The sequence below is a fragment of the Nyctereutes procyonoides genome, unplaced genomic scaffold (genome assembly GCF_905146905.1).
Source record: "Nyctereutes procyonoides isolate TBG_1078 unplaced genomic scaffold, NYPRO_anot_genome, whole genome shotgun sequence".
Taxonomy (NCBI): Eukaryota; Metazoa; Chordata; class Mammalia; order Carnivora; family Canidae; genus Nyctereutes; species Nyctereutes procyonoides.
The window spans coordinates 4,160,824-4,232,912 of NW_026575131.1; the positions used below are offsets into that span (position 1 = coordinate 4,160,824).

General features: G+C 37.8%; 1 protein-coding gene and 1 pseudogene across 1 annotated transcript; one reads left to right on the plus strand and one right to left on the minus strand.

The window, feature by feature from the left end:
* Positions 1-24,279: 24,279 nt before the first annotated feature.
* Positions 24,280-25,962, minus strand: LOC129521959 (protein FAM114A2-like; the record flags this gene model as incomplete). Its single annotated transcript, XM_055343926.1, is given in 4 exon segments — positions 24,280-25,612; positions 25,615-25,648; positions 25,758-25,874; positions 25,876-25,962. Coding segments are annotated over 4 exon segments (1,446 nt in total), but the record flags the coding sequence as incomplete, so codon positions are not given.
* Positions 25,963-29,365: 3,403 nt separating this feature from the next.
* On the plus strand, positions 29,366-29,895 carry LOC129521629 (60S ribosomal protein L29-like; annotated as a pseudogene).
* Positions 29,896-72,089: the final 42,194 nt, after the last annotated feature.

Below are 72,089 nucleotides of genomic sequence, written 5' to 3' on the forward strand. Positions count from 1 at the left end.
TCTCTCTCTCTCTCTCTCTGTGTGACTATCATAAATAAATAAAAAAAAATTTAAAAAAAAGAAACTAAAATAAATTTAGTGTGTCCTTTCACAGTCATTACCTGAATAAACACCACTGTTTTAGGAGATTAGGGTGCCAGAAAAGAATCATTTCCCGTTAGCAGAATGATCTAGGAGACCTTCCTCAAATAAAGCTCTTAGGAATAGTTAATGTTGAGATGGTCCCTGACTTACCTATATACCAGGCACACAAAAAAAATCTCATTTTATATAGTGGAGAAAACTAGCTTCCCTCAGAGATATTTAAAATGACATAATACCACAGAGAAAATAAAATGGAAGAAAATTCTAAAATAGGCCACATCTGGAGAGGTCACTTTGTGAAAGATGAAAGAGAAGCAAATAACAGATTAGGGGAAAACAAAACACAATTGAGTCAGAAATGCCAAATAGAAATCTGAGCATTCAGGGGCACCTATGTACTCAGTCAGGTAAGGATCTGACTCTTGGTTTTGGACCAGATCATAATCTCAGGGTCATGAGGTCGAGTCCTCAATCAGGCTTCACACTCAGTGGGGAGTCTTGTTCAGATTCTCTCTCCCTCTGCCCCTTCTTGTGCTCTCTCTCTCTCAAATAAATAAATAAAATCTTTTAAAGAGAGAGAGAGAGAGAGATTTGAACATTTATTTTGAAAAGTTACCACCAAGAGCTCTTAGACCTGATAGTGAAGCTATCAGAAAGATATGGCAGTTAAGACCCTGTGATACTCTGATCAAAAAAAGCAATCACTGTAGACATTCTGCATTTATCCAAATCATGGATAATCAAGAGGGTCATCAACTAGTGAAGAATAGTAAGGTCATTTCACTGGATCCAGTGGTCACAAAGGACGTGGAAGGTATAATGGAGCGAAGAATTCCCTTGCTAGACCCCAATACAAGTTTTGTGCTCTTGTTCTTTTGGGTGGAACAGATTACATGGTGAAGGGAAAGAAGGAAGGGCACATACACTTGCTCATGTGTACCATGAAAATAATAATGCACATCTACTAGGGTGGAGGTGATGTAGAAGTAGCATGATTAGTGTCAGCACTTAGGAATGTGCCTTAGATATATGAAAGAGCAGACTTCGGTTTGTCATTATTATATGTGTCAAATTTTCCATCGTTGTCATTACATTTGTCATCTATGAATTAAATGGAGCATACAAAAGGCATTTATAAGGCACAATTGATCATACGCTATGCATTTGGAGCTGTGGGCATATTAAGTAATATTCTCTACCTGAGGCACAATTTTAGTTGGAGAACTATGAGGAGAACTACCGGCATACCTTGTTTTATTGCGCTTCACAGATACTGTGTTTTTACAAATTGATGGTTCAAGACTTCAGGGGAAGAAGTAACTACAGATGCGGAAATAACGAGAGAACCAGAATCAGAAGTAGAGCATGAAGACGTGACTGAATTGCTGTGATCTCGTGATCAAATTTGAACAGATGAGGAGTGGCTTCATATGGATGAGCAAAGAAAGTGGCTTCTTGAAATGGAAACTACTCCTGGTGAAGATGCTGTGAAGATTGTTGAAAGGATAACAGAGGACTTAGAATCTGACATAAACTTAGGATAAAGCAGTGGTGGAGTTTGAGAGGATGGACTCCAATTTTGAAAGACGTTCTACTGGGGGTAAAATGTTATCAAGCAGCATCGCATGCTACAGAAAAATTGTTTGTGAAAATTAAGTCAGTTGATATGACAAACTTCACTTTTGTCTTATTTTAAGAAATGGCCACGATCATCAACTTGATCAGTCAGCAGCCATCAACATCGAGGCAAGACCCTCCACCCACACAAAGATCACAACTTGCTCAGACAGTCGTTAGCATTTTTTTTAACACTAATATATTTTTAAAGTAAGGTATGTACATTGTTTTTTTTAGACATAATGCTTTTGAACACTTAATAATCTACAGTATGGTATAAACATAATTCTTATATGCACTGAGTAGCCAAAAATTCATTTGACTCACTCTACTGTGATATTCACTTTATTGTGGTGGTCTAGCACCAAACCAGTGATACCTGTAAGCTATACCTGTAGGGGGGAACAGCTGGCACAGTCAGGAAAGTCAAGTCTTCACCAACTCCGTGTCAGTGCTGTGTACAGAGCATTTGTGACCCGTATGAACTCCGGAAGGATGAGGAAGAAAAATTTAAGGAATATATAAGTACATGGATGGCAGCTATTTTTCAAAAATAATGGATGAGAATTATGTATTGATTTTTGCAAATTGAAAAGATCGTAAGGCACATCTCAGGGTGCTCACTTGAACTCCAGTATTTAAAGTATCAATATATTTTCAAGTACTTTGAGAACAATCATGAGAAGAGGAATTCTTTTTCTAAATTAAAGAAACATTAAAATCCCAGAGGCACTACATCACAAATATGAAATTGTCAAAAATCAGGAACCCAAATGGTCCTGTGTAAGAACTGGTTTCTTCAATCAACCAACCAATGGTGAAATCAGAGCAGGGTGGCTTTTTTGTTGAACTGCTCTCACTTTCATTTATCACCAAAAAGTTTGTATTTTAGTCACAAGGAAGGAGATCTGTTCACTTTTACCTGTTCATAATGAATGCATGATAAGATGAAGTTTGGAAAAAAATATTTAAAACCCAAGCATAGAGATCAGGGTCATAGATTTTCTTCCTGGTCAAATGTGTTTCAGCATGTACGTCATAAATGGAAGGAGAAGGAAATTTTTTAAATGAATATGAGCTAATTTGCAAAGAAAAGATAAATTGATCCAAATAGTCTTTTCTCACCAGTTTCTGGGGGATCAGATCCTTAAACAAGCAGAAGAAATCTCTGTCATCATCACTTTGTTTTCTTTATTTTTTAATTAATTGCAGCCTCACTTTCTCTATTCTGTGATTTGAAATTTCTACCTGCTAAGGCACAGGCTTAAGTGCTAATGCCATTGATTTGAAATCTGTGAAATTAAAACTGGGCTAGCAAGGCTTTCATGAGAAAATACCGGTAGATTTTTTATAGTACTGTGGTTAATATTGCTATATAAAGCAATTTTTTGAACAAAGAACCTTATTTCCTAATAAAGAATCTGACTTTTCTTAATTACACAATTACAGCAGCACTTATTAAATAATAGTTCTAGTTGACTCATGGAGAGAAGTAAACTGAGTATACTTAATTAAAAACCAGAGCTGAAACTTGCCCTTTCAAAATAAGTTATGAATATGAATTAGTAAGGTTTGGGTTTAAAATGAGTAGATGAAACTAGAGGGTATTGTGCTAAGCAAAATAAGTCCATGAGAGAAACAAATACCACATGATTTCACTCATATGTGGAATTTAAGAAACAAAACTGATGAAATAAGGGAAGGGAAGGAAAAATAAGATAAAAACAGAGAGAGGCAAACCATGAGACTCTTAACTATAGGAAACAAATGAAGGTTGCTGGAGGGGAGGCAGGTGGAGGGACGCGGTAATTGGGTGATGGGCACTAGGGAGGGCACTTGATGGAATGGGCACTGGGTGTTATATGCAACTGATGAATCACTAAATGCTACCCTTGAAACTAATAATACACTATATGTTAACCAAGTTTAAATTGTAAAAAATATGAGTTGATAATATAACAATACATACCTTCAGAACTGATACAATAAATAAGTGAAAGCCATTATATTCAGAGAAATGAATGGTTATCTAAAATTAGTGGACTATCATGTGAAAATCAACTGATTTTCATGAGTCAACAAATTAAAATATAAATACATTAAGAAGATTTCCCATTGCATAGCAGAGAAAACAATCCTCTGAGCTGTGGAAGATGGTTAGAGCTGGATGGCTCTCCGGAAGCTACCCCAAACTTCACCATTAGACCCAATTTGCCTGCTTCCACCACCTGCCTAGGGCCCTCCCACTCACTGATTCTAAGTCTGGGTAACAAAGAGGCACTTACGTGGATGGACGTGTAGGGCGATCCGTGCTCGCCAGAAGAACCCACACAGTTTAAAGGCAAGGATGTCATTAGCTCATCTCTCTGCAGGCCTGTAATTTTAGTGTCTGTCGAAAGGTAACAGGGACAGGCTGGAGGGCAGAACCATGGAGTTCCCAGTGGGAACATTTTACTTGTCTCTTAACTTTAATTGATTCTCTCCTGGAAAATAACAATCCGGGAAGAGCTGAGCTCAAAACTTTCCGAGTTCCCTTGCCACAATCTGCATAAAGGGATCAGAAGGGTGAAAATCATGGTAGAAGTTACTAAGTTCTCTTATTTCAATCCTAGAATCAGAGGAGTACAATCCCATTTCAGACTTTGTAAAGCCACTCCACTGGAGTGAGAGGTTCCTGGCACCTCATGTGAGTGCCGTGTGGCTCTGAGTGTCTTTTTTTTTTTAATAAATTAATTTTTATTGGTGTTCAATTTACCAACATACAGAATAACACCCAGTGCTCATCCCGTCAAGTGTCCCCCTCCGTGCCCGTCACCCATTCACCCTCACCCCCCGCCCTCCTCCCCTTCCACCACCCCTAGTTCGTTTCCCAGAGTTAGGAGTCTTTATGTTCTGTCTCCCTTTCTGATATTTCCCACACATTTCTCCTCCCTTCCCTTATATTCCCTTTCACTATTATTCATATTCCCCAAATGAATGAGAACATACACCATTTGTCCTTCTCCGATTGACTTACTTCACTCAGCATAATACCCTCCAGTTCCATCCACGTTGAAGCAAATGGTGGGTATTTGTCGTTTCTAAAGGCTGAGGAATATTCCATTGTACACATAAACCACATCTTCTTTATCCATTCATCTTTCGATGGACACCGAGGCTCCTTCCACAGTTTGGCTACTGTGGACATGGCTGCTAGAAACATCGGGGTGCAGGTGTCCTGGCGTTTCATTGCATCTGAATCTTTGGGGTAAATCCCTAGCAGTGCAATTGCTGGGTCATAGGGCAGATCAATGGAACAGAATAGAGAACCCAGAAGTGGACCCTGAACTTTATGGTCAACTAATATTCGATAAAGGAGGAAAGACTATCCACTGGAAGAAAGACAGTCTCTTCAATAGATGGTGCTGGGAAAATTGGACATCCACATGCAGAAGAATGAAACTAGACCACTCTCTTGCACCATACACAAAGATAAACTCAAAATGGATGAAAGATTTAAATGTGAGACAAGACTCCATCAAAATCCTAGAGGAGAACACAGGCAACACCCTTTTTGAACTCGGCCACAGTAACTTCTTGCAAGATACATCCACGAAGGCAAGAGAAACAAAAGCAAAAATGAACTATTGGGACTTCATCAAGATAAGAAGCTTTTGCACAGCAAAGGATACAGTCAACAAAACTCAAAGACAACCTACAGAATGGGAGAAGATATTTGCAAATGACGTATCAGATAAGGGGCTAGTTTCCAAGATCTATAAAGAACTTATTCAACTCAACACCAAAGAAACAAACAATCCAATCATGAAATGGGCAAAAGACATGAACAGAAATCTCACAGACGAAGACATAGACATGGCCAACACGCACATGAGAAAATGCTCTGCATCACTTGCCATCAGGGAAATACAAATCAAAACCACAATGAGATCCCACCTCACACCAGTGAGAATGGGGAAAATTAACAAGGCAGGAAACCACAAATGTTGGAGAGGATGCGGAGAAAAGGGAACCCTCTTACACTGTTGGTGGGAATGTGACCTGGTGCAGCCACTCTGGAAAACTGTGTGGAGGTTCCTCAAAGAGTTAAAAATAGCTCTGAGTGTCTTGTCTCAAGAATGTGGGCTCCCATTCTTCCCTGGGTTGATTCTCAGATGAAACTCATGGTTTCTAGATATTATTGCCCATGTGTCCCATGATTTCCATTTCATCAGTTTCTAATTTCAAGCTCTTAACTCAAATAAGGTATAAAAATATGCCTTGTGACCATAGATGAAGGCAGCAAAACCCCTTTGGAGCTGATTTCTTTTCATTTTTCCAGGAACACCTGCAGTAGCCACACAATAGGTTATAAACATGCGTCCTCTGCATTATGGTGACTCCAGGTTCTTTCTGTGATGGAACAAACATCTGCAAAGAGCTGACAACCTTCTGTGTTCCTTGACTGAGGTACTGAGATACAAGTTTCTTTTCTTTCTTTTCTCTTCCTCTCTCCCTTTCTTTTCTTTTTTCTTTTCAACTAGGCTCCATGTCCAGTGTGGGGCTTGAACTCATGATCCTGAGACATGCTCTACCAACTAATCCAGCCAGGTGCCCCTAAGAAATCAGTTTCTGATCCCTCTGAGGTAACCAATGAGAAACACATCATGATGGGTCAGTGTGGTGCTGACCAGAGGGTTTTCTGGCAGTAGAGGTATCACATGCTTTAATAAGAACATTCTGTAGAAGCAAAGTTCTTACACAGTAGGATCTTGAGTGATTCCCAACTTTTTTTTTTAATTAAATTCATTAAAAGGGGAACCAGAAAGAAGACAATAATTTCTGCACATTCAAAGAAATTAATTTTTTTCTAAAGATTTTATGTATTTATTCATGAGAAATGGAGAGAGGGGCAGAGACATAGGCAGAGGGAGAAGCAGGCTCCTGATGCGGGACTCGATCCCAGGCACCACCTGAGCCAAAGCAGATAGATGCTCAATCACTGAGCCACCCCAGGGGCCCCACATTCAAAGAAGTTTAAAGAGAGAAAAATAAGATGCTCTGGGGTGGGGGTGGGGGATTATAACATACCTACCCAGACTACATACCACTGATATTTAATAAATCAAGGTTTTATTTTAAAAGTGCATAAACTTTAATGTGTTTTTCAGTGGTGAGGGCTAACCCAGGTCATGATATGTGGGATCCACCACCCAGGTCTGCACTTTCTGCCCCTGGTTTTGACCAGGAAACTTTATCTGTGGCTGCCAATCAGACATTCTGAGCAAGAGTGGGAAGCTGTATGTGGGTGGTAATCACACATGTCAATGACAAAATTCTTTCCTCCTGTCGTGTCAGGTGGGCACCATCTAGCAAACACATCAGCCAGCTAAGTTTGGCTTTTTTGTGGACACGTTTTCAATTTTCTTGGATAAATACATGTGTGGAATCACTGAGTTAAAAGAGTGTTGGTCTGACTCAATAAGAAACTGTAAAAACTTATCAAATGTCATTGTACCATTTTGGGTTCTTCTCAGCAATATGTGAGATTTCTAGTTGATGAATATCCTTGTCACATTTTTGTGTTTTGGTTCTTGATTTTAAATATTCCAGTGAATGTGTAGTGGAATATCACTGGAGTACTTACTACAATCTCTAAAGAGCAAGTGAACAATTGTTCATGTGTTTACTGTGTATTGTCTGCATATCCTGCTTTGTGAAATTAACGTTGACAAAAGACTTAAAAATGTTTTTAAATCTTTTGCCAATGTTAATGATTTGTTTGTCTTTTTGTTTTTGAATTGTTTTTTTTAATAATCTCAATACAAGTATTTGGTTGATAAATACTGTTTGCCTATTTTCTTTCAGTGTATGGTTTTCCTTGTTAATATTTGAAATTTTGGGGCATCCTGGGTGGCTCAGTGGTTTAGTGCCTGCCTTTGGCCCAGGGTCTGATCCTGTGGTCCCAGGATCAAGTCCCACATCAGGCTACCTGCATGAAGCCTGCTTCTCCCTCTGCCTGTGTCTCTGCCTCTCTCTCTCTCTCTCTAATGAATAAATAAATCTTTTAAAAAAAGATTTTAAAAAGATATTTGAAATTTTGACTTATGATTAATAAAATTAGTCAACACAAATCCTAATTATCATTTTTCCTGTTATGATAATTGCTTTGTGTCCTCATAAATCTTTGCCTATACAACATCATGAATATGGTCTCTGATGTCTTCTCCAAAAGTCTTTTTAGTTTTAGTGATGAAGACTATAGACTGTCTTGAATTAATTTTCATCTATTCTGTAAGGTACTAGCCAATGTTCATTTTTCTCATATGTATATCCACTTGGAGAAAGTGGAACCCTCTTACACTCTTGGTGAGAATGCAAACTGGTGCAGCCACTTAGGAAAACAGTGTGGAGGTCCCTCAAAAAGTTAAAAATAGAGCTACCCTACAACCCAGCAACTGCACTACTAGGTATTTATCCAAAGGATACAAGCATAGTGATTCTAAGGTGTACATGCACCCCAATGTTTGTAGCAGCCATGTCCACGATACCCAAAATACGGAAAGAGCCCAGATGTCCATCAACAGTTGAATGGATAAGAGGATGCGGTATATATGTACAATGGAATATTACTCAACCATCAAAAGGAGTGAAATCTTGCCATTTGCAATGACATGGATGGAACTAGAGGATATTATGCTAAGCTAAATAAGTCAGTCAGAGAAAGGCAAATACCATATGGTTTCACTCATACGTGGAATTTAAGAAACAAAAGAGGCGAACATAGGGGAAGGGAAGGAAAAATAAGACAAAAACAGAGAGGGATACAAACCATAAGAGATGCTGAACTCCAGGATACAAACTGACGGTTGCTGGAGGGGAGGAAGGTGGGGGTAGGAATAACTGGGTGATGAGCATTAAGGAGGGCACTTGATGTAATGAGCGCTCGATGTTATATGCAACTGATGAATCATTAAATTCTACCTCAGAAAAAGGAAAGAGAAGAAAAAAGAAAGAAAGAAAGAAAGAAAGAAAGAAAGAAAGAAAGAAAGAAAGAAAGATTTTTTGAAAAAACTTCCTTTTCCCATAGGATTAATAGGATTAGCTTTCTCTATCATTGAGAGATTTGTTTTGAATCTTTGATAATAGCTGTGAATTTGTCTATTTCTTCTTTCTGTCCTTACCATTTTTTGCCTCGGTATTTTGAAGATTTGTTAATACCTGCATAAGCATTTAGGATTTCTATTATCATTATGAAATGCCCTGCTTTACTCCTGAGAATAGCTGTTGTACAGAAATCTAATTTGTTTTATATCAGTATAATCCCTGTAGCCTTCTTTTGAGTGTTATTTTCATCCTTCTACTTTAAACTTACCTTTCTGTTCAAAAGGGATTTCTCACAGACAGTGTAGAATTAGCTTTGGTTTTGTAAATCTAATTTTTCAGCGTCTGCCTTTTAATTGGAGTGTTTCAACACTACATGTAGTGAGATTATTAATATAGGCTTCAATCTGTCACCTTGGTATTTGTCTTCTGTATGTCACATGTTTTTCATATTTGGATTTTCTTTGGTCCGCCCTCTCTTTTGCCTTTTTGGGGGGCTTTGATTATATATCTAATGACTCAATTTTATCTTCATAATTGGCTTTTGGTAGTCCTTTTTGGTTTTATACACTATTGATTGATCCAGGATTAGTAAAATACATCTTTAACTCAGCACAGTTCACCTTCAACCAATATGATGCCATCTTTTTCTACGGAGGCATAATTGACATACAACACTGTATTCGTTTCAGGTACACAACATAATGATTTGATACTTGTACATATTGCAAAATTATCACCACAATAAGTTTACCTAACATTTGTTACCATACATAGTTACGGAATTTTTTTCTTATGATAATTTAGCAATTTTCAAGTATGTAATACAGGATTATTAACTATAGTTTCCATCTGTACATTACATCCCCATGACCTACTGGTTTTATAACTGGAGGTTTGTACTTTTTGACTCTCTTCCCCCATTTCTTCCACCCCCACACCCTACCTGTGGCAACCATCAATATATTTTCTGTATCTATGAGCTTGGCTTTTGTTTTGGTTTTGTTGTGTTGTTTCTTAGATTCCATAAGTGAGATCATAGGGTATTTGTCTTTCTGACTTATTTTCACTTACCATAATATCCTCAAGGTCCATCCATGCTGTCACAAATGGCAAGGTTTCATTCTTTTTATGGCTGAATAATATTCCATTGTGTATATATACACACCACAATTCCTTTTTTTTTACGATTTTATTTATTTATTAGAGACACACACAGAGAGAGAGAGAGAGACAGAGAAACAGGTTCCCCACAAGGAGCCCAACTTGGGACTAGATCCTGGATCCCAGGATCATGCCCTGAGCTGAAGGCAGATGCTCAACCACTGAGCCACCCAGGCATCTCTATTTCTTGTCTTTTAAATGGTAGCCATTCTGACTGGTGGAGGTAATATTTAATTGTGGTTTTGATTTGAATTTCCTGATAATTAGTGGTTTTGAGCATCTTTTCATGCATCAGTTGGCCATCTGTATGTCTACTTTAGGAAAAATGTCCATTCAAGTCCTTTGCCCATTTTTAAATGGATTATTTGTTTGTTGCTGTTGAGTTGTATGAGTTTTTTTATTTATTTTAGATATTAATTCCTTATCATATATATAATTTTCAAATACCTTTTCTCATTCAGTTTTCCTTGCTTAAATTTATTCCCAGGCACTTTTTCCTTTTCTTAAGTTTTTATTTAAATTCCATTTAGTTAACATACAGTGTTATATTAGTTTCAGGTGTACAACATAGTGATTCAGCACTTTCATACAACACCTGGTGCTCATCACAAGTACACTCCTTAATCACCATCACCTTTTTAACACATCGTTCCACCCACCTCCCCCTGGTAACTATCAGTGTGTTTTCTATACTTAAGAGGCAGTTTCTTAGTTTGCCTCTTTTTTCTCCTTTGCTCATTTGTTTTGTTTCTTAAATTCCACATGTGAGTGAAATCATATGGTATTTGTCTTTCCCTGATGAACTTATTTTGCTTAATATAATACTCTCTAGCTCCATCCACGTCGTTGCAAATAGCCAGGTTTCATTCTTTTTAAGGGCTGAGTAATATTACATTGCATATATTATTATATTATATTATATTATATATATAATATATACATACCATATCTTCCTTATCCATTCATCGTTTGCTGGATATTTGGGCTGTTTCCATAACTTGGCTATTGTAGATAATGCTGCTGTGAACATCAGAGTGCACGTATCCCTTTGAATTGGTATTTTTATATTCTTTGGGTAAATACCTAGTAGTGTAATTGCTGGATCATAAGGTAGATCATTTAACTTTTGAGGAGCCTCCATACTGTTTTCCAGAGTGGCCATACCAGTTTGCATTCCCAATGGAATGATGGAATGGGTTATAAAGGGTTCCCCTTTATAAGAAACAGCAGATGTTGGAATTTATTCTTTTTTAAAAAAAGATTTATTTATCTATTTATGATAGACAGAGAGAGAGGCAGAGACACAGGAGGAGGGAGATGCAGGCTCCATGCCAGGAGCCCAAGGTGGGACTCGATCCTGGGACTCCAGGATCAAGCCCTAGGCCAAAGGCAGGTGCTAAACCACTGAGCCACCCAGGGATCCCCAGCATTTATTCTTTTTGATGTAACTGTAAACAGAATTGTTTTTCTTGATTTCTCCAATACTTCATTATTAGTGTATAGTGCAAATGGTGAGAATTTTGCTACTTCCTTTCCAATTTTCATGCCTTTATTTCTTTTTCTTGCTTAATTGGTTGTCCAGGACTTCTGGTATTATGTTGAATAAAAGTGATTAGTGTTGGCATGCTTTTCTTGTTCCTTGATCATAAGAGAAAACTTTCAGTTTTTCACTGTTGAATATGATGTTAGCTTTGGGCTTGTCATTTATGGCCTTTATTATGTTGAGATATATTCCTTCTATACTCACTTCACTGAGAGTTTTTATCATAAATAGATATTGAATTTTGTCAAATGCCTTTTCTGCATCTACTGAGATGATCATCTGATTTTTATCTTTCACTTTGTTAATGTAGTGTATCACATTGATTGATTTGCAGATATTGTACCATCCTTGCCTCCCTGGAATAAATCTCACTTGATCATTGTGTATAATCCTTTTAATATATTGTTGAATTTTGTTTACCAATATTTTGTTGAGGATTTTTGCATCTATTTTTATCAGGAATATTGGCCTGTAATTTTTGTTTGTTCTTATTTTTCTAATTTCTTTAGGTATAAGTTAAATTGTTTGAGATTTATTTTGTTTCTTGGAATAAGCCTGGATTGCTATGACTTTCCCTCTTAGAATTGCTTTTACTATATCCCATAGATTTTGGTATGTTGTATTTCCGTTTTCATTTGTCTCTGTTTTTTTATTTCTGATTTTTTTTATGACCTAGTAGTTGTTTAGTAACATGCTGTGTAATCTTCACATATTTATAGTTTTTCCGGTTTTCTTCTTGTAATTGATTTCTAGTTTCATACCATTGTGATCAGAAAAGATGCTTGATAGGATTTCAATCTTCCTGAATTTATTGAGACTTGTTTTCTAGCCTAACATGATCTATCCTGGAGAATGTTCCATGTGCACTTTAGAAGTATCCTGCTGCTTTTAGATGGAATGTTCTGTATATATATGTTAAGTTCATCTGATCTAATGTGTATTTTAAGGCCAATGTTTCCCTACTGATTTTCTGTCTGGATGATCTATCCATTGATGTAAGTGGAACACTAAGGTCCCCTACTATTGTGTTGCTGTCCATTTCTCCCTTTAGGTCTGTTAATATTTTGGCCTGTTAATATTAGGTCTGCTTTATATATTTTGGTGCCCCTATGTTGGTTTCATGTATATTTATAAATCTATTTTTTTGATGGATTGACCCCTTTATCACTATGTAGTGCTCTTCTTTGTTTTTCATTTATTTTTTTAAAATTTCTTATTGTAGTTCAATTTGCCACTATATGGCATAACCCCCAGTGCTCATACTGTCAAGTGCCCCCCTCAGTGCCCATCATCCAGTCACCCCAACCCCCATCCACCTCCCCTTCCACCACTCCTTGTTCGTTTCCCAGAGTTAGGAGTCTCTCATGCTCTGTCTCCCTCACTGATATTTCCTACTAATTCCTCTCCTTTCCCCTTTATTCCCTTTCACTATTTTTTATATCCCCCTATGAGTGAAACCATATAATGTTTGTCCTTCTGCATTGACTTACTTCACTCAGCATAATACCCTCCAGTTCCATCCACATTGAAGCAAATTGTAGGTATTTGTCATTTCTAATGGCTGAAGAATATTCCATTGTATACATAGACCACATCTTCTTTATCCATTCATCTTTCGATGGACACCAGGGCTTCTTCCACAGTTTGGCTACTGTGGAAATTGCTGCTATAAACATTGGGGTGCAGGTGTCCCAATGTCTTTGTTTTAAAGTCTATTTTGCCTCATATGAGTATAGCTACACCAACTCTTTTTTTTTTCATTTCTGTTTGCATGGAATATTGCCTACCATTCCTTTACTTTCAGTCTTGTGTCCTTACTTCTGAAGTGAGTCTCGTACAGGTAGTATATGTATATGTCTTGTTTTCTGATCCATTTTGCCATCCTTTGTCCTTTGATTGCAGAATTTAATCCATGTATATGTAAAGTAATTACTGAGAGGTATTTATTGCCACTTCGTTGTTTTCTGGCTGTTTTTGCAGTTCCTCTCCATTCTGCTTTTGTTCCTCCTCTCTTGTGTTTGATCACTTTCTTTAATGTTATGTTTAGATTACATTCTCATTCTCTTTTGTGTATTTGCTATAAGTTTTAGTTTTGCGGTTACTGTGAGGTTCACATATATCATCCTATATATATTACTGTCTATTTTAAGTTGATAGCAGCTTAAATTTGAACACATTCCAACACATTTCTTATAAGGCTGGTTTAGTAGTGATGAGCTTTTTTTTTTTTTTTTTTTAGCTTTTGCTTGTCTGGAAAACCTTTTATCTCTCTTTATATTCTGAATGACAACCTTGCCAGGTAGAATATTCTTGGTTGGAAGTTTTTTTCCTTTCAGCACTTTGAATATTTTATGCCACTGTCTACTTGCCTGCAAAGTTTCTGTTGAGAATTAGCTGATTGCCTTACAGGGTTTCCCTTGTATGTAACAAGTTGATGTTTTCTTCCTGCTTTTAAAATTCTCTCTTTTGAATGACATTAAGGAGGGCATGTGATGTAATGAGCACTGGATATTATATAAGACATGAATCACTGACCTCTACCTCTGAAACCAATAATACATTATATATTAATTAATTGAATTTAAATTAATTCATAAAAATACAAAAAAAAAATCTCTTTAACTTCTGACATTTTAATTATAATTGAATTGAATTAAATTAAATTAATGTCTTGGTGTGGTTTTTTGGAGCTCTCTGGCCTCCTTGAATTTGGATGTTGTTTCCTTTAGGTTAGGGAAGTTTTCTACCATTATTTCCTCAAATAAGTTTTCTGCCTTTTCCTATCTCTCTTTCCTTTCTGGGATTTTACAATGTGAAAGTTATTCTGCTTGATATTGTTCCAGATTTCCCTCAAGTTATCTTCAATTTTTAAATGTTTTTGTTTGTCTGTTTGCTGCTCTTTTGTGCTGAGTTCCATTGCTTTGCTTTCCAGCTCACTAATCCATTCTTCTGCTTAATCCAGTTTGCTGTTGAACCCTCTGATGTATTTTTCATTTCAGTTATTTTATCTTCTGTTTGGCTTTCTTATATTTTCTATATCTTTGATGAACTTTTCACTGTGTTCATCCATTCTTCTCCCAAATCAGGTGAGCATCTTTAATGACCATTACTTTAAATTCATTATCAGGTAGACCACCTATCTTCATACCATTAAGGTCATTTTCTGAGGTTTTATTCTTTCATTTGGAACATATTTCTCTGTTTCCTCATTTTGCTTGACTCTCATTATTTATTTATATGTATCAGATACAATAGCTCTTCCCTAAGTTTTAATGAGTGGCCTTGTGTAGATAATGAAACTTCTCATTCGACCTTGCCCTAGCTCTTGATTGTCTCTCAAACATCTGTGACTGTCTAAACCTGATTTATGTGCTAAGACCTATCAGTGTTCCAAGGAGGAAGAATCTCATTTAGTACCTAGTTTCAGGCTGATTAGGAGCCAGACTCTCAGGCATTAGCTTTTAAAGTATGCAAATATATATAGTCCTGTGAGGCCAACTATATACAGACCTGTGTTACCTCCTTGTTGAGTATTTTTTTTCTCCTTGTTGAGTATTAAGAGTTCTTGTATGTTTTGCTTACAAGTCCACTATTATATATGCTATTTGAAAATTGTGTGGCTTATTTTTTCATTCACTTAACAGTATCATTCAGAGAGCAGACATTTTTAATTTTGGTAAAGTCTAACGTAACTTTTTCCTTTCATGGAATATGCTTTTGGTGTTGACTCTGAAATCTCATCACCAAATGCAAAGTCATCAGATTTTCCTGTGTTGTATTCCAAAAGTTCTATATTTTTTACTTATATACTTAGGTCTGTGGTCCATTTTGAATTAACTTTTATGAAGGTGTAATGTTTATGTCTAAATTAATTTTTAGCTCTGAATGTCTAATTGTTCCTGTATCAAATTTTGAAAACATTATTATTTCTCCACTGGATTGCCTTTGCTGTCGAAAATCAGTTGGCTGTATTTTTGTTGGTCTTGTTCTGAGCTCCCAGTTCTCTCCCATGAATCTATTTGTCAATTCTTTCGCTATGTCATCATGATTACTTAGCTTTACAGTAATACTTGAAATTGGATAGTGTCAGCCTTAATTCTTCTACAGTATTTTTATATTTATTCTGGATCTTTTAAAAATTTCCAGATAAGCTTTGGAGTAAATTTGTCAATATCCACTAAGTATTTAGCTGAGATTTTGATTGGATTATTTTGAATGGAAAGATCAAGTTGGGAAGAATTAGCATCTTAATAATATTGAGCCTTCCTATTTGTCAACTTGGACTATCTCTTCATTTATTGACATCTCTGATTTTTTTATCAGCATGTTGTAGAATTTCTCAAACAGATCCTATACATATATTTGCTAGATTTATACTTAAGTATTTCTTTTGTGCCAATGTAAGTGACAAAGTGGCTTTAATTTCAAATTTCATTGCTCATTGGTGATATATAGGAAAGCAATTGACTTTTGTCTATTAACCCTGTATTCTGCAACCATACTTTACTCAGCTGTTACAGGAGTCTTTTGTTGATTCAGTGGCATTTTCTTACCTAACTAATCTTGTCATCTGCAAAGACAATTTAGTTTCTTCCTTTACAATCTGTATACCTTTTACTGCCTTTTCATGTCTTTGTTATTTCATGTTATTGCATTAGTTAGGATTTCTAGCATGATATTGAATAAAAGTTGTAAAAAGGGACATCTTATATTATTGCTGATTGTAGGGGAAAGACATGTAGTTTCTCACCATCAAGTGTGATGTTAGCTGTATGTGTTTACAGTTTAACATAATGAAGAAATATCCTTCCATTGCTAGTTTGTTGAGTTTTTATCAGGAATGGTGTTGGAGTTTATCAAATGCTTTTTCTATATCAATTGACAGAATTATATAGTATTTTCCTCTAGCCTGTTGATATGATGGATTATGTATATTGATTTTCAGAGTGAACCAATTTTGCCTGCCTGGAATGAATCCCACTTGGTCATGGTATATAAATCTTTTTACACATTGTTGGATTTGATTTGCTGATATTTTGTTGAAGATTTTTGCATCTATATTCATGTAGATTCCATCTATATTATGTAGTTTCCCTTCTTGTAATGTCTTCATCTGGTTTTGGTATTAGGGTAATTCTCCCTCATAGAATGAGTTAGCAAGTCTTCCCTCTGCTTTTATTTTCTGAAGAAATTGTGAAGAATTGGTAATTATACTGGTATAATTTCTTCCTTAAATGTTTGGTAGAATTCACCAGTGAAATCATCCAGGCCTGTTGCTTTCTTCTTTGTGGAACATTTTAGTTATTGCTTCAATTTATTTACTAGATGTTGGTAGTTTGTATCTTGGAAGGAATTAGCCCATTTCATTTCAGTTATCAAATTTATGAGTTTAAAGTTGTTCATAATATTCTTTTTATTACCCCTTTACATGTCAGTAGTGATGACCTCTCTTTCATTTATAGTAAGAGATTTATAAATTTTATTGATCATTTTCAGACAACCAGAGTTTGGTTTCATTGATTTTTCTCTATTGATTTTCTATTTTCAATTTCACTGATTTATGCTCTAATTTTTATTATTCCTTACTTCTGCTTGCTTTAGACTTAATGGACTCATTATTTTCTAATTCCTTAAGGTAGAACCATAGATTATTGACTTTATATCTTTCTTCTTTTCCAGTATATGCCTTCAATGCTATAAATTCCCCTTAGGCACTGATTTCATTGTATACCACACATTTTGACAAGTTGTATTTTCATTTTTATTTAGTCCAAAATAGTTTTAACTTTTTGAGATTTCTATTTTTATCCATGTGTTATTTAGAAGTGTGTTGTTTAGGGTGTCTGGTGGCACTGTCAGTTAAGTGTGTCTCTTAATTTTGGCTCAGGTCATGTTCTCAGGGTCATAGGATCAAGCTATGGTGGGTTCTGTGCTCAGCAGGAAGTCTGCTTGAGATTCTGTCTCCCTCTGCCCTTCCTCTTCATATTTCTCGCTCTCTCACTAAAATAAATAAATAAATCTTAGTGGGGGGAAAGTGTGTTGTTTAATCTCCAAGTGTTTGGGGATTTCCCCCCTATCTTTCTGCTATTGGTTTGTAGTTTATTTTTTAAAAATTTTTATTTATTTATGATAGTCACAGAGAGAGAGAGAGAGAGAGGCAGAGACACAGGCAGAGGGAGAAGCAGGCTCCATGCACCGGGAGCCCGACGTGGGATTCGATCCCGGGTCTCCAGGATCGCGCCCTGGGCCAAAGGCAGGTGCCAAACCGCTGCGCCACCCAGGGATCCCTGGTTTGTAGTTTAATTACATTGGAGCTCTGAAGCATATATTGTCTGACATCTCTTGTTAAAAATTGGTTAAGATGTGTTTAATGTGCCAGGATGTAATCTATCTTGGTAATGTTCCATGTGAGCTGGAAAAATATATATCCTTTGCCCTTGTTAAATAAAGTAGTCTGTAGATATCTATATAATATCTGGTTAGTTTATGCTGATGCTGGTTAGTTTAACTGTGCCCTTCCTTATTTTTTACCTGCTGGATTTGTCCATTGGTGATTGAAAGGCACTGAAATCTCCAACTGTAATAATGGATTCATCTGTTTCTCCTTGCAGTTCTACCAGTTTTGGATCACATGCATTGATGCTCTGTTGTTAGCCACATATACATTAAAGGATAGTTATGTCATTTTTGGTGTATTTTATAAATATCAACCAAGTCAAAGTGATTAATGTGGTATTAAAAACTTTGGGGATCCCTTGGTGGCTCAGCGGTTTAGTGTCTGCCTTTGGCCCAGGGCGTGATCCTGGAGTCCCAGGATCAAATTCTGCATCAGGCTCCCTGCATGGAGCCTGCTTCTCTCTCTGCCTGTGTCTCTGCCCCCTCCCCCCTCTCTCTGTCTCTCATGAATAAATTTTTAAAATCTTAAAAAAAAACTTTGCTTTTCTTCCTATTTTTTTGGTCTTAAATAATTCTATGAATTGTTGACTGAAAACTTTAAAAAATCTATAATTGTGGACTTGTCAACTTCTTCATTTTGTGTTGTCATTATTTCCTTATGTGCTTTAGAGTTCTATAAATAGTTTTACACATAGTATAATTGTGTCTTCTTGAATAACTTTAACCTTTTATCACTAAGAAATACCCTCATTTTATCTGCAAACAGAATAGACATCTCAGACATGTCATGCTTGCTGTTTGTAAGGTGACTTTTTTCCAGTTTTTAAGGGACTACCATTTTTTTAGTTTTGTTGCAGTTTCAAAAACGATGAACACTGAAAAGGCCATAAAAATACTCCTCCATTTCCCATGACATGTCTGTATAATAATAAGTTTTCTCCATATACTTCAGCCATGATACTATTTCATAAAAGATTACATAGAGTAATATACACAGGAATCCAGCTCTTTTCTCTTAAATCAGACATTAAAGAGATTGCTAAATATGTAAAATAAGGCCATCTTCTCAGTAGATTCATTTCTGTTTAGAAAAATATGTCTATCTTTATTAAAATATCTTATAACTAACAAAGTTTTCTAAAATTTTTTATTGCTTAGTGAATTAATATAAATTTTTTTAGAGTTACTCAGTTTAATTTCTAGTATAGTAAGTTTTAACATAATCCACACCAGCAAAAGCTCTTTGGTGTCATTAATGAATTTTAAGTGTATAAAGGGTTCTTACCATCAAAAAGTTTGGAAACAACCACTCTAGGGATTATAATATGTATCCTTAATCTATTTCACATTCTAAATTATTATTTAATGAAAATATATTACATATTTATATATAATGTAAAATTTTTGCATTACACTTCCTTTTACCCCATTTCTGTCCTTCATCCTATATTTTAGTTCTACAAATGTTGTACATCCCTCAGTCAATTATTATTATTTTTGCTTTAGTCATTTGACTTTTTAAGAAATTAGGAAAAGAGAAAAAACATAGTTTTTGGTACCTTTTCCACATACCTGCCATTTTTTATTATTAATTTCTTCCTTTAGATCCCTGTTTCAATCACTTTATCTGCATCGTGAAAAATCTTATGTTATATATTTTATTTGTTTCTGCTGATGATTAATGCTTTCAGCTTTTCTATATCTGAAATTTATCACTAATGTTCTCATCATGAAACATTATTTTCACTGGATATAGAAATCTGTAGAAAAAATTTCTTTAGGTTTTCAGGTATTGGCTGTTGTCTTTGTTTTCATTATTTCTGATAGTAAATTGTTTTTCCTTCTTATAATATTTTGTGTAATGCTTTTAGACTGCTTTTAACATTTTCTCTTTGTTTTGAAATAATTCCACTGTAATGGGCTGAGGTCTCATTTTCTTTGTGTTTTTCTCAGAGTTTGTTCAGATTATAGGTCTGTATATTTTCTCAGGTTGGGAAAACCTGTGGCCATTATCTTCTTTTAATATTCCCCTTTCTTTTTCTTTTTGCTTCAAGTTTTTATCTAAACTCTAGGTAGTTAACATATAGTGTAATGTTGGTTTCAGGAATAGAATATAATGATTCATCATTTACATGTAACACTCAGTGTTCACCACAACAGAGCCTTCCTTGATACCCATCACCCATCTAACCCATTCCTCACCCACCTCCTTCCAGCAGCCCTCAGTTTGTTCTCTAGTTAAGAGTCTCTCGTGGTTTGTCTACCTCTCTTTTTTTTCTTCCTTCCCCTATGTTCATCTGTTTTGTTTCTTAAATTCCACAGATCAGTGAAATAATATGGTATTTGCCTTTCTCTGGTTTATTTTGCTTAGCATGATATACTTTACCTCCATCCATGTTATTGAAATGGCAAGATTTCATTCTTTTTGATGGCTGAATAATATTCCATTATATTTGCATATATATACTCTATATGTATGTGTGTATCACATTTTCTTTTTTAAAATATTTTTAAAATTACTTATCTGAGAGAGAAGGAGAGAGAGCACAGAGGGAGAGGGAGAAGCAGACTCTCCGAGCAGAGAACCCAACATGGGGCCCAACCCCAGGATATCATGACCTGAGCTGAAGGCAGATGCCTAACCGAGTGATCTAGGCAACCCACCACATCTTCTTTGTCCATTCATTAGTTGATGGATATTTGTGCTCTTTTCATAATTTAGATATTGTTAAAATATCTATACTACCCAAAGCAATCTACACATTTAATACAATCCCTATCAAAATACCATCAGCATTTTCCACAGAAGAAGAACACACAATCCTAAAATGTGTATGGAACCACAAAAGACCCCAAGTAGCTAAAGCAATCTTGAAAAAGAAAAGCAAAGCTGGAGGCATCACAATTCCAGACTTGAAGCTATATTACAAAACTGTAGTCATCCTCTCTTTTACCATCTGAGGCTCTACACATATTTTAGAATGCTTCGTATCATACTTATGCTTGTTTCATTTTTTAAAACTTTTTTTCCCTCTGCATGAATTTGGATGTCTTTTAACTTGTTTTGAAGTTCCTTGAAGCTTTTTTCTGCAGTATCCAATCCTCCATTAAGCTTATGCATCTGAAATTTTATTTTTTTAAATTTTTATTTATTTATGATAGTCACACAGAGAGAGAGAGAGAGAGAGAGAGGCAGAGACACAGGCAGAGGGAGAAGCAGGCTCCATGCACCAGGAGCCCAACGTGGGATTCGATCCCAGGTCTCCAGGATCGTGCCCTGGGCCAAAGGCAGGCACCAAACCACTGTGCCACCCAGGGATCCCGCATCTGAAATTTTAGATTATAGATATGATATATTTTAGTTCTTACATCGCTACTTAGTTCCTTCTAGGTTTCCATTCTCTCTAGAAATAATTTGTCTTTTCATCCATTCTATTTCTTTTAATCTTTAAAATAGTTGAAAATAGTTGTTTTATTTTTTATATTTTTATTTAAATTCAATTAGTCAACATATAATACATCATAGGTTTCAGATGTAGTTTTCAGTAATTCATCAGTTGTGTATAACATCCAGTGCTCATCACATCACATGCCCTCCTTAATTCCCATCACCCTGTTACCCCATCCCCCACTGACCTCCCCTTCAGCAACCCTTAGCTTGTTTTCCATAGGTAAGAATCTCTTATGGTTTGTCTTCCTCTTTGATATCTTGGAAGCTAAGTAGGGTCAGGCCTGGTTGGTACTTGTTTGGGAGATAATAGTTATTTTAAAGTACTGTCTCCTGATTTCAGTACCTGGGACATCTGTGAGTCTGCTTCTATTGATTATATTTTTGAGTATAAATCTCCTATTTTGTCAGATGTTATACAATTTTTTATATAATTGTGTATAAATTACAGTTGACACTGAGACATAACTTTATCTTATTTGTTTCAGAGAAAGTGGAAACCTTTTCCTACTTCCATTAGTTAGGATGAGGATTGAATTATTCAGATTCCTAATGGAGTTTAATTAAGATGGGCTGGGGATCCCTGGGTGGCGCAGCGGTTTGGCGCCTGCCTTTGGCCCAGGGCGCGATCCTGGAGACCCGGGATCGAGTCCCACGTCGGGCTCCCGGTGCATGGAGCCTGCTTCTCCCTCTGCCTGTGTCTCTGCCTCTCTCTCTCTCTCTCTCTGTGACTATCATAAATAAATAAAAATTTAAAAAAAAAATAATAATTAAGATGGGCTATACTTCTGCTTTAATTATGTTCAATATGCCTGTGATTACCTCAATTCTAAACCTCCAGCTCTGCCTCTATATTTCTATTTTTATTTCATTTTTTAAAATTCATTTTTAAAACTGACTCACAGCTTAAAACATGGAACTACAGTTTTGGAAATCATAAAATACAGGACCACTGATACTCAGAAACTACATGCTCCATCTCAGAGTTAACCTAGGGGTGAGGATGCCCATCACACACAGTAGGAAGAAGACACTCAGAGCCACTGTGAACTCATAGGAGATGCCAGGAATCTCTCATCCCAGAGGGTGGCATTACAAAGAATGAAATGGGATTATACAAATTTGATTTTAGGATTAAAAATGAAAGAACTGTATTTTCTACCATGATTTTGATCTTCTGATCCTTCCACACAGATACGGGAAGGGTGTTTATAGAAAAGCTTTGGGCACAGATCTTCCCAGATAATTATTTTCCAACAGAGAATAAAGTACAATTAAGGGACAGGTAAACATTTTACTGGGGACTCCATGGTTCTGTCCTCCAAGCCAGATCTTGTCACCTTTATACAGATGCTAAAACTATGGGCCTATAGAGATATGAGGTTATTTCATATATATATATATATGATATAGATATATATGATATAGATATAGAGATATGAGGTTATCTCATGTAGAGATATGAGATATTCTTTCCTTTCAACTATACAGATTCTTCTCACATGCGCCCCACATGTCCATCTGGTAAGTGCCTCTATTCCACAGACTTAGAATCACTGCATGGGCAGGATACTAGGCAGGCTGGGGAAAGAGGCAAATTGGGTCTTAACATTGGGTAAGATTTTTTGGTAGCCTCAGGTTTAAATATCTCCCATAGTTCAGAAGATTGTTATCTCTATAATGGAATGGGGAAATGTTTTAAGTATGTTTAGTACTTTAATTTGGTGACTCAGAAAAATATTCGACTTTTTCATTTGAAAACTGAATTAATTAATTTCAGGTATGCATACATTTTTCTGAATAAAGTTACTTTTTTTTTCAAGTGACACAGTTATTACTTTTTATTTAAACGTTTTAGAAGATGAGTGGTAGAGCTCACAAAAGTTACCTCCAACAACAAAGTTGGAGAATTTTTTTTTAAAAAAGAGTGGATACCAAATAACTTTTAGGAAGATAACACCTTATTAGCCTCTTACATTGTTGAAGAGAGCAAAAGAAGGCTTAAGATCTAAAGGATAAAAGTTGTATTTATAAACATGCTAAGGAATACATGTTTTAATGTATTTTGTTTTAAAACAAAAAACAAAAATAAGGAAAAACATATTGTATCTTACAGGTTAAATTCTGTTATAAATGATTTCTATGGGACTCTATAGTCCCCTTCAACAGCATTTAAATAACAAAAACTCCATTACTGAAAGAGCTTCAATACTCCTTTGGAGCTGGCTATTACAGAATTTATCCTGCACATAAGATATGCATGAAAAACATCCTGGAGAGACTTGGAATACCTGCAAACATGAAATTGTTTCTATAAGTTGCACTTATTGGTCTGGAACCCCCTTGACTGGGGTTCAATTACAACTTGAAGCTTGTCACCTTAGGGTAGAAGAACAATTTAAAGCCAAAGGGCACTTTGCTGTAGTTAATTCATGTGGCTTCAAGTACATTTCAGAAGTTTCTCCTCCATGCCAAAGACCTATTGAGAATTAAAGAACACATGAAACTTTCTAACCAAGTCCTAAGAATCTAGGTAATCATTACAGTTTCTATATACTGTTTTCTTAAAGCCACAGATTTTATTATAGAAAGGAGAAAGGTCATGGCATCGACAGATCAAGCACAGGACTTCTAGAATACTAAATTGTTTCTCTCTTGCTTCACAACCAATTATATCAGTGGGCTGCAAAATCATACAGAACCATAACAAAACTGTTAGTGTTTTGCATCATGTCCAATAAAGAGCAATATTTTTGCCTGAGTCTCCCATTAACCTTTATCTAGAGCTATTATTCTTGAACTTTCCATAAAAATTCCTTCTCAAATAATTTAATAATTCTAACAACTTAGAAGGGCAGTGTGAAGACCTGAATATTTCACCCAAGCAGTGAAGGCAACAAAACTTTAAACCTGCTCTCCTGACCAAATTTTATACACTAAAAGAATCCTTTCTCCTTCCCTTCTGCAGGGGTACCCAAAGAGAGTGGCATTTCTTGGCCACCACAAGTTTTGGGTTGAATCCTCTCTGTTCTTCAATGTTCTGACAAAGACCCTGGGCCTGTATATAGCTCATGCCTCTGGTAATTCAGTTTTGTTCTCAATGAGAGAGATCTCCAGCACAGGTAAGAGCAGCTGAAAGGCATCCTGAATATAGGAAGCACTGTTTGATGCCTCCAGAAATACTGCAGTGATTAGGGGATTAAGGATGTCTGCCTTTTCTTTGACCCCAGCAGTTGTTAGGCAAGTGGTGAACTCTTTGGACAGAGAAGACAACTCTTTACACAACACAATTGTCATCTGGGAAAGAGTTCTGCTTCTTTCTATGGCTGTCACTTCCTGCTTCTGGCCATGCAGAACCAGAGCCGCTGTTTTGTGAAACAGTTCAATTGAGCAGGCAGTCAGCTCTGCTAGGCTCCGGATTGCAAATGCATGGATATCCTCTATTGAATTTTTACTGATTTGCTCAATTTTTTCTGTTTCCAACTGTTTCTCTCCATCTTTCTTCTCTTCTGATGGCTTGGCCAGAGATGTACTGATCCATTCGTAGGCAGTATTCCTTGCCTTGGTAAGTTTCTCAGGTTTGGAGGAGACATGCAGCTGGGAAAATAGCTCTGTTATTTCTTTGGTAAAGTCTTCGTCATCTTTTTTCTCTTCTTCCTCTTCCTCACAGAACTCTGCTAGAAAAAATGCTTCCTTGAGTTGCTCCAATTCAAGTTTTAGAGTCTGTAGTTCTTCTCCACTTGAATTAAGAATAGATTTCACCTTTATTTCACTTTCTCGCGAAAGGCCTTGAAATTCATCAAAAAGGAGCCCATAATGAGTTTTCTTGTCCGTTTCCAAGGTAACCTCATTGGAGGTCCATAGCTCTTCTTTCTCCTTTGCCTCTCGTAAAACCTGAGACAATGTAGAATTCCAGTTCATCAGACCCTTGGTTCTTTTAAATCCAGGATCCCCTTCTGCTATTACATCCATTGTCTTTTGCCCAATGAATTCTAAGGTATCCAAACCCCCACTGATCACGCTCTTTCCTGTGGTTTGAACAGCAGTAGAGATGGTTGAAAATACACCAAATGGCCCAATCAATGAGGAGGAGTTTGCGTTCTCACTGGCATTTGTCTCTCCTGCTGCATCCTGGACTTCAGTTGAAATTTCACTGGGACTAGGAATTCCAAGAGAAGTCTCTGCCTTCTCAATGACATTTGAAATACCTTGTCCTACTGTAGCTACTGTAGCTGAGGCTGAAGAGAGCAAGGACTTGCCCCAGCTGCCCCAATATCCCATAGGGTCTGAGGTACATCTTTGGAAACAATCTCCTGTTCTTCCCAGTAGGCAGAAAAACAAAAGGCAAAAGAAAAGGGAAAAAAATAAAGAATAAGAATACAGAGAAGGTATCTAATTAGCTTTGTCTACAGCCTGTGATGCCTCAACAGGGAGAACTTCTTAAGTCTCAAGGTCACTGGAAGGTTTGGACTCTGGTCTTTTCCTAGTGATAGCTGCAAGCTCTGATTTATTCTCTGGCTTGGTACTTTGGTCAAGTGAACTCAGAATTCTCGGCCAGCTCACAGTTCCCATCTTCAAGGGTGGAGGTTGCTTCAGTTACCACTGGAGTCTCAATATCATCTTTTTTTTTTAAGTTTTTTTAAAATTTTTATTTATTTATGATAGTCACAGAGAGAGAGAGAGAGAGAGAGAGAGAGAGAGAAGCAGAGACATAGGCAGAGGGAGAAGCAGGCTCCATGCACCGGGAGCCCGACGTGGGATTCGATCCCGGGTCTCCAGGATCGCGCCCTGGGCCAAAGGCAGGCACTAAACCACTGCGCCACCCAGGGATCCCTCAATATCATCTTTATCTGACATGATTAGATCATTGCCGCTGCTGCCGCCACTGAGGAGCCCTGAATAAAGTTACTTTTATTGACTTGCTAGTTCAGATCTCAAGGAGATATTACATTTTGTCATTTTAGAGCAGAATATATTACTAATTCATATTAATATTCCTCATAAAGGAATAAATTTTAGCTCTGGGTTTTCATTAAAAAATACTGCTTTACTTCTCTCATCTTCATAAATCAATTAGAACTATTCTTTAATAACCCTCTAATTTGGGCCATTAAAAATAATGTATGTCTTGAAAAGAAAGTGAGGTTCTTCGTTTAAAACATCATTTTATCAAGAGAGTTTAACCTCACACTCCTTCAAAATATTTACCAGTATTTTCTCATGAGGATCTTTCTTTTCTCAGTTTTAATTTCATGAATTTAAAATTAATGTTGACAGTACTGAATCATATGCTCTTGCAGCTAGAAAGCTTCACATCAGAGGATGGTGAAAATGAGGCTGCAGTTACACAAAAAATAAAGAAAACACAGTGATGATGATAGAAACGTCCCTTGCCTGTTTGCTGAAGACTTAAGCATATAATCTTACAATATTTGGTAGGGAAAAGGACTGTTTTGTCTATTTGTCTCTTCTCCATGTATTATTCATTTTAAAAATACCCCTTCCTTCTCATTGAGCATTAGCCAGAACCCATTTCATTAAGAGGAAAATGTGTAACAGAGCATTTTCATCTGCCCTGATCTCTATGTTTGGGTTTTTTTTTTTCTAAACTATATCTTATCATGAATTTATTATCAGATAAATGGGAACTGATCTACTTTTTTGTTACTAAAATACAAAGAAGATGATGTTAAAGAGGAAAAAAGTAAGACTACTTTTATGTCATTAATGGGTGGATTATGGAAACCAATTCTTATGTAGGACTGTTTGGGCTTCCCAGTAATGACTGTTTCATATTTGTGATAAAGCACCTCTGGGGTTTTCTTGTTTCTTTACTTTGGAATAATAATTACTCTTCTCTTGATTTTTCTCAAAATAGATGTAAAAATATTGAGACTATAAGTACCCATGTGTAAGGGACCACCCTGAACTGAACTTTGCAGTCCTTGAAATTTGCAAAAGCAATGGATAATTCTTACCCGTGTTTTTTTTGGAGATTGCTGCTACTCATGTATTCAAATATTCCTCAGATTTCCCATTTTCATTTCCTTGCAGTTAGTATATTTCACCATGCTCTGTACACTGACATCTAGTTGGTGATGATTTTGCCTTCCTAGACTCTACCAGCTGTTTCTCCACAGTTCCCTCCCTGGTCCATATGCCACAAGGTAGAGGATATTGACCAGTAAATCCACAGCCCAAACCCACATGTGTGGTGTATTGTCAATTTCACCTCCCAGATCCTTTCTGTTCATTTATACTTCAGTTTCTAGAAGAGGATTATAATGATGACAATGAAGGTGAAATTGACCTTTATGATAGTAACAAACTAAATATGCCCTTTCCAGCCTGAGTGGCTCAGTGGTTTAGCGCCGCCTTCAGCCCAGGGTGTGATCCTGGAGACCCGGAATCAAGTCCCACGTGGGTCTCCCTGCATGGAGTCTGCTTCTCCCTCTGCCTGTGTCTTTACCTCTCTCTCTCTCTTTCTCTCTCTGTGTCTCTCATGAATAAATAAATAAAATCTTAAAAAAATATGCCCTTTCATGTACATAAGGCACATTGTAAATCCTAAAGATAAATCATATTATTTATACATCTCCATCCTAAGAAATGTGCATTTTTATGATGGTATCGTACAGTGAAAACAGATGTGCTCATCCTTCCTTTTTTCCCCCTGTAATCTGTGCCACCCACAAGGTCATAATGCCCAAATTTGCACTGGGATCTGGCAAAGAGTTTCCTCCGTCATTATATTCTCCATTTCTCTGACCACTGGCTTGAGTACAATGACCTTAGCATTCTTCACTAGTTTGCAGTCCATTTGAAAACACTGTGTGCCATATGATTATTCATGATTCAGATAATTGCAGAATGACACAACGTCTAAAGTGATTGCTTCCTTGACCAAGTTTTTAAGAGAAATTTTAGCCGTGTTAACTTTCTTCTGAGGAAACCGCAGCCTTCGCTTTAGTTCTAAATGGCCCTTGAGTGGTAATTTTTCCAAATGAATGTTCATATTTCACTTTGACATTTCTTATTCAATTTATGTTTTGTTTTGCTTACCTCTTTCTTTTATTTTGATTTCCTGATTTGCCTACTTATCTTTTCTTTCCTCTTTCACAGTGTGGTATGTCTCTTAGAGTATGACTTGTTTCAGAATTTTCTTTCATGTTATTTTCCCTGTGATTTATGTCATTATAATCAGAACTCCAAGTCACTTTGAAGGTATCTATTTTTCTCCAGTTTTAAAATGAGATTTTTGTGATTGATACATTAGGCAAGCCAGTATCATCTGAACACCAGCCACTCCAAGAACCTTATTTGAGGAGGGTCTCCTAGGTCAGCCGCTGATGACCAAAATTCTGCACCCTGCTATCCTAAACAGTGATGTGTGAGTCAGGTGAAGAGCGTGATCAATCTTATGAATTGATGTGGCAATGGTAATAGGAATCATGTCCTGCTGGCCAGAGGGAAAAAGATCTGGGTCTTTATTTTTTTTATTTTTATTTATTCATGATAGTCACACACACACACACACAGAGAGAGAGAGAGAGAGAGAGAGAGGCAGAGACATAGGCAGAGGGAGAAGCAGGCTCCATGCACCAGGAGCCCGATGTGGGATTCAATCCCGGGTCTCCAGGATCACGCCCTGGGCCAAAGGCAGGCACTAAACCGCTGCACCACCCAGGGATCCCAAGATCGGGGTCTTTAAAGCCAGAGACTGTCAGAAGGAATCCCAGAGGGAAGACAATCAGAGAAGGGTCTCTAATTCTGTATATGTAGTGCACAAATCTAGGATTAATCCCAGACATGTATGGGACAGTCCTAAACCAACTGTTGGAACAAATACAAAAAGAAGAAGAAACAGAACTTACAATATGCATCTAAGAGGGGAGATTGCCTTCTAAAACAAAACAAACATTCTTCAGAGGATTGTAACAGGACTAAAAGTGTAGGCTAATAGTCACAAAGTCCAAGATACAATTCAAAATTACTCAAAATAGAGCCACGGGCTTTGCTTTGGTGCAGACATGGCCAAGTCCAAGAACCACACCACGCACAACCAGTCATGAAAATGGCACAGAAATGGCATCAAGAAACCCCGGTCACAAAGATACGAATCTCTTAAGGGGGTAGACCCCAAGTTCCTGAGGAACACGCGCTTTGCCAAGAAGAACAACAAGAAGGGCCTGAAGAAGATGCAGGCCAACAATGCCAAGGCCATGACTGCGCTGCTGAGGCTATCAAGGCCCTTGTCAAGCCCATGGAGGTTAAGCCCAAGATCCCAAAGGGCGGCAGCCACAAGCTCAATCGACTTGCCTACATTGCTCACCCCAAGCTCGGGAAAAGTGCTCGTGCCCGCGTTGCCAAAGGTCTCAGGCTCTGCTGGCCAAAGGCCAAGGCCAAGGCTCAAACCAAGGCCCAGGCTGCAGCTGCAACCCCAGCTCCAGCTCCTGCTTCTACTCCTGCAGCACAGGCTCCCAAAGGTGTCCAGGCCCCCACAAAGGCTCCAGTGTGGAGGCTTCTGCCTGCCAGTGTGAGGATGGAAGGACTGGTATGACCCCCAGGCTTCTCTCGGCATGGGCCTAGTGTCCTCCTGTGCTATTTTATTTGTACAAATAAACCTGCGGCAGGATCTGTCAAAAAAAAAAATACTCAAAATATAAAGAACTGGGAAAATGTAAGCAATACTAAGGGATAAATAGGTAGAAGCCAAACCCAAGATTAAGAAATGGTATTGAAACTGTCGTAGACACAAATAGAAGCTCTTATAAGTTATAAATATATTTTTCTATATTATATTTATAACATTATAAAATATAAATCTGACCCATAAGGTAAGAAAGATGCACTAAAAATGAATGAAAAGATAGGATTTCTCTGTAGAAAAGCAGAAGTTATAAACATAAGCAAATGGAAAATTTAGAACTGAAAATTTTTACAACTGAAAATTAAAATCTTCCTCAATGGGCTCAGTAGTGAATGGAGATGACAGAAGAGGAATAATCTACAAACTTGATGATTGGCCAATAGAGAAACAGAAATTAGATTGAAAGAAATGACAGAGCCTCAGGTTCCTACAAGATAATATCAGAAGGTCTAAAGTACATATAATTATCATAAGAGAAGAAAAAAATGGGGGGGGGAATTTTTGGAAAAATTAGTAGCCATAAAACTAACCAAATGTGACAAAAGATACAGATTTATCAATTTTGAAGTTCAGAAAACCCCAAATGGGATAAATGCAAAGGAAATTATGCTTAAACAAATCATAATAAAACTACTGAAACCCAAAAAGAAAAAAAAAGCTACTGAAACCCAAAGATAAAATATTTTGGAAGCAGCTAGAGACAAATGATACATTGATATGAGAAAATAATTATTTGAATGACCATAGGTTTTTTCATCAGTAACAATGGATATCACAAGGCAACCAAAGTATCTTTAAAGTGCTATATTTTTTTAAATCCTACTAACCCACCATTCTATATCCTTCAAAAATATCTTTGATTGAAGTTGAACTAAAAGAAATATTTGCAAGCATAGTTGCTCTACAGGATAAGCTAAATAAAGTACTTCAGAATTGAAGGTACGATGGAAACTTGCATGTGTAGAACATAAAGGATGGCACAGAAATGGTAAATGTATGAGTAACTAGAAAACATTTATTTTATTCCTTCTCAAAATTTCTTTAAAATACACATGACTGTTTTTTTAAAATTATAACACAGTGTATTGGGAGTTTTCTGTGTAGAGATGTAATATCTCCAACAATGATGGTTGTGTAAATGACCAATATGGTATTAAAGGTTTGACAATTTACATGAAATGATACTAAATATTAATTCTAGGTAGGTTGTAAAAGGTCAGATACGGACATTAATTTTCCTGGGATAACAATGAAAAAAGTAATTCAAAGACATACTGCCAAAATTCCAATTGATACATTAGAATACTAATGTTATAGTAGTCAAACAATTTTTTTTAAAGCAAGAGAGGTGCCTAGGTAGCCTAGTTGGTTGAGCATACAACTCTTGGTTTGGGGTCAGGTCACAATCTCAGGGTTGGAGGATGGAGCCCCACGTCAGGGTGGGGGGCGTCCACACTCAACAGGGAGTCTGCTTGAGATTCTCTCTTTCCTTCTTCACTTTCCCTACTCCCCGCTCTAAAATAAATAAATGAATCTTTTTTAAAAAATTGATAATCTAAACAATCAAGTTAAAAGGCAAAGACTGACATAGTGAATTCAGAACAAGTCCCATTACATGTTTTCTAACGTAAGAGAACTAAAAAGGGAGTAAGGGAGTGAAAGAGATATACATGTAAAGAGTGAGTATAAGACATCTCAGGTTGCTGTTTTAATATCAGATAAAGCAGACATAAAGATGAAGTGTTTGCCACAGCAGGATAGATTTTTCACAATGATAAAAGCACAAAACTTCGTCAGGAAGGCAATCTGATATTGATAACAAATATCACTGTGTATGCAACTAATCACATGGCCTCAAATGCATGAGGCAAAAATTGAGAGAAATAAAGGGAGCTACCTACAATTTCACAAGCATAGTGAGATATTTTAACACTCCTCTCCAGAAATTAATAGTAGAAGACATTAGACAACATGGTAGATTTAAGCAATGCTATCAAGGACTTTCTTTTAATTATTAGGTACGGAGCTCTACATCCCAAACTGTAGAACAATTTTCTCCATGCACATGACACACCAACATAAGCCATATACTGGGACATAAAATGAATCTCAATAACTTGAAGAGGATCAAAATTATACAGAGTTGTTTTTTCAGACCACAAACAACTAGAGTAGAATCTATTAAAATAATATACCTAGGAAGGAAAGAAGGAAAATAAGAGAATATATAAAGAAAACTAATCTGACAACTATATAGAAAATTAATGAAGCCAAAAACTGTTTCTCAAGATCAAAAATAACAATTCTTAGCTAGATCTACAAAAAAAAAAAAAAGAGAAAAGCAAATCACCAATATCAAGATTTAAAAATGCGTTGTTGTTGGGTCTGCATGGAATGAGCTTGGAAGTTGCCACTCCATCTTAACAAGTAAATGGCTCCACAGACTGAAAAATCAACAGCTCTGCTTGGATCCACAAGAGAAGGGGAAGGCACAGGAAAACCACAGTCGCCAAGATTGGAGAGACAGACAGACGAATACAAGGAGTCACAGATTACCAAAGCAGAGATGCACAAGTGGAAACTGCTGCAAGAACCAGTGCCGGGGTAGGAAAACCTTACCTCTTATTAAATAAGTGCTGGAGACTTAGTGTGGACAACTCAGAGAGTTAAAAACTCCAGGGTGATCCAGTCATGGGGGAAAGGGGGATGCGGAACTCCACAATAGTATGAAATTTATCATCAGAACTCCTTCTTATTCCCATACTAAATATCTGAGATCTCCTTGTTTCCAAAAGACAGGGAAGGGAAAGGATTATTCTCTTCTCTCTCTCTTCTTCTCTTCTCTCTCTCTTCTCTTCTCTTCTCTTCTCTTCTCTCTCTTCTTTCTTCCATTCTATTCATTATTTTTTTCTGGTTTTGAGTTTACTTAAATTCCAGGTAATTAACATACAGTGTAATCTTAGTTTCAGTAGTAGAATTTAGTGATTCATCACTTGAATACAATACCCAGTGCTCATCAACAGCTAGTGCCCCCTTTAGTACCACTCACCCATCTAACCCATGTCTCTGTCCCTCTCCTCCAGTATCTCTCAGGTTGTTCTCTATAGTTATGGCTTGCCTCTCTTTATTCCCACCTAGGTTCATCTGTCCTTTCTTAAATTCCACATGAGTGAAACCATATGGTATTTGCCTTTCTCTGTCTGACTTATTTCACTTAGCATAGTACTCTCTAGCTCCATCCACATTGTTGCAAATGGCAAGACTTCAACTTTCTTATGGCTGAGTATATTCCATTATGTGAGTGTGTGTGTGTGTGTGTGTGTGTGTGTGTGTTTATCACATTGTCTTTATTCATTCGTCAGTTAATGGATGGACATTTGGGCTGTTTCATAATTTGGCTGTTGAAAACGCTGCTCTACACATTGGGATGCATGCATCCCTTTGAATTAGTATTTTTGTATTCTTTAGGTAAATACCTAGTAGTGCAATTACTGGATCATAGAGTAGTTCTATTTTTACCTTTTTTTAAATTTTTATTTATTTATGATAGTCACAGAGAGAGAGAGAGAGAGAGAGAGAGAGAGAGAGAGGCAGAGAGAGAAGCAGGCTCCATGCACCGGGAGCCCGACGTGGGACTCGATCCCGGGTCTCCAGGATTGCGCCCTGGGCCAAAGGCAGGTGCTAAACAGCTGCGCCACCCAGGGATCCCTATTTTTAACTCTTTGAGGAACTTCCATACTGTTTTCCAGAGTGGCTGCACCAGTTTGCATTTCCATTAACAGTGCAAGAGGGTTCCCCTTTCTCTACATCCTCACCAACACCTGTTGTTTCCTGTGTTAATTTTAGCCATTCTGACAGGTGTGAGGTGGTATCTCATTGTAGTTTTGATTTGTATTTCCTTGATAATGAGTGATGTTGAGCATCTTTTCATGTGTCTGTTGGCCATCTGGATGTCTTCTTTGAGAGAATATCTGTTTATGTCTTCTGCCCATTTTTAAATTAGATCATTTGGGTTTAGATGTTGAGTTCACTAAGTTCTTTACAGATTTTGGGTACTAGCCCTTTATCAGATATGCCATTTCATATCTTCTCCCATTCTTTAGGCTGCCTTGTAGTCTTGTTGATTATTTCCTTTGCTGTACAGAAGCTTTTTATCTTGATGAAGTCCTAGTAGTTAAATTTTGCTTTTGTTTCTCTTGCCTCAGGAGACATATCTAGTAAGAAGTTGTTATGGCCCATGTCAAAGAGGCTGCTGCCTGTGTTCTCTTCTAGGAATTTGAAGGTTTCCTGTTTCACATTTAGGTCTTTCATCCATTTTGAATTTATTTATTTTTTTAAATTACTTTTTTATTGGAATTCAATTTGCCAACATATAGCATAACACCCAGTGCACATCCCGCCAAGTGCCCTCCTCAGTGCCCATCTCACTCTTCTGCATGTTGCTGTCCAGTTTTCCCAAAACCTTTTGTTGAAGAGACTGTCTTTTTTTCCATTGGATACTATTCCCTGCTTTGTTGAAGATTAATTGACCATATAGTTGTGGGTCCATTTCTGGGTTTTCTATTCTGTTCCGTTGATCTATGTGTCTGGTTTTGTGCCGCTGCCACACTGTCTTAATTCCCACAGCTTTGTAATATAACTTAGAGTCTGAAATTGTGATGCCTCCAGTTTTGCTTTTCTTTTTCAAGAGTGCTTTGGCTATTCAGGGTCTTTCTTGGTTCCATACACATTTTAAGATTGTTTATTCCAGTTCTGTGAAAAATGCTGGTGGCATTTTGATAGGGATTGCATTAAATGTGTAGATTGGTTTGGGTAATATAGACATTTTAACAATATTTGTTCTTCCAATCCATGAGCATGGGATGTTTTTCTATTTCTTTTTGTCCTCTTTAATTTCTTTCACAAGTGTTTTATAGTTTTGAGCACAGATCATCACCTCTTTGTTAGGTTTATTCCTAGGTATCTTATGGGTTTTGGTGCAGTTGTGAATGGGATTGATTCCTGATTTCCCTTCCTGCTGCTTTATTGTTGGTATATAGAAGTGCAACGGCTTTCTGTACATTGATTTTGTATCCTACTACTTTACTGAATTCGTGTATCAGTTCTAGCAATTTTTTTGGTGGAATTTTTTGGGTTTTCTAATAGAGTTTTATGTTATTTGCAAATAGTGGAAGTTTGACTTCTTCCTTGCTGATTTGGATGCCTTTTATTTCTTTGTGCTGATTGTTGAGGCTAGGGATTCCAGTACTATGTTAAGTAACAGTGGTGAAAGTGGACATCTCTGTCTTGTTGCTGGACCAAAAGGGAAAAGCTCTCAGTTTTTCCCCAGTGAGGATGATATTAGCTGTGGGTCCTTTGTATATGGCCTTTAGGATGTTGAAGTATGTTTCATCTATCCCTACTTTGTTGAGGGTTTTTATCAAGAACGGATGCTGTAGGGCACCTGGGTGGCTCAGGTGGCTAAGTGTCTGCCTTCAGCTCAGGTCCCAGGACTGAGTCCTACATTGGGCTCCCTGCTCAGTGGGGAGCCTGCTTCTCCCTCTCCCTCTGCTGCTCCCCCTGCTTGTGCTCTCTCTCTCTCTCTCTTTCTCTCAAACAAGTAAATAAAATCTTTCAAAAAAAAAAAAAAGAATGGATGCTGTACTTTATCAAATTCTTTTCCTACATCTATTGGTAAGGGTTCTTATCCTTTCTTTTATTAATGTGGTATATCATATTCACTGATTTGTGAATATTGAGCTACCCTTGCAACCCAGGAATAAATCCCACTTGACCATGGTGAACAATTCTTTTAATGTACTGTTGAATTCAATTTGCTAGTATTTTATTGAGAATTTTTTCATTTGTGTTCATCAGAGATATTGGCCTGTAGTTCTGTTTTGTATATTTGTGTTCCCACGTTGGGAGCATAAATATTTACAATTGTTAGATCTTCTTGTTGGAGAGACCCCTTATTATGATACAGTGCCTTTCTTCATTTTTGTTGCAGTCTTTGGTTTAAAATCTAGATTGTCTCTCAAAAATGGTTTAAAGACCTAAATATGAGACAGGAATCCAAAAAAATCCTGGAGAAGAACAGAGGTAGCAATGTCTTTGACCTTGGCTTCAGCAACTTCTTGCTAGACACATCCAGCAAGGGAAACAAAAGCAAAAGGAAGGGAAACAAAAGCAAAAATTAACTACTCGGACTTCATCAAGATAAAAAGCTTTTGCACAACAAAGGAAACAGTCAACAAAACTAAAAGGCAACTGACAGAATGGGAGAAGATATTCACAAATGTCTTATCCAAGAAAGGACTAGTATTCAAGATCTATAAAGAACTAATTGAATTCAACACCCAAAAGACTTAACTGAACTCAACACCCAAAAAACAAAGAATCCAGCCAAGAAATGGACTGAAGACATGAACAGACATTTCTCCAAAGAAGACATACAAGTGACCAAAAGCCACATGAAAAAAAATGCTCAACATCATTCAGTATCAGGGAAATACATATCAAAATCACAATGAAATACCACCTCACACAGGTCAGAATGGCTGATATTAGTAACAGAGGAAACAATAGGTTTTGGCAAGAATATGGAGAAAGTGGAATCCTCTTCCACTGTTGGTGGAAATGCAAACTGGTGTAGCCACTGTGGAAAAACAGTATGGAGGGTCCTCAAAAAGTTAAAAATCGGGGCAGTCCGGGTGGCCCAGCGGTTTAGCTCCGCCTTCAGCCCAGGGTCTGATCCTGGAGTCCCGGGATCGAGTCCCGCGTCAGGCTCCCTGCATGGAGCCTGCTTCTCCCTCTGCCTGTGTCTCTGCCTCTCTCTCTCTGTGTCTCTCATGAATAAATAAATAAAATCTTGAAAAAAGTTTCTTTAAAGTTAAAAATAGAACTACCCTATATCCCAGCAATTGGACTTCTAGATATTTATCCAAAGGATACAAAAATAATGATTCAAATGGGCACATGCAACCGAATTTTCTTACAGCAATGTTCACAATAGCCAAAATGTGAAAAGAACCTTACATGTCCATCAACAGATGAATGCATAAATAGGATGTGGTATATACATACAGTGGAATATTACTCAGCCATCAAAAAGAATGAAATTTTGCCATTTGCAACTAGAGGGTATTATGCTAAGTGAAGTTGGTCAGTCAGAGAAAGACAAAATACCATGTGATTTCACCCATATGTGGAAATTAAGATACAAAATTGGTGAACATAGAGGAAAGGAGGGGAAAATAAAATAAGATAAAAACAGAGGGAGGCAAACCATTAGAGACCCTTAACTATAGGAAAAAACTGAGGGTGGTTGGAGGGGAGGAAGGTGAAAGAATGGGATAATAGGCTGATAGGCATTAAGGAGGGTACTTGGTATAATGAGCACTGGGTATTATATGCAACTGATGAATTCCTAAATTCTACCCCTCATAAAACTAATATAAACTAATAATACACTATGTGTTAACAAAATTGAAATAAAAATTCTTTAAAATTAAAAAATATAATCTAATTTGTCTGTTATAAGTATTGCTACTTCAGCTTTCTTTTGAGGTCATTTTCATGAACAATATTTCTCCATCCCCTCACTTTCAATCTGCAGGTGTCCTTAGGTCTAAAATGAGTCTCTTGTAGGCAGCATATAGATGGGTCTTGTTTTTTTGTTTTGTTTTATTCTGTGTTGTGTTTTGGTTTTTGTTTATGGGGTGGGGGAGAGAGAGAATTTTAAGCAGACCTCATGCTCAGTGGGGCTCAATCTCATGAACCTGAGATCATGACATGAGCTAAAATCAAGAGTCTGACCCCTTAACCAAATGAGCCACCCACGCACCTGGCTCTTGTTTTTTGGTTTTTGTTTTAATACATTCTGTGTCTTTTGATTGGAGCATTTAGTTCATTTACAATCAGGGTAATTATTGATGAATATAAATTTAGTGCCATTTTATTGTTTGTGTTGTTATTGTTTCTGGAGATTTTCTCTGTTCTTTTCTAGTCTTTTTCCCACTCAAAGAGTTCCTTTTACTATCTCTTGCAGGGCTGGTTTAGTAGACATGAATTCCCTTAGTTTTTGTTTGTCTGAGAAACTTTTTATCTCTCCTTCTACTCTGAATGACGGCTTTGCTGGATAGAATATTCTTGGCTGCAGTTTTTTCCCATTCAGTATGTTGAATATACCATGCCATTCTCTTCTGGCCTGCCAAATTTCTGCTGCTAACTTTGTCTTACCATGTAAGCCAGGGACTTCTTTTGTCTTGCTGCTTTTAGGATTTTTTTATCCCTGTATTTTGCCAATTTAACTACATATATTTTAGTTTTGGCTGGCTTTTGTTGATTCTGATGGGAGTTCTCTGTGCTTCCTTGATTTTGATGTTTGTTTTCTTCCCCAGATTGGGGACATTTTCAGATGTAATTTCCTCAAGTAAACCTTCTGTACCCTATCTCTCTCTTTTTCTGGGACTTCTATGATACAAATGTTACTATCTTTCCATGAAATCACTGTATTCCCTAAGTCTACTTTTCATGATCCAAGATTTTTCTTTCCCTCTTCTTGTCAGCTCCATTATTTTCCATACTTCTGTCTTCTGTTACCATTTATTCATTCATCTACTTCTTCCATACTCGTGGTCAATGCAACCAGGAGGTTTTAAACCTCAGTTATTGCATTTTTCATTTCAGCCTGATTGATTTTAAGCTCTTTTATCTCTGCGGTAAGGGAAGCCCAGCTAGTATCTGTATGATTTAAATTCTGGATCAGGCATATTCTTATATCTACAATCTATTTCAATTAGATCCCTGGCTATGACCTTTTCTTGTTCTTTCTTTTGGGATGAATTCCTCTGTCTTGGCATTTTGTCTAGGTCTCTTCTTCTGTGTGTTAGGAAAGCCTGTTTTATTTCCTCCTCCTGAGAGTAAGGGCTTTATGAAGAAGTGGTCATATAATGTCCAGGGCCTAATACTTCAGGAAGTATCTCTGGTGTGTACTGCATGCATTCTGATGCTGTGTTATGGCTACTCTTTCTCTCAAGTCAGTCTTCTGCAGGGTTTCTCCTTGCATGCATGGGGTGTGTTTGGACCTTGGCTAGAGTGTGGAGAGTTTTAACTAGGTGTGCTCTGATCTGCTTGTTAAAAGAGACTTGAAACTATTTCCACTAGAGCTGAAGCTTTGCAGACCTCTAGGTCAGTAGGTGTGATGTACATGGGGGTTTGTGCTGGTCTTCTGGGGGAGATACCTACCACACTGGTTCTCAGGTACACTTGCCTAAGAAAAGCAGTACCAGCAGAGTGCAGGGTAGCAGGGCTTGGTGTAAGCAATTTAAGCAACTAGAGTTGGTGCTGTGCTGTTTACTGAAGTTGATTTATGTTGAGTGGTTGGGAAGTAATGGCACGAGCCAGCTCCTTTGTCCCTGGGGAGGGGAGTTTGTGTTTGCTGCTGTCGGGGAAGTCCTCCCAGAAGCCTATATAATTTTCCCATTGTGTATTGCAAGTGTTTTTCAGATTGCTGTTTTCACACTATCTGTGCCCAGGTTGCTTGCCTGCCTGGAGCAGCACGTACACTTTGGGTTCAATCCCAGCCAGGCAGGCTGAGCCTTAAAACTCAAACTTTAGAGACCTGAATTGGTCCTTTGAGAGAGGGTCTCTCTGCACTGATGCAGGTTTAACCCAGAAGGGTGGTCCCAACATAGTCTAAGAGCATGGAGTTTGTAGTAAAGCACAGCAAATGGCTTGTGTCCAGGTCAGCAGGTGTCTCTGCACCTGTGCTGAGGGAAAGGGAGGAAATAGCACTCACTGGCTCCTTTGTCCTTGTATCTCTCAGATATGCTGCAAGAAGGGCCAACTATCTCTCCCAGTGCATCCCAGGGGCTCCTCAGATCATGCTGCCAGCTACCAGGCTTCTGCCCTCCTCCACAGGAGCACCACAGTGCACCAGGTTCAACACCAGCCACAGCACAGAATTCTAAAACTCCAGTCTTTGAGTTCTGCTGGCTATAAAAACTCACAATAATCAGCCCCTCTCATTTTCTCAGTCATTGGCTTTGAGGAATTGTTTTCCTTGCGCCATCTCCTGTGCACTACTTTCTCTCTCTCTCTCTCTCTCTCTCTCTCTCTCTCTCTCTCTCTCTCTGTCTCTCCTCTCTGTGATCAGGGCCCTTTCCCTTTTGGCTGCACCTGTGATCCTTTTCTTCCCCAAACAATGTCCCCACACCCCCTACCTTCCACAATGTGCCCTCCTCTCTTCTACTAGTTGTACAGTTTTTTCTGTCAGTTCTGAGGTCAATTTCTTGGGTATTCAGAATGACTTGATGTTTATCTAGCTGTGTTGGAAGGATGAGGCAAGTCTAGGGTCCTCATACTACCCTGCCAGCTTCACCCTGCCAAACATGATTTCATTTTTTATTATACTTGGTATACAATATTATGTTACCTTGAGATACTATATGGCACTTCAGTGTTCACATACATTATGAAGTGATCACTATGATACATTTACCTTATCCCTGTTACTATACAAAGTTGTTACAATACTATTAACTATATTCTCCATGTTGTACATAGTATCCCCATGTTTAATTTATTTTATAACTGGAAGTTTGTACCTTTTAATTCTTTTTCCCTATTTTGCCCACCTCCACCCTCTCCCCTCTGGCATCAGCAGATAGTTCTCTTTATCTGTGAGTCCTTTTCTGTTTTATTTATTCCATTGTTTTGTTTTTTAGGCTCCACATATAAGTGAAATCACAAGGTATTTGGTCTTTCTCCGACTTATTTCACTTAGTATAATACCTGTAGGTCCATCCATATTGTTGAAAATGGTAGGATATCATTCTTTATTACTGCTGACCATTATATAAATATATACCACATCCTTTTTATCCATTCATCTATTGATGAACATGAGCTCTTCTATATCTTGGCTACTGTAAATAATGCTGCAATGAACATAGAGGTGCATATATTTTTCAAATGAGTATTTTCATTTATTTAATGCAAATTCCCAGAGGCAGAAGTTCTGGGTTATATGGAAGTTCTATTTTTTTTAATAAATTAATTTTTATTGGTGTTCAATTTACCAACATACAGAATAACACCCAGTGCTCATCCCGTCAAGTGTCCCCCTCAGTGCCCGTCACCCATTCACCCCCACCCCCGCCCTCCTCCCCTTCCACCACCCCTAGTTCATTTCCCAGAGTTAGGAGTCATTATGTTCTGTTTTTAATTTTTGAGGAACCTCCATACTGTTTTTCATAGTGACTATACCAATTTACATTTCTACCAACAGTGCACAGGGTTCCCTTTGCTCCATATCCTTGCCAATACTTATTATTGTTTATCTTTTTGTTTTTTTTTTTTGTCTTTTTGTCTCATACTAATCTGATAGATGTGAGGCAATATCTCATTACAGCTTTGATTTGCATTTTCCTGATGATTAGTGATGTTGAGCATCTTTTCATGTACCTGTTAGCCATTGACAATGTCTTCTTTAGTAAAATGTTCAAATCTTCTGTCAAATTTTTTTTATAAATTAATTTTTTATTGGTGTTCAATTTACCAACATACAGAATAACACCCAGTGCTCATCCCGTCAAGTGTCCCCCTCAGTGCCCATCACCCACTCACCGCCACCCCCCACCCTCCTCCCCTTCCACCACCCCTAGTTTGTTTCCCAGAGTTAGGAGTCTTTATGTTCTGTCTCCCTTTCTGATGTTTCCCACACATTTCTTCTCCCTTCCCTTATATTCCCCTTCACTATTATTCATATTCCCCAAATGAATGAGAACATACACTGTTTGTCCTTCTCCGATTGACTTACTTCCTTCAGCATAATACCCTCCAGTTCCATCCACGTTGAAGCAAATGGTGGGTATTTGTCATTTCTAATGGCTGAGTAATATTCCATTGTATACATAAACCACATCTTCTTTATCCATTCATCTTTCGATGGACACCAAGGCTCCTTCCACAGTTTGGCTATTGTGGACATTGCTGCTAGAAACATCGGGGTGCAGGTGTCCCGGCGTTTCATTGCATCTGAATCTCTAGGGTAAATCCCCAACAGTGCAATTGCTGGGCCATAGGGCAGGTCTATTTTTAACTCTTTGAGGAACCTCCACACAGTTTTCCAGAGTGGCTGCACCAGTTCACATTCCCACCAACAGTGTAAGAGGGTTCCCTTTTCTCCGCATCATTTTCCCCATTCTCACTGGTATGAGGTGATATCTCATTGTGGTTTTGATTTGTATTTCCCTGATGGCAAGTGATGCAGAGCATTTTCTCATGTGCATGTTCGCCATGTCTATGTCTTCCTCTGTGAGATTTCTCTTCATGTCTTTTGCCCATTTCATGATTGGATTGTTTGTTTCTTTGGTGTTGAGTTTAAGAAGTTCTTTATAGAACTTGGACACTAGCCCTTTATCTGATACATCATTTGCAAATATCTTCTCCCATTCTGTAGGTTGTCTTTGAGTTTTGTTGACTGTATCATTTGCTGTGCAAAAGCTTCTTATCCTGATGAAGTCCCAATAGTTCTTTTTGCTTTTGTTTCTTTTGCCTTCCTGGATGTATCTTGCAAGAAGTTACTGTGGCCAAGTTCAAAAAGGGTGTTGCCTGTGTTCTCCTCTAGGATTTTGATGGAATCTTGTCTCACATTTAGATCTTTCATCCATTTTGAGTTTATCTTTGTGTGTGGTGCAAGAGAGTGGTCTAGTTTCATTCTTCTGCATGGGGATGTCCAATTTTCCCAGCACCATCTATTGAAGAGACTGTCTTTCTTCCAGTGGATAGTCTTTCCTCCTTTATCGAATATTTGTTGACCATAAAGTTCAGGGTCCACTTCTGGGTTCTCTATTCTGTTCCATTGATCTATGTGTCTGTTTTTGTGCCAGTACCACACTGTCTTGATGACCACAGCTTTGTAGTACAACCTGAAATCTGGCATTGTGATGCCCCCAGCTATGGTTTTCTTTTTTAAAATTCCCCTGGCTATTCGGGGTCTTTTCTGATTCCACACAAATCTTAAAATAATTTGTTCTAACTCTCTGAAGAAAGTCCATGGTATTTTGATAGGGATTGCATTAAACATGTAAATTTCCCTGGGTAACATTGACATTCACAATATTAATTCTTCCAATCCATGAGCATGGAATATTTTTCCATCTCTTTGTGTCTTCCTCAGTTTCTTTTAGAAGTCTTCTCTAATTTTTAGGGTATAGATCCTTTACCTCTTTGGTTAGGTTTATTCCTAGGTATCTTATGCTTTTGGGTGCAATTGTAAATGGGATTGAGTCCTTAATTTCTCTTTCTTCAGTCTCATTGTTAGTGTATAGAAATGCCACTGATTTCTGGGCATTGATTTTGTATCCTGCCACGCTACCAAATTGCTGTATGAGTTCTAGCAATCTTGGGGTTGAGGCTTTGGGTTTTCTATGTAGAGTATCATGTCATCGGCAAAGAGGGAGAGTTTGACTTCTTCTTTGCCAATTTGAATGCCTTTAATGTCTTTTTGTTGTCTGATTGCTGAGGCTAGGACTTCCAGTACTATGTTGAATAGCAGTGCTGAGAGTGGTCGTCCCTGTCTTGTTCCTGATCTTAGGGGAAAGGCTCCCAGTGTTTCCCCATTGAGAATGATATTTCCTGTGGGCTTTTTGTAGATGGCTTTTAAGATGTCGAGGAATGTTCCCTCTATCCCTACACTCTGAAGAGTTTTGATCAGGAATGGATGCTGTATTTTGTCAAATGCTTTCTCTGCATCTAATGAGAGGATCATGTGGTTCTTGGTTTTTTTCTTGCTGATATGATGAATCACATTGATTGTTTTATGAGTGTTGAACCAGCCTTGTGTCCCGGGGATAAATCCTACTTGGTCATGGTGAATAATTTTCTTAATGTACTCTTGGATCCTATTGGCTAGTATCTTGTTGAGAATTTTTGCATCCATGTTCATCAGGGATATTGGTCTGTAATTCTCCTTTTTGGTGGGGTCTTTGGTTTTGGAATTAAGGTGATGCTGGCCTCATAGAACGAATTTGGAAGTACTCCATCTCTTTCTATCTTTCCAAACAGCTTTAGTAGAATAGGTATGATTTCTTCTTTAAACGTTTGATAGAATTCCCCTGGGAAGCCATCTGGCACTGGACTCTTGTGTGTTGGGAGGTTTTTGATGACTGCTTCAATTTCCTCCCTGGTTATTGGCCTGTTCAGGTTTTCTATTTCTTCCTGTTCCAGTTTTGGTAGTTTGTGGCTTTCCAGGAATGCGTCCATTTCTTCTAGATTGCCTAATTTATTGGTGTAGAGCTGTTCATAATATGTTTTTAAAATCGTTTGTATTTCCTTGGTGTTGGTAGTGATCTCTCCTTTCTCATTCATGATTTTATTAATTTGAGTCTTCTCTCTCTTCTTTTTAATAAGGCTGGCTAATGGTTTATCTATCTTATTAATTCTTTCAAAGAACCAACTCCTGGATCTGTTGATCTGTTCCATAGTTCTTCTGGTCTCGATTTCGTTGAGTTCTGCTCGAATCTTTATTAACTCTCTTCTTCTGCTGGGTGTAGGATCTATTTGCTGTTTTTTCTCTAGCTCCTTTATGTGTAAGGTTAGCTTTTGTATTTGAGTTCTTTCCAGTTTTTGAATGGATGCTTGTATTGCGATGTATTTCCCCCTCAGGACTGCTTTTGCTGCATCCCAAAGATTTTGAAGGGTTGTATCTTCATTCTCATTAGTTTCCATGAATCTTTTTAATTCTTCCTTAATTTCCTGGTTGACCCTTTCATCTTTTATTTAGCAGGATGGTCCTTAACCTCCACGTGTTTGAGGTCCTTCCAAACCTCTTGTTGTGATTTAGTTCTAATTTCAAGGCATTATGGTCTGAGAATATGCAGGGGATCCCAATCTTTTGGTATCGGTTCAGACCCGATTTGTGACCCAGTATGTGGTCTATTCTGGAGAAAGTTCCATGTGCACTTGAGAAGAATGTGTATTCAGTTGAGTTTGGATGTAAAGTTCTGTAGATATCTGTGAAATCCATCTGGTCCAGTGTATCATTTAAAGCTCTCATTTCTTTGGAGATGTTGTGCTTAGAAGACCTACCGAGTATAGAAAGAGCTAGATTGAAGTCACCAAGTATAAGTGTATTAATATCTAAGTATTTCTTCACTTTGGTTATTAATTGATTGATATATTTGGCAGCTCCCACATTCGGGGCATATATATTGAGGATTGTTAAGTCCTCTTGTTGGATAGATCCTTAAGTATGATATAGTGTCCCTCTTCATCTCTCACTACAGTCTTCGCGGTAAATTTTAGTTTATCTGATATAAGGATGGCTACCCATGCTTTCTTTTGAGGACCATTCGAATGATAAATGGTTCTCCGACCTTTTATTTTCAGGCTGTAGGTGTCCTTCTGTCTAAAATGAGTCTCTTGTAGACAGCAAATAGATGGGTCCTGCTTTTTTTATCCAGTCTGAAACCCTGCGCCTTTTGATGGGGTCATTAAGCCCATTCACGTTCAGAGTTACTATTGAAAGATATGAGTTTAGTGTCATCATATCTATTCAGTCCTTGTTTTTGTGGATTGTTCCACTGAACTTCTTCTTAAAGGGGAATTTTAAGAGTCCCCCTTAAAATTTCTTGCAGAGCTGGTTTGGAGGTCACATATTCTTTCAGTTCCTGCCTGTCTTGGAAGCTCTTTATCTCTCCTTCCATTTTGAATGAGAGCCTTGCTGGATAAAGTATTCTTGGTTGCATGTTCTTCTCATTTAGGACCCTGAATATATCCTGCCAGCCCTTTCTGGCCTGCCAGGTCTCTGTGGAGAGGTCTGCTGTTACCCTAATATTCCTCCCCATGAAAGTCAGGGACTTCTTGTCTCTTGCTGCTTTAAGGATCTTCTCTTTATCTTTGGAATTTGCAAGCTTCACTATTAGATGTCGAGGTGTTGAACGGTTTTTATTGATTTTAGGGGGGATCTCTCTATTTCCTGGATCTGAATGCCTGTTTCCCTTCCCAGATTGGGAAAGTTTTCAGCTAGGATTTGTTCAAATACATATTCTGGCCCTCTGTCCCTTTCGGCGCCCTCGGGAACCCCAATTAAACGTAGGTTTTTCTTCCTTAGACTGTCACTTATTTCCCTTAATCTGTCTTCATGGTTCTTTAATTGTTTATCTCTTTTTTCCTCAGTTTCCCTCTTTGCCATTAACTTGTCTTCTATGTCACTCACTCGTTCTTCCACCTCGTTAACCCTCGTCGTTAGGACTTCTAGTTTGGATTGCATCTCATTCAATTGATTTTTAATTTCTGCCTGATTGGATCTAAATTCTGCAGTCATGAAGTCTCGTGAGGCCTTAATGCTTTTTTCTAGAGCCACCAGTAGCTGTAGAATAGTGCTTCTGAATTGGCTTACTGACATTGAAGTGTAATCCAGATTTTGTAACTCTGTGGGAGCGAGGGCTGTTTCTGATTCTTTCTTTTGAGGTGAGGTTTTCCTTCTAGTCATTTTGCTCAGTGCAGAGTGGCCAAAAACAAGTTGTATTGGAACACGGGGGAGTATCACTGGTCCCTCTAGCTGGTCTTCTGGGGGAGGGGCCTGCTGTGCTGATTTTCAGGTGTTAGCACTTGGGGGAGCTGCTCTGCCCCTGCCTGCTGCAGGGCTCAGCGGGGGTTGTTTACCCCGTGAGGCCCCAGGAGGAACAGGCCCAGTGGTTATGGCAGCTCTGGAAGCCTGGATTCAGCCCCCGCAGGAACTACGGGGCTCGGGCTCTCGGCTCTCCGTCCGCAGGGCCTGGAGGCTCCGGGGCGGGGCCGCTGATCTGCTCAGCTCGGAGCAGGAGCGTCCTCGCTGTCCTGGGCCCTCCCGGCCTCTGCCTGTCCCGGGGGAGGCCGGATCCTGGGCTGTGTCCCGGCGCCCTGTGCTCCGGGGCCTGCGCTGTAGGATTCGCGCTCCCGCCCCGCAGCCCCCTCCGCGGAGCCGCTCCCGAGCCCCTCCGAGCTGCTCCGGGTCCCGCCGTGCGCGCTGCAGCCCTTAGGGAGCTCGGCGCACTCTCCCGGGGCGCAGGTGTCTGTTAGTGTCCCCGGGAGCCCGAGGGCATCCCCGCCCTCCTGGGTCCTGCTCCAACTCCCTGCGAGCCCCTTTCCACCCGGGAAGGTTGGTGCAGCTCCTGCTTCTCCGGGACGGGGCTCTCCTGTCCTGGGGACACTCGCCCCGGCCTCAGCCCGGCTCCTCGCGGGGCCCCTCCCCCTCGGAGGCCTTTTGTTCCTTTATTTCTTTTTTTCCCCCCGTCTTCCTACCTTGATAGAAGCAGGAACTCTTCTCACTGTAGCGTTCCAGCTGGTCTCTCTTTACATCTCAGGCCGAATTCGTAGATTTTCAGGATGGTTTGAAGGTTATCTAGGTAATTTGGTGGGGACAGGTGATTTGGGGACCCTGCTCTTCCGCCATCTTGCCCCTCCCCTCCCCTATGTTTTCTTCTAAGAACTTTATGGTTTTCACTCTTACATTTAAACCTATAATCCATTTTGAGTTTACTTTTGTATATAGTGTAAGATAGTGGTCCAGTTTTATTCTTCTGCATATGGCCGTCCAGATTTCCTAACACTATTTATTTTCTCCATTGTATATTTTTTTACTCCTTTCTTGAAGCTTAATCAACCAGCATAGGTTTATTTATGGACTCCATTCTGTTCTGTTGATCAATGTGTCTGTTTTTGTGCCAGTGCCATCCTGTTTTGATTACTATAGCTTTGTAGTATAGCTTGAAACCTGGCCTGTGATACCTATAGCTTTGTTCTTTCTCAAGACTGCTTTGACTATTGATGGGGATTGCATTGGATCTATAAATTTGCTTTGGGTAGTATGGGAATTTTAACAATCTGTGAGTACAGTATATCTCCATTTATTTGTATTATCTTCAGCTTCTTTTATCAGTGTCATAATTTTCAGAGTGCAGATCTTTCACCTCCTTAGTTAAATTTATTCCTAGGTATTTTATTATTTTTTATGCAATTGTAAATAGGATTGTTTTATTTTCTTTAAATATTTTTTTATTTGAGTATAGTTGACACACCATGTTATGTGAATGTTGAGTGTACAACATATTTGACAAATTTATATGTTATGCTATACTCACCACAAGTGTAGCTAATGGATTGTTTTTTGAATTTCTCTTTTTGATAGTTCATTGTTAGTGTATAGAAGTGCAAGAGATTTATGTATATTAATTTTGTATCTTGTAACTTTACTGAATTAGTTTATTAGCTCTAATAGTATTTTTGTGGAGTCTTTAGGGATTTCTACATACAACATCTTGTCTGCAAATAGTGACAGTTTTACTTCTTTTCCAACTTGGGTGCCTTTTATATCTTTTTCTTGTCTGATTGCTGTGGCTAGGACTTCCACTACTATATTGAATAAAAGTGGCAAGAGTCAACATCCTTGTCTTATTCCTGATCTTAGAGGAAAGCTTTCAGTTTCTCACTGTTGAGTATGATGTTAACTGTGAGTTTGTCATTTATGGCCTTTATTGTGCTGTGGTATGTTTCCTCTATACTCACTTTGTTGAGAATTTTTGTCCTAGGTGGATGTTGAATTTCGTCAAATGCTTTTTCAGCATCTGTTGATGTAATCATATAATTTTTATCCCTCTTTTTGTTAACGTGAGGTGTCATGTTGATTGACTTGTGGATATTTAAAAAATACTCTAAAATACACCAAAGCACTCCGTTCTTCTTTATAAGTACTCTCCCCAGGGGAAACTAGCTAACCAGAGGATAAACTTCTTAGCATATTATCAGAGCCTAATTGACCTAGATAAGGAAAATGCCCAACTCAAGTTTACTCTAGGCACCCTGTCCCACTTTAGGAGAGAAACACTGAAAACCACTTGTAAAGTTCACAGTCCAGAAGCATGAACTTACTAAAAGACTGAGATCTAATCATAGAAATACAGACCTCCCTCCCCTCATACTCCTGCATCACCAAAGGCTGGTTTACATCAGTTCCTTTTTTTAATTGAAATATATTAGATGTATAACATTATTTAAATTTAAGGTGTACATACAACATGTTAATTTGACATATTTTTATACTGTAATATGATTGCATTGTAGTAATAATTAGCCCTGCTCTTATGTATATAATCAGCCTTGTTTTAGTCTCTTAGCAAGTTTCTTGATTATAATACAATGTTGTTTATACCCACCTTGCTGTGCATTAGGGCTCTAGGGCTTATTTACTACCTGTTTTAAGTTTGTATCCTTAAATAATGTCAGTTTTGTATCTATTGAGATGATCATGTGATTTTTATTATTCACTCTGTAATGTAGTATATCATATTTATTGATTTCTGTATGTTGAACTATCCTTACATCACAGGAGTAATACCACTTTATCATGGTGTCTGATCCTTTTAATGTGCTGTTGAATTCGATTTTCTATTATTTTATTGAGGATTTTGCATTTTGTATTCATCAAGATTACCCTGTGATTTTCTTTTGCAGTGTCTTTGGATTTGGTATCAGGTAATGGTAGCCTCATAAGATGAATTTGAAAGTGTTCCCTCTTCAATATTTTGGAAGAGTTTGGTCTGTTTTTTTTCCCCCTGGAATTCTCTATTTGGGGGCTATAACTCTTACTTTACTTTTTGAATGTGGTGTCCTTTAGTTCTTTATCTATATTTAAAATAGCTGATATAAAGCCTGCATCTAATAAGTCAAATATATGTATTTCCTCAAGGACTGTCTATTAATTGCGTCCTGTTTTCCTACAAATGGAAAACATTTTTCTTTTTCTTTTTCTTCATTTATCATAACTTATTGTTGAAAAGTGAACAATTTAAATAATATAATGTAACAGACCTAGAAATCAAATTCTCCCCTTTACCAGAGATATTTTGTTACTGCTGCTTGTTTTTTATTTTGTTTCATTTCTTTTTAACTGGCTTTTCTAAACTAATTTGTTAATGTTTGCTTTCTTTGTCATTTGTAGCCATTGCATTCTCTGTTAGTTAGCTTAGTGGCCAATTATGTGTAGACAGAAATTATCTGAAATGCTTATGGAAAATCGAACTCCAATAAAAAATATTAAATAAATAAATAAATAAATTTGACTGGGGGGAAAAAAGAACTCATAGGTTTCTCAGTCTTTACTAAGTGGTTATGTGTGTATGCTGAGGCATGTACTCAAAGATTATCTTCTGCTGAGTTGACAACTGCCACAACCTTCCCTTCTAGCTTGCAAAGTGCCTCAAGGCACTGACATTCAAGGTCACTTGAGTCAGAGGCAAGAGCTTATGGACCAAGGTCTTTTCTGAAGATGTGCACAAACCTGGGCATATACACACTCAGATGCATGCACATGGCCTTCTAGATATCTGTGATGTGTTTGGAGCTCTTCAAAGTCACTATAGACATTTCATACCACAGCTTTTTCTCTGAGCTTTGGGTTATTGTTTGCCCAGCTTTAATTCATTACCTCAGGAAGTTGCTAAATGAAACCATTATCTCTGAATAATCGACCGGTACCCTTTAGAAGTGTCTTTTCTCATGAGAAGAGCTCAGTGTCAGGTCAAATAAAAACAATTTTGCCGTGGAGTCTTCAGAGAACTATTAGGTGAAATGTAGGCAGGTCTCTGAGAATGATGTTTTGAAGGCACTCCAAACCCATTCTGCCCCTCCTGGGGCAGGCTCCTGGTTTACCCGGATTTGGGACTGTTGGCTTTCAAGGCTACTACAGATGTAGGAAGGGGACATGGGAGTAAGAAATTTTAAACCATTAAGCTTGCTGTTCTTATTGAAATTCTGCCTTTTTTTTTTTTTGGATTAATGTTCCTTGGACTGTTACAAACCTCTGATTAATTTCCAGTTTTCAAAATTTATTTTCATAGTATTTTCCACTTCTCTCATTGCTTTTAGGAAGAGGGGAGTTTTCAGAGATCTTTTTCTGCACTTTTCACTGACATCACTTGCTCTCTAGCATCTTGCCTAATATCCTTGATCTGTGTGTCAAAATATAGCCTGAGTGACAACATATCAACTTGCATGAGGATATTTCATTTGTTGTGAAGATCATGCACCTTGAAATAACTGTCTATATGAATGATAATATCTCTTTATATTTTTTCCTAAATTACCTTAATTTTTCTAGAATTCCCTAAATTCTCTGAGGGGTACATGTTGATTTGTGATTTTTGGCAACTTTTAAGTCTTGGTTCAGGTTCCCAGTTCTCAATCTGGTTGTCTACAATCATTGTATAATTCTTAGGCAACATGAAAATAGTTTCCCATTTGTTGTGTCCCACCATGTTCCTCAAATAATTATCGTGATATAGGTCATGCAATTCTTATTATAAATAGAATCCATTACAACTATTATGGATGCTTTGGGACTTTTTTTTTTATAACATCTCAAGAACTCTCAAAAGCTCAGTAAAACCAGAAAAAAGAGAATGTCATCCTTATTTCTGGAAGAATGGTGTCAGAGTAGAATCTGATTGGCCTATGTCACATAAAATCCATTCGTGCAATTACTGTGGCCAGAGCAATGGAGAACTTCTGTTGCCCAGGCCTGTGTAATATGCCATCATCTCTGCTAATGGCTGGGCAACATTAGCACTAAACAAGCAAAGAAATGAATTTCCCATCAGAGAGACTGAGTCTCTTGCTAGAAAAATTGAGAAATCATAATAGAAAGCAAAAACAAAATATGAACTACACCACCTATGTGCCACTATGTAACGTTTCATAAAAATAATTCTAGGGGCAACTGACTGGCTCAGTCAATAGAACATGTGACCCTTGATCTTGGGGTTATAAATTTGACCCCCACGTTGGGTGTAGAGATTACTAACACAAATAAATAAACTTAAAAAAATAAAATCATTTAAATGAATAATTCTAATATATTTAGTTTTAAATTTGTAACTATTGGATCATTACACACAGTACCCAACTAATCTTCCTAAATCATTGTGAGGTAAGCATAACAATTCTAATTTACACAAAAAAATAGGTTTCAAGTTAAATGGGAAATATAAAGTATCCTATATGATTTTTGTGAACTTTCAGAAAGCTGGAAAATCACATTAGAGTATTTGAGGAATCACTGGAGTGACTCTTTTTGCTTCTGCAAATGTTATTCAAATATTATTCCCCTGCCCTAGACAGTGTAATAAATCACTAAACATTTTAATGAATACAGACTCTTGGAATGCACATACCTGAAAATAGAGGACAGTCTTTGCCTGAGATGGGTACAGGGTTCTACAACTGAGGGTAGTAAGAAACTCAACAATGTCACTTGAGAGAAAATATCCTGGGAATAAATCGTGGTGGATCAGTGCTGTGCTACCAAAATTAGTTGATAGGAAATGAACCCAAATCCTCAAGGGTAACACCCTATGAATACAAAAACCTTAACTAATTTGATCTTGAACAACTTTTTTAAAATATTGTATTTATTTATTCATGAGAGATGCAGAGACAGGCAGAGACACAGGCAGAAGGAGAAGCAGGCTCCTTGCAAGGAGCCCGATGTGGGACCCAATCCTAGGACCCAGGATCACGCCCCACGCCCCGAGCCAAAGGGAGACACCCAACCGCTGAGCCACCCAGGTGTCTCAATCTTGAACAACGTCTAACACTTTTTCTCAAAAACTTTATTAGCATGGAAACTAGAAAGGAAGACAAAAGATTCAGCCATTCCAAGGAGGGCTTTAAGTGAGAAAATTAAAACAGCCAGGAAAATAAATGTTTACATCATAGTTAGACTAAACACAGATCACTGAGACTGTAGGCTTTTTAAAAAGTACCATAAACCATCAAATACCTATAAGAGACGTGGGCTAACCCAGGCTATGACAAGTAAAAACCACCTCATAGGTCTGCTCTTGCTTCCCCTGATCACAAACATGAAAATCTTGCAGTATCAAAGATAAGAATATGGTAAATTATCTATTCTGTACTAGCCAACATGTATCAAAATGAATAGGTTTAACAGAAAGAGCATACCTTCATACAATTTAATTAACTGAGCATATCATGTATGCCATGAATATTCATTTGGAAGTCAGTGAATTCACTTGTCTTAAGAGAAGTTATCCATCACTGAATAATTAAATAATTATTTTCCTTCCCAAAGTGATTTTAAGAATGTGATTATTCAGTTTTTAGTGCTGATTAGCGCAAAAGGACTGATGGTGGCATAGCCATTGGCCATAAGAATCTGAACATAAAGATGAACCTGGTCATTGTACCACACCGTTGTTGAGGAGAGGCAATGCTGTCCAGAAAGTACACAATCACAAAGAAACCCATGAGCAACAGACTGGTTTTGGTGGCTCCTTTTTTCTGGGGATGCTTTTGGAGAAACGTTGGTGCTATGAAGATGCTGAGTCTGCCTCTTATGTCTATGTAAGAGAATCACCATGTACCCACTTCAGAGTGCCATGAGCCCAGTGAAGGTGACATCTTGGAAGGTGAACCACATGAAAAATAGTTGCCTGAGGAACTAATCTTGGGGCCAAAGAGAACAGGATTCAGTTACAAACAGAAGATGGACAGAGATCACATTAGGGGCAGCAACAGTGGATATTAAGAAGCAACTACTTTTAACTCTTTGAGGAACCTCCACACAGTTTTCCAGAGTGGCTGCACCAGTTCACATTCCCACCAACAGTGCAAGAGGGTTCCCCTTTCTCCACATCCTCTTCAACATTTGTTGTTTCCTGCCTTGTTAATTGTCCCCATTCTCACTGGTGTGAGGTGGTATCTCATTGTGGTTTTGATTTGTATTTTCCTGATGGCAAGTGATGCAGAGCATTTTCTCATGTGCTTCTTGGCCATGTCTGTCTTCGTTGTGAGATTTCTGTTCATGTCTTTTGCCCATTTCATGATTGGATTGTTTGTTCCTTTGCTGTGGAGTTTAATAAGCTCTTTATAGATCTTGGACACTAGCCCTTTATCTGATAGGTCATTTGCAAATATCTTCTCCCATTCTGTAGGTTGTCTTTGAGTTTTGTTGACTGTTTCTTTTGCTGTGCAAAAGCTTCTTATGTTGATGAAGTCCCAATAGTTCATTTTTGCTTTTGTTTCTCTTGCCTTCATGGATGTATCTTGCAAGAAGTTACAGTGGCCAAGTTCAAAAAGGGTGTTGCCTGTGTTCTCCTCTAGGATTTTGATGGAGTCTTGTCTCCAGTTTAGATCTTTCTTCCATTTTGAGTTTATCTTTGTGTATGGTGCAAGAGAGTGGTCTAGTTTCATTCTTCTGCATGTGGCTGTCCAATTTTCCCAGCACCATTTATTGAAGAAACTGTCCTTTTTCCAGTGGATAGTCTTTCCTCCTTTGTCAAATATTAGTTGACCATAAAGTTGAGGGCCGACTTCTGGATTCTCTATTCTGTTCCATTGATCTGTGTGGAGGTTCCTCAAAGAGTTAAAAATGGATCTGCCCTACGGCCCAGCAATTGCACTGCTGCGGATTTACCCCAAAGATACAAATGCAGTGAAATGCCAGGACACCTGCCCCCTGATGTTTCTAGCAGCAATGTCCACAATAGCCAAACTGTGGAAGGAGCCTCGGTGTCCATCGAAAGATGAATGGATAAAGAAGATGTGGTCTGGGATCCCTGGGTGGCGCAGCGGTTTGGCGCCTGCCTTTGGCCCAGGGCGCGATCCTGGAGACCCGGGATCGAGTCCCACGTCGGGCTCCCGGTGCATGGAGCCTGCTTCTCCCTCTGCCTGTGTCTCTGCCTCTCTCTCTCTCTCTCTCCTGTGACTATCATAAATAAATAAAAGTTAAAAAAAATTAAAAAAAAAAGAAGATGTGGTCTATGTATACAATGGAATATTACTCAGCCATTAGAAATGACAAATACCCACCATTTGCTTCAATGTGGATGGGACCTAGAGGGTATTATGCTGAGTGAAATAAATCAGTCAGAGAAGGACAAACATTATATGTTCTCATTCATTTGGGGAATATAAAAAATAGTGAAAGGGAATAAAGGGGAAAGGAGAAAAAAAATGAGTGAAAATATCAGTGAGGGTGACAGAACATGAGAGACACCTAACTCTGGGAAATGATCAAGGGGTAGTGGAAGGGGAGGTGGGTGGGGGGTGGGGGTGACTGGGTGATGGGCACTGAGGGGGGCACTTGATGGGATGAGCACTGGGTATTATGGTATATGTTGGCAAATTGAACTCCAATAAAAATAAATAAATAAATAAATAAATAAATAAATAAATAAATAAGAAGAAGAAGCAACTACTAACAAACATTGTAGACCCATAGGGAAAAAAAGGAACACAGGTTCTGATGTGAGGATTTACGTTTGAACTTTACTAAGCAGGAGCTTCTGGGGCTGAAGATGATGATGGCCTGGAGGACCATCAGCAGGCAGGTGGCACAAATGGAGAGGCCCCTCATCAACTTACACAAGCAGATAAATGACTTAAAATTCAAGTCATTCCAAAAACTTGGAGTCCCAAAAATACCTGTAGCCACAGAACCTGTGGTTATTAGCATCACTATATGAATTAAGACCAAATGAATGATAGGTCAGTGGGTTTTGGCTTGTGTTCAAGAAGGAATGTAAGGATGTGAAAGAGAAGAAAGACAGCGTTGGCTAAGATCCTAATGCCAGCTTCCAAGAACAAGACATGTCTAATGGCAATAACAACATGAAATTTGTTGTTTTCACCCATATTTATGGAGAAAAGAAGTATATAGTAAATAACTGAAGAGAAAAAAACAAGAAAAATGATCTTTCTCACAAATTGTTACCTGCATCAATCTCAAGGAACACTACTGCTGTCATCGAAATAAGTGGGTTAATCCTGATGCTTCCTTTTTCCTCTTTTTTAATACTCAAGTTCATCATCACAGTGTCCCATAAGCCATCCCCATCCTCTCCCACAACAGGAAGTCCCAGCACTTCCCAGCCATGCTGGGATTATGTATGTCATCACTGGGCTTCCACAGTGCTAGAGTTTTCCTTTACATTAAAAGTTGCCATAAAGAAAGCATTTCTTTATTTTTACCTTATTTTTTAGTTTTTCTAAGGGGAGAGACAATGTCTTGTGTCTGCATCATCTTGATCAAGTACTGAGTACATAGTAAGAGTTCTATAATTTTGGGTGAATTTGAATGAGGATGATTGCAGGGAAATGGAAACACGACACTCCCAAAGAGCATCAACTGGATAGCCTACCACATAGTTGTTACCTCAGTGCTATTTCTATTCTGCTGGTTTTTTTTATTGCCAATTATTCTTAATTCATAACAGACCAAATGCTGATAGGTGTGGGTTCTGATGTCAGACTGCTTCCATTTCCATCCTCAATCTGCTAGTTACTAAAAGTGTACCTTGAACCCATCAACACACTTGAGCCCCATTTACCTCCTCTTAAAATATGGACAATCCTATTACCCTCACCTTAGAGATGTTATGAATATAAAAAATATTAAAGTATCAAGTATGGAAGCAATTCTGGCACATAATGATCTCCATAAAAATATGAACTATTATTTTTATGATTATGTAGTTCTTCATATATATGACATGAATTATTAACTCAGTTTTCTTAAGGGTTTCTTAAGATTGTCCCTGCCAAAAGGAGAGAGGAGACATAACCACTTACATGGTAAATTCATTGAATAATCTCTGTTCACGGGGCTTTAATGAGATTTTAAGTCTTTTCACTGAGTCCCCAAAGAAAATTATATAACTTACATTAAATTACATTACTTAAATTCTCATGCAAGAAGAAAATTAGTTTGAGCAGAGTCAAATTACTGACCATTAGCTAGAATGCATTCAAAATTTCTTTTCTCTCCATTCTTGGTTATGTGGTACCATGTAGTAAATATAACCACAACTTAATTAGATTTGGAGTCATTTCTTTTTAAAGTTTTAATTAGAAAATAGGTATCCATCTACACCCTAAAAGACAGTTCTTCTAGATGTCCAAGATTCATGTCTCCTTCAAGTGAACAATGATATTTCTCTAAAGTCAGGGCTTGTGGGTAAAATTTTACTAGAAAATGTAGTGAGGAACTACACATGGACTATTTTCCCGTGGAATGCAGGTATGTGCTTAATTCAAGCCTTATAAATAGGAGGTACATAATATTGTGAAAGGTATCCAGATATATTCTTGCATATTTATCATCTGAAAATCAAAGATGTAAGGCTAACTTGTTTTCACAGCTATTTAGAGCATTGTGATTGGTTCTATAAGGTACATGATTAAGGGGAATCAAAAATGTTAAGAAGCCATGAACATGGGAGAGCATTTATGAGTTGAGGACCTATGTAGATACTTGATTTGAAACATTTGGAAAATGTGGATTTTCTAAAATGAAAATTGCATAGTAGCATTAGAAATAGTTGATCTCGGGGTGCCTGGGTGGCTCAGTCGGTTAAGCATGTTGCTCTTGTTTTCGGCTCAGGTGTGATCTCAGGGTCCTGAGATCCAGCCCCACATTGGGCTGTGCTCTCAGCGGGGAGTCTGTTTGAGGATTTGCTCTTCTTCTCCCTCTGCCCCTCTCCCTGCTTGCATTCTCTCTCTCTTGCTCTCAAATAAATAAATAAATCTTAAAAAAAAAGTTAATCCATGGAATGAATAAGCCACAGGAATAAAAGGCACAGCATAAGAAATATAGTCAGAGATATTGCAATAGCAATGTAATAGGACAGCTGGTAGTTACACTTGTGTGAATATAGCACAATGTATAAACCTGTCAAATCACTTAAGTTGTGCACCTGAAACTAATGTGACATTGTGTGCCAACTACACTCAAATAAAAAGAAAAAAAATGGTTAATCTTTTTTGAAAGTATTAAGTGCAATAAAACAATTTTCTCTGTTCACATATTCAGAGTAGCTGGGATGCTCCCTTAATATGCCCAGGAAAAAAAAATTAAAAAATATTAATTTAATGACCAACTATCTCTGAGGTTTGAAGGTCACACATTTTCATTAAGCAACACCCTACATGGACTTCTTTGTCTACAGGTCCTTATAAATGACACATTACTATTTCTGGACATCTATATCATATAAGTTACAAATTACACACTGTCATGTTTTAAAATAATAATATTAAAAATAAAATAATAATATTCAATAGATAATACTTAAAAGAACATTTCAAAATAATGAAATAAGTTAAAAATTCTGTAATTGTCTCCTCTAATGTTATTTCTGTGAAATAGAAGCCTTGGTTTAATTCATTTTTTAAAAAAGTGAGTCCTACAAACATATAGCATTGTAAAACTTCAAGTCACATGTTCTAACCATCTTAAAAATGAAGCATAGAAGTGCATTATTTTCAGCATTGTTTAGAGGATTGAAGTCCTACAAAAATAAATTCTTAAGGGAAGCAAAAGGGTGCAGACATCATGCATTTACAATAATGTTCAAGAAATCATGGTGTAAGTGAATGATTGCCTCAAAACAAATGAATAATCTTGATCTTATATTTCCAGAGGATGCATTCCACAGTGGGAACAGAATACACTAATCTCCTTCCTCTGGTGTGTTGATCAAGGAAAGTGACACAATTTGGTGCCTTCACGAGTACTCACTTCATTTACTTCTATGTGCCAGGAGGGACAACAGAAAATATGACTCTAATCATCCAGCTTTCTCCAAATTTTGTGGATCACAACTGTATCACTAAGACCCAGACCCCAAATGTATGTGTTTTATAATTGCAAATTATGAATTTGCAATTTATTTGTATTTACAATTACAAATAGAGCTATTTCTGGGCAAATATATCATTTTATAAGAAAATATATTCTAGAGAATATGAACATTTAATGAAAACAAGCTAAATAAAATTTTTTAAAAGTGGGCAGATGGGTAGAAGGAGAAGGAGAGAGAATCTTGTTTGTTTGTTTGTTTGTTTGTTTGTTTGTTTAAGGAGAGAGAATCTTAAGCAGGCTCCATACCCACCCAGCACAAGGCCCAGTGGAGGGCTTGATCTCACAACCCTGAGATCATGACCTGAGCCCAAATCAAGAGTCAGACATTTTAGTGACTGGGCCATCCAGGTGCCCCTGAGCTAAATACACTCTATTAGTGGGTCCTGTCTCAGCCATGCTTCGTGATGCTCACCATCTAAGTTTCACACCACTGAATGACAGAATAGAAACTGCAATCTGCAAGATGATCTAAGAGAACTTCCTCAAATAAGAGTTGAGGAAGATTGATGTGAAATGGTACCTGACTCACTTAATATAGCAAGCAAAAAAAAATCTCATTTTATACACTGGAGAAAACAGGCAGCACTCAGAGACTAGAGGTTCTAGGTATAATGAGATAGATCACAGAGAAAATAACAGGCAAGAAAGTTCTGAAATAAGTCCCATTTGGAGAAGCTACATTGTGAAAGAGGAAGGAAAGACTAGATGAGCAAGTTAGGACAAAACAAAACATGAATAGAGTAAGGAGTAAGAAGTGTCAAATGGAAATAGGAGCATTCATTTTGAAAATTCACCACCAGGAGCCCTTCTAGTTAATAGTGAAGGCTGAGGTACCACCAAGAGACTAGTAACGCAGTTAAGATCCCCTTTAATAATATGATCAAAGGAGCATTCACTTTAGATATTGTAATTACCTAAATGATGGATAATCACGTGATGCATATATCATTAAATGGACCCCAAACTAGTGAAGTTTGCTAAAGTCAATGCAACTGGAATCAACGGTCAGAAAAGAAGTGGGGAGTGTAATGGAGGAAGAAACCCCTCTCCAGAGCCCAGTGCAAGTTTGGGTATCAATGGCCTTGTAGGTAGGACAGGTTACAGGATACAGGGAGCGGAAGGAAGAGTACATCTGTTTACTCGTCTGCCACAAGAGCGTGATAATGCATACCTCTTAGGTTGAGGTGAAGTATAAATGATAGGATTTATGTCAGCACTTTGCGATGTGTTTTAGATACACAAAGAGCATACTTTGGTTTGTCATTATCATATGGGTCAACTTCACCATCATTGTCATCATCTTCTATAAAGATAAAAAGAAAAAAAGGATCTGGACGGTGATATTGATTATGCACCATGGGCATGGGTTTGGGTCATGGGTATATTGGGCAACACACTCTACCAATTCTAGCTGGAAAACTGAAAAGAACTGTGGAGAAACAGCTGGCAGTCAGGAAAGGTAAAATCATCATCAGCTGGATACCAGTGCACTGTACTAAGATATTTGTGAAATGGGCCAGCTCCAGGAGAATGAGGAAGGAGAACTAAAGAACACTGGGGCAATGTTCTGCAGCTATTTTTCTTTTTCTTTTTTTAAAGATTTTATTTATTTATTCATGAGAATATACAGAGAGGAGAGAGAGAGGCAGAGACACAGGCAGAAGGAGAAGCAGGCTCCATGCAGGGAGCCCGACACGGGACTCGATCCAGGGTCTCCAGGATCACGCCCCAGGCTGAAGGCGGCGCTAAACTGCTGAGCCACCCCGGCCGCCTGCAGCTATTTTTCAACACCTAAGTGAGAATTATCCATTGTTTGAAAATTGAATGTAGAAGACCACTCACAGTACTCACTTGCACACAGGAAATTTATAGTGCCAGGACTTTTAAATCTGTTTTGAGAAAAATCAGAACAAAAAGTATTTTTCCAAAGTATAGAAACCAGAGTCCCTTGAGCACTTCATCACAAACACTAGATTGTCAGTCCTGGCAAGTCCTGTATGTGAATCTGTTTTCCCATCAACCCAATAATGAAACAAGAACCAACTCTGGCTTTCTTGCTAAATAGTTTTTACTTTATTTTTTAATCCTATTCTTTGTTTCTTAGTTAGAAGAGACTATATTTGATATTTATCTGTTCACCATAAGTGCATAAGATATAGGCTGGGGAAACATTCTGAAACCTACGCATAGATAATAGAGCCAGAGGCGTTCACTCAATCCTAAATTCTGCCCCCAACTAACTGGGTGCTGGAACATCCATTGTCAATGAAAAGAGAAAGACTGTCTTACAAAGAATAATATTTTAAAAATAGAAATACTCTTTCTGCTTGCCACTTTCCATGATATTTTATTCTTATGTCCTAGGTGCCAGGCAGAAAAATCACTCACTTTGTTTTATTTTTAGTGTAATTACAGACTCATTGCCACTGTCCTCTTTAAAAATTTCCTGTCAGAACAGAAGCGTAAGCATTGACATCATTAATGTGAAATTTTTTAAATTAAAGCTCTGACAAGAAAGGGCTTCATGAGGAAATACTTTTAGATATTTTTGGAATATAGGATTAAACTGCTTTTTAAGGTGATCTTATGAAAAAAACCCTCATTTTTTGTAGACAATTAGAAATTGTTTCTATTAATTTGTTTTTTAATTACACAAAGTACTAAAAGGTACTTTAAAATCAATAATTCTAAATGTTTTTTGATGATGAAATAAGCAACACTGAGTTAAAACTTGGAGTTAAAACTTATCATCAGGGATGCCTGGGTGGCTCAGCAGTTGAGTGTCTGTCTTAGGCTCAGGGTGTGATCCTGGAGTCCTGGGATCAAGTCCCGCATGGGGCTCCCTCTGCCTGTGTCTCTGCCTTCTTTCTGTGTCTCTCATGAATAAATAAATAAAATCTTAAAAAATATATCTAAAAAAAAAACTTACCATCCAATCTAATGAATAGGAATACAAATTGGCAAAGTTTTAGTCTAAATAACTAAATAATGTAACATGTACTTAAGAATGAAATTCATTTTATTCAGGGAAATGAATGGGAACCTAAAATTAATTATTTCACATAAAAACATCAACTAATTTTTAAGATTTCCCATTGCATAGCAGAGAAAACAATCCTCTGAGCTGTGGAAGATGGTTAGAGCTGGATGGCTCTCCGGAAGCTACCCCAAACTTCACCATTAGACCCAATTTGCCTGCTTCCACCACCTGCCTAGGGCCCTCCCACTCACTGATTCTAAGTCTGGGTAACAAAGAGGCACTTACGTGGATGGACGTGTAGGGCGATCCGTGCTCGCCAGAAGAACCCACACAGTTTAAAGGCAAGGATGTCATTAGCTCATCTCTCTGCAGGCCTGTAATTTTAGTGTCTGTCGAAAGGTAACAGGGACAGGCTGGGAGGGCAGAACCATGGAGTTCCCAGTGGGAACATTTTACTTGTCTCTTAACTTTAATTGATTCTCTCCTGGAAAATAACAATCCGGGAAGAGCTGAGCTCAAAACTTTCCGAGTTCCCTTGCCACAATCTGCATAAAGGGATCAGAAGGGTGAAAATCATGGTAGAAGTTACTAAATTCTCTTATTTCAATCCTAGAATCGGAGGAGTACAATCCCATTTCAGACTTTGTAAAGCCACTCCACTGGAGTGAGAGGTTCCTGGCACCTCATGTGAGTGCAGTGTGGCTCTGAGCTTCCTGTCTCAAGAGTGTGTGATGGGCACCCTCATCCCTGGGTTGATTCTCAGATGGAGTACGTGGTTTCCAGGTATTTTTAGTCATGCACTCCATGATTTCCAAGCTCTCATGTTCAATCTGTCTTTTGACTAAATAACATTTAAAATATCTCTTATTGACATAGGTGAAGGCAGAAAAATCCATTTGGAGCCAATTTCTTTTCATTGTCCAGGAGTCCTCAGAGTGGCCCTAAATCTGATATAAATATGCACCCCCTGCATACTGATGACCCCCAGGCCCTTTCTGAGATAGAATACAAATGTGTGATAAGAACTGGGAACTTTTTGCATTCCCTGCCTGAGATACTGGGAAATCTAATCCTTGAGCCCTCCAGGGCCACAAATGAGAAATACATCATAGTGGATCAGTGTGGGGCTGACCAAAAGGACTTCCCACAACAGAGGAATCGAATATCAACATTCTAGGAAAGGAAAAATGTCACATATCTTAATGTTGAGCAACTCTCAACTTTTGTTTTATTAAGTTCATTAGGAAGGGAATCTGAAAGGAGACAAAAGTTTCTGCCCATTCAAAGAATTAAAGAGAAATTTCTCAATTTAAATTATCAGGAAAATAAATCTTTGCATATCTAGCTAGGCTAAATATTGACCCCCTAAGAATGCTGGCTTAATAAAAAGTACCATGAAGAATCATGCTCCAAGTGGGCCAGGAATTGACTTTCTACATGGAAAGTAGATATTTATATCTATTGGCCACAGAGCAGCTGTCCTACATTTCATAATCTGAGTAATTTTCAAGTATTGGTTACTTATATAAAATATAGTCTTGGTATTTCAAGGAAGAGGCTGTGATACCTGAATAGATGATATTTTCTATATGAACATTTTATTCTTAGTTAATCTTAGACTCACATGCAGTTGTAAAAAAGTAGTATAGAAGGATCCCATGTACCATTTATCCAGATTCCCCTAATGGTAACATCTAGCAAACAATAGGACATTACAACCAGGGTATTGACAAGACACTGTCAAGATTCAGAACATTTCCATCACCACAAGGATCCCTCGTATTGCCATTTTACAGCCAACTCACTAACTTTCTGTCCCTGCACATCCTTAAACCTTGGGAATCACTAATCTATTCTCCATTTCTCAAATTTTCTCATTTCAAAAGTATTATATGAAGAGAATCATATAGTTATGTCACAGTTTGAGATTGGCTTTCTTCACTCAGCATAATTTTCCAGCGATGCATTCTGTATGTCATCTGTATGTCAATAGATCATTCTTTTTCATTGCTGAGTAGTATTCCAAAATATGAATGTACCACAGTTTGTTTCATTATCCTTGTTTATATCATTATCCATCAACATATGTCATTATATATTGGTTGCTTTCAGCTTGGGCCTATTGCAAATAAATGTACTATAAACACTTGGGTATAAACACTTGGGTATAAGTTTTTGTGTGAAGCTATTTCATTTCACTGAGATAAATTACCAGCATTGCAATTTCTGGGTCTACTGTAGTTTGTTACTGTATGTTTAATTTTTTTATAAAACTGCCAAATTTGGGGCACCTGGGTGGCTCAGCCAGTTAAGCATCTGCCTTGAGCTCAGGTCATGATCTCAGGGTCCTGTGATCAAGCCCTGCATAGGGCTTCCTTCCTAATGGGAAGCCTGCTTCTCCCTCTCCTTCTGCCCCTCCACCACCCCCTGCTCATGCTCTCTCTCTCTCTCTCTCTCTCTCTCTCTCACTCTCTTTTTCTCAAATAAATAAATAAAATCTTTTTTTAAAAAACAAACCTGCCAAACTGTTTTTCAAGAGTGGCTATAACATTTTATATTTCCACCAGTAATGTATGAGTGATTCAGTTTTTCTGCATCCTATGAACATCTGGTATTTCCAGTATTTGTTTAGTTTAATCATTGTGAGAGATGTGTAATAAATCTCATTGTGGTTTTAATTAGCATTTCTCAAACAGCCAGTGACGATGACGATCTCATGAGTTTACTTGCCATCTGTATCCTCTGCAGTGAAATGTCTTATCACATCTTTGGTCTATTGTCAATTTGGGGTTTTGGTTTTTTTCTGTTGTTTTAGAGTTTGTTTCTACATTCTAGATATCAGTCCTTTGTTGGATATGTAGTTTGAAAATATCTTCCCACTCTGTAGCTTGTCTTTTAATCCTCTCATCTTTCACAAAGCAAAAAGTGGGTTTTTTCTGTTTTTTCTTTTTTTAATTTTGGAACAATATAAAATTAAAATTTCCATTTTAAGCGTTATTAAGTGTATGATTCAGTGGCATTATATTCATAATGTATAATTATCACATTAATTTCCAAAAGTTTTCCTCACCCCAACAGAAATTCTGTACCCAATAAGCAATTACTCCCCATTCCCTCTCTTCACAGGCCCTAATAATAATCTCTAACATACTGTCTCTATGAGTTTTACTTGTTCCAGATATTCCATATAAGTGAATTCTTATAATACTTATCCTTTTGTGTCTGGCTAATTTAACTTAGCATAATATTTTCAAGATTCATCCACATATCAGAATTTTATTCCTTTTTATGGTTCAATAATATTCCATTGTGTAGCGTATACACACAATAATGGAATATTATCTATGTATTCATCTATTTATGGATTCTTGAGTTGTTTTCACCTATTGGCTATTGTAAAAAATGAGGCAATGAAAATTCACATACATGTATCATGTTGAGGCTCTGTTTTCAATTCCTTATATTCTGAGGTCTATACCTAGGAGTGGAATTTCTGGGTCATATGGTAGTTCTATGTTTATTTTTTTGAGGAACCACCAAACCATTTTCCTCAGTAGTTGCACCAATTTACATTCCCACCAGCAATATGAAGTTCCAATTTCCTGTCTCCTCACCAACACTTGTTCCTTTTTTTCTGAATTATAGACAATCCTCGTAGATTTAAATGATGTCTTATTGTGGTTATGATTTGCATTTCTCTAATGACTAAAGATATTGTGATGGTTAATTTTATGTGTCAACTTGGCTAGGTAGAGTGACCAGATATTTGCTCAAACATTATTCTGGATATTTCTGTGAGTGTTTTTTTTTTAAGATTTTATTTATAGTGAGTGGATTTTTAGATGAGATTTACATTTAAATCAGTGGACTTGGGCAGCCCAGGTGGCTCAGCAGTTTAGCGCCGCCTTCAGCCCAGGGTGTGATCCTGGAGACCGGGGATCGAGTCCCACATCGGGCTCCTTGCACGGAGCCTGCTTCTCCCTCTGCCTCTCTCTCTCTCTCTCTCTCTCTCTCTCTCTGTGTGTCTCTCATGAATAAATAAATAAAATCTTTTAAAAAATGAATAAATCAGTGGACTTTATTACCATCCATAATGTAAGGGGGCCTCATCCAATCAACTGAAGGCCTGTATAGAACACAATACTGACCTCCCCAAGGAAAGGGAATTCTGCAACACATAGTCTTCAGATTAGAGCTGCCATATTGGATCTTCCCTGGGTCTTCAGCCTGACAGTCTTTGGACTTGACCTGCAGCCCTGGCTCTCTCTCCTCTAGGTCTCTAGCCTTCCAGGTTTTGGATTTGACAGTCTTCATAATTGCAAGAGCTAATTACTTAAAGGAAATTTCACGTGTGTGTGTGTGTGTGTGTCTGTGTGTCTGTGTGTCTGTGTGTCTGTGCATGCATGCTTTCTCTGAAGAACCTTGAATAATACAGATTTTGGTACCAACAGTGATTCTAGAGAGAAAGACTTTTAAGGACGACTTTTCTGAATTAATTCTGGGGCTTTGGGAATTGGTTTTCTATTTTGACCTGATTTAGAGATAAATGACTCTATTTTCAGTACTAAAGAAAACATTGATAGTTCATGACATAATGTGGCACTAGAAATACACAAAATATCCAGTGCACCATTGGATACTCCTAATCAAACCTGTAAGAGCCAAGGATCTGAGTGACCAAATATGTTATCTTTGACCATTTTTATCCAACTAATGTGTAGAATAAGATTGGCTATTTGCTCCAAATGTCACTGAACAAAGTGGGAAAGAAAAGGATAAGTTCAGGGATTCAGATTCCCATCAAATATACCATAAAAATGACCTGAAAACGTCTATATGTGTCTTGAAAGAGACCTTTGTCTCCTGTCTCCACAGAGCTGAGGTTGTTGAAAACCAAACCCAGAATCTTGTCCTGGGAGTGGCTGAATTACAATGCAAATTGAATTCCCAGCCCCTTGGGGTATCTACTATTAAGGTAGATAGGACAAAGTAAGGGCATTGATTGGGAAGGAATGAGATCCTGAAAACTGGAATGGGGTTGTGTGAGAAACAGTTATGAAGCTGGAGACATTGGGCTCCTAAATTCTGATGAATCTCCTTTGCCAGTAGAAGCAGCCTCTCTACCTCTGTTTGAGGAGATAAAGTCTACATTGCCCAAGAAAACCGTAGTCCTCCCAAGGCAGTTGCTTTGTAAGACAACGCTAATTCTGTTCAGGACTCATTCCCACCATCCCTCTTTGCTTCTAGACCTATAACCAGAATTAAGTCCAGCTGGCCCAGGGAGGGGAGGTACAAAATATGGCCCATGAGGAAGTGCACTACACTCCAAAGAACTACTTGATTTTTAAAATTCATATAGACAGATATGCAGGGAATATATGTGGAAATTAATGCTAAATATATAGGATAACGATAGAAGGAACATAATGTTGGACCAGGCTGAATTTATTGATAAGGACCTATTAGGCAGAGATTCTGCATTTAATGTTGCATTCAGGGAATTAGAAAGGGCTCTAACAGTTCATTTGTTTGCTTTTCTAAAACATGGGCCAAAAGGTAGCTCATTAAACCTAGAACTAGAAATGCCAGATCCACCTTGATGTACTGTATGTAGAAGAAAGGTTTGATTCAAAGACCAAATGGAAGCCACTAGATCTACCTTTACCTAGGAAAATAGTATACCAAAAGCAATACAGCATCCCTGGAAGGACTGCAGAGGCTGGACCAAAATTTCTATTCTTTCAAGGACCTGAAAGATGCAAAGATGATGATTCCCACCATAATTGATTCAACTCACCTACTTGGCTTGTGCCAGACTGATAGATCTGGAGAATAAGAGTAGATTATCATAAGTTTAGCCAGGTGGTAACTTTAATTGCAACTGCTGTACCAGATGTGGTTTCATTGCTTGAACAAATTAACACATCCCTTCATACTTGGTATGCAGTGATTGATCTGGCAAATGCCTTTTTCTCCATCCATGATAAAGACCAGAAGAAGCAGTTTGATTTCACTGGCAAGAACAGCTATACACCTTCTCCTACCTCAGAAGTATGTCAACTCTCCAGTTCTGTATGATAATTCAGTTCTCAGGGATCTTGAGCACTTTTCCCTTCCACAAGATATCACACTAGTCCATTGCATTGATGACATTATACCTGTTGAACCTAATGAACAAGAAATAGCAAATATTCTAGACTTATTGGTAAGACATTTAAGTGTCAGACAGTGGGAAATAAATCTGATGAACTACTTTCTAGCTCCAAACATGGACCTGCCAGGATTCAGAGGTCCAGAAATAAAAGGGAAGAAATGGGAATGTCACCACTCACTATTAACCCTAGAAACTCACTGGCAAAATTTTTCTTTTCTGTCCCTCCCAACTTATGCTCTGCTGGCCTAGAGGTCTTAGTTTCAAAGGAGGAATGCTTCCACCAGAAGACACAACAATGATTCCTTTGAACTTGAAATCAAGACTGCCACTTTGGACTCCTTATGTCTCTGAATCAATGGGCAAAGAAGGGAGTTACTGTGCTGTCTAGGGTGATTAATCTTAACTACCAAGGAGAGGTTGGATTGCTATTCCACCATGGAGGTAAGGAATCCAGAGGATTCCTTAGGACATCTCTTAGTATTACTCTGCTCTGAGACCCCTGGGTAGTTCAGCATTTGAGGGTCTGCCTTTGGCTCAGGGCGTGATCCCAGGGTCCCAGGATTGAGTCCCCCATCAGGCTTCCTGCATGGAGCCTGCTTCTCCCTTTGCCTATGTCTCTGCCTCTCTCTCTCTCTCTCTCTGTCTCTCATGAAAAAATAAATAAAATCTTAAAAAAAAAGTATTACTCTACTCTATGATGAAAGTCTGGAAAATTATAGCAACTCAATCCATGCAGGACAGCTAATGACCAGGAGTGAAGGTGTGGGTCACCCCACCAGATAAAGAACCATGACCGGCTGAAGTGCCTGTGGAGGACAAAGAGAATATGGAATATGTAGTGGAAGAAGAGAGTTATAAATACCTGCTATGACCACATTACCTGTTACAGAAATAAGGACTGTGATTGTAATGAGTATTGTTTTCTTATTTTGCTAGGAATATGTTCATGAGTGTGTGTATCAGATGTCTTTCTTTTCTTCCATCCTCTTATCATATAATATAAGGTATATTGACTGTTTCATAGTATTTAAGAATTGTTAGCTTTATATCTTAGCATTTAAGCTGCAGAATTCAAGGAGAGGAGTAAACCTAAAGGGCTTTGCATCTTTAGGCAAAGGGTTAGTGCATTTTTGTTTGAACTCAAGATAGTTGTATCATGTTAGGCAGAAATGGGACCTTGTTACTCTCTTTATTTAGAAATTAAGTATGTGTTAAGGAGATGTGTATGAGTGCCAAGTTGACAAAGGATGAACTTGTAATGGTTAATTTTTTATGTCAATTTGGATAGGCCTGGTCAAACATTATTCTATATATTTTTGTGAGGGTTTTTTTGAATGACTTTTACATTTAATTTAGTAGACTTCTAGTAAGGTAGATTGCCCTCCATAATACGGATGGTCCTCATCCATTTGAAGGCTGGAATAAAACAAAAGATTGACTTCCTCCCAGCAAGAAGGAATTCTACAGCAGACAGGCTTCAGACTTGAATTGAAAGATTGGCTTGCCTCCATCATCACAGGAGCCAGTTCCTTAAAGTAAATAGATACATACCTAAATACACCAATAAGTAAACACACACACACACACACACACACACACACACACACACACACTTCCTATTGGTTCTGCTTTTCTGGAGAACCCTGACTATTACAGATGTTGAGTATCTTTTCATGCACTTGTTGGATATTTGTATATCTTCTCTGGAGAAATATATAATCAAGTCCCTTGCCCATTTTTTAATTGAGTTGTTTGTTATGCTATTATATAATCATGGGTATTAAACCTTTATCAGATTTATGATTTGGAAATATTTCTCCCACTCTGTGCATTGTCTCTTTACTTTCTTGATAGTATCCTTTGATATATGAAAGTTGTTAATTTTATTTTTTCTTAATGTAGTTTAATTTTGTTTCTCTTATTAACCAAGTTTAAACCACCTTTCATATGTTTAAAAGCTTGTTTAATTTTTTCTGTTAATTTTTTATATTTATTGGGGTTTTCTTACGTTTTTGTTTAAATTCCAGTTAGTTAACATACAGTGTAACATTAGTTTCAAATGTACAGATTGGTGATTCAATATGTACATACATCATCCAGTGCTCATCAGGGCAAGTGCACTCCTTAATTCCCATCACCTATTTGACCTATGCCACACCCACTTCCCCTCTAGTAACCATCAGTTTGTTCTCTATTGTTAAGAGTCCATTTTTTAGTTTGCCTTTCTCTTTTTTGCCCTGTGATCATTTGTTTTGTTTCTCAAATTCCACATTTGAGTGAAATCATAGGGTATTTGTCTTTCTCTGACTACTTCACTTAGCATAATACTCTCTAGCTCCAAACATGTAAATGGCAAGACTTCATTCCTTTTATGGCCTAGTTATATTCCATTGTATGTATATACTCCATATCTTCTTTATCCATTCATTAGCTGATGGACATTTGGGTTCTGTCCATGATTTGGCTATTGTTGATAATGCTTCTGTAAACATCAGGGTACATGTATCCCTTTGAATTAATATTTTTGTACTCTTTGAGTAAATACCAGAAAATTAAAGAAAAAAATTAAATACATGTAAACAAATGAAAATAAAGACACAGTGGTAGAAAACCTTTGGATTACAGCAAAAGCAGTCATAAGAGGCAAGTATATAGCAATACAAGGCTCCCCCAAGAAGGAAGAAAAATCTCAAATAAACAATCTAAACTTATACTTAAAGGAGCTAGAAAAAGAACAACAAACCAAGCCTAGAGTGAAGAGAAGGAAGGAAATAAAAAATACTAGAGCAGAAATACATGATATAGAAAAAAAAACAGAGAATAGATAAAAAAAAAAACAAGGAGTTAGTTCTTTGAAAAATTAACAAAATTGAAAAACCCCTAGCCAGACTTATCAAAAAGAGAAAGGACCCAAAATAAATAAAATCACAAATGAGAGGAGAAATAACAACCAACACCACAGAAATACAGTTATAAAAAAAATATGAAAAACTATATGCCAAGAAAATGGACAACTTGAAGAAAATAAACTCTGAGAAACCTAAAGTACCAAAATAGAAATAGGAAGAAATAGAAAATTTGAGCAGACCTATAACCAGCAAAGAAATTGAATGAGTAATCAAAAATTTCCCAATAAAAAGAAGTCTAGGGCCAGATGGCTTCCCAAGGAAATCCTACCAAACATATAAAGGATTGATACCTATTCTTCTTAAACTATTCCAAAAAATAGAAAAGGAAAAAAACCTTCCAAATTCATTCTATGAGGCCAGCAGTATTCTGATACCAAAACTAGATAAAGACATCACTAAAAAAAGAGAACTCCTGATCAACACCCCTGATGAACATAGATGCAAAAATTTTCAATAAAATACTAGCAAATCTTTGTGTCTGGTGTAAAAGAATGGTCTAGTTTCATTCTTCTGCACGTAGCTGTCCAATTTTCCCAGCACCATTTATTGAAGAGACTGTCCTTTTTCCAGTGGATAGTCTTTCCTGCTTTGTCGAATATTAGTTGACCATAGAGTTGAGGGCCCATTTCTGGATTCTCTATTCTGTTCCATTGATCTATGTGTCTGTTTTTGTGCCAGTACCGCACCGTCTTGATGACCACAGCTTTGTAGTACAACCTGAAATCTGGCATTGTGATGCCCCCAGCTATGGTTTTCTTTTTCAATATTCCCCTGGCTATTCGGGGTCTTTTCTGATTCCACACAAATCTTAAGATGATTTGTTCCAACTCTCTGAAGAAAGTCTATGGTATTTTGATAGGGATTGCATTAAATGTGTAAATTGCCCTGGGTAGCATTGATATTTTCACAATAGCAATTGCTCTGCTGGGGATTTACCCCAAAGATACAGATGCAGTGAAACGGCAGGACACCTGCACCCCAATGTTTCTAGCAGCAATGTCACAATAGCCAAACTGTGGAAGGAGCCTCGGTGTCCGTCAAAAGATGAATGGATAAAGATGTGTTCTATATATACAATGGAATATTACTCAGCCATTAGAAATGACAAATAGCTACCATTTGCTTCGACGTGGATGGAACTGGAGGGTATTATGCTGAGTGAAGTAAGTCAATCAGAGAAGGACAAACATTATATGGTCTCATTCATTTGGGGAATATAAAAAATAGTGAAAGGGAATAAAGGGAAAAGGAGAGAAAATGAGTAGGAAATATCATAGAGGGTAACAGAACATGAGGGACTCCTAACTCTAGGAAACAAACAAGGGGTAGTGGAAGGGAGGTGGGCGGGGGGTTGGGGTGACTGGGTGATGGGCA